The sequence below is a fragment of the Gossypium hirsutum genome, chromosome D12 (assembly GCF_007990345.1).
Source record: "Gossypium hirsutum isolate 1008001.06 chromosome D12, Gossypium_hirsutum_v2.1, whole genome shotgun sequence".
NCBI classification, from domain to species: domain Eukaryota; kingdom Viridiplantae; phylum Streptophyta; class Magnoliopsida; order Malvales; family Malvaceae; genus Gossypium; species Gossypium hirsutum.
In genome coordinates this window covers 56290534-56348929 of record NC_053448.1, presented here as the reverse complement: position 1 = coordinate 56348929, position 58396 = coordinate 56290534, and the positions used below count along the sequence as shown (strand labels likewise).

Sequence of the window (58396 nt, the reverse complement as noted above, 5' to 3'; positions counted from 1 at the left end):
TTTAATAATAAATTTTATTTGGTCCTACATATATTTTCTAAATGTAATAATGTACATATATAATCATGTATATATAAAACTCGTTTTGGATTAAATTAAAAAAATTATGTATATATAATACTTGAGAAGAATCCGTTGAAACAATAGAGAAAATCTAGTAGTAGGATAAAGGAAGAAGACAATAATTTTTTTTCTTTAAGTTTATTAATAAACAAATACTTTAAACCAATATAAAATATGATTAATATTTCTTGAACTTTCTAATTTACATGAGAAAGTAATTTTCTTACCTTTCATAAAGTGAATCAGATTGCCATGTTCATTGGAAGGTAACTCCCAAAAGAAAGTTAGATTCTAAATAAAGTTTGACATGTTAATTAAATGTTGAAATTACTTTGCAACTGATTAAATTTTCATGAAAATGACTACTTCACATCGTACTAAACGTTACCTTGTTGTTTTCTTTATACTAATATAATAAATATTAAAATTAGAGAGTGCTATCAAATTATATGTTCGGACCAAATTTATGAAACATAATTTAAAAAACAACAATTTTTCAAAATGATCCAATTTTACAAACATAATAACTTTAAAGAAAAATTAATATTGCATTAAATAAGGGAGATATTGAATATCCACCTTTGTTTTGGTGGGAAATAAAACATTGAGACATAAATTGAATGTATCATAAATTCAGGGAGGCTTTGTTTTTCCTAGTGGAAAATATTTGTAGTAGGATTTCTCTACTATTAATTAAATTCCCATAAATATTTGTTTATCTGTCTTGGTTAAGTGAGAGCACCCACATGCCCAAATATATTTCAATTTCATCCTATCATAAACATTATTTTGAATCACTCTTTTAAAACAAATTCACATCATGAATTCAATTATTAGATAATCCCACCACTACTTTTTATAAGAAAAAAACACTCCCTAATATCTGATATTTTGTTAAAATATACTATTAGCCCTTGTATTTTTATACAACTTGAGATTTAGTCCTTGAATTTTAAAAGTTAAAAATTCTAGTCCAACCATTATTTTCATTAGTAGTTTTTGTTAAAATTTGTCAATTTAACATGTTTATTTTCCGTCAATCATATGACACCTCACATGAGAGCAACTTAACCAATATACAAATTTAGAAAAACTTAATTTGTCGTCAGATCTAAATCTGTTGTCAAAGGCAGCTTTGATACTCTTAATAGATTTGAAAGAGAAAAAATAAAAGAAGAGGACTAACAAACAAGTTTCATTTCACTTTCTTATGCTTAAGCAGCAATGAATATGAATATATTAAGGTTGGTTAAAGCCAAAGGAAAAAAGGATTTATACTTGTAGGAACGTGGGAAATGGCGTCCACATATAGATACACACGTGAGTGAGTGTATTTACCAAGCTCCATGTGATGATTTTTATGGCAATTTTCTGACTTAACTAAAACAAACCAAGGCAAGTCAGATTAATATTCAAAATGAACGATTCTTGTTCTTTTTGTTGCTGTTAGAAAAAGGAAGTGTGAAATGAACAAGGGTTTGCATTGTCATTAAAGATAGATGAGAGGATGGTCCAATAATTAATTGTGCTCAATGATGATATTTGGCAATTAAAGAAAAGGGTGTTCCGTTTCTCTTTCTCGAGTTTTCATAAATGATTCGTGCATGCATTTTTTGACTTAATTGGAATCAAATTTTACTTTTTTTTTAAAATATGATGATTATGTCTGAAATCTAAATACATTAACACGCCCAAAAAATGAAAAACGTCTTTAATGCTGTTAGTGTTGTAAGTCAAGGCAGCTACTATGGACGTTGTTACCAAAACCAAAACCCATCTTATTATTGTAAACAAATTTTCATGGTTAAACGTTTTTATTTCCTTTCATCCCTCCACGATTTTTAAATAAAAAATAAAGGCACCTCAACGTGCTTAAACCTATATCTTCTTGCATTAGTAATAATGTTGGTACCAATTAAACTAAGACTCTGTCATACGTTTACGTCATACAATTTGTATTTTGCAAATTATCCTTGATAAATCACCTCATGTTGATTAATACCAAAAGTGGATATCTTATACACTCAGTGAAGTTAATTTACATATAATTTTTATTAAACTTTTCACATTATAAGTAATCTTTTTAAAGTTAGGAGACAAAAAAAGTGTATAGTGATTGAAATCTCTTGAATCCCTATTTTGGGTGACGAGGGGGTTCGAGCTTGTTCTCGTGTTCTTGTGAGCAATAGTTCTATTAAGTTGGACTCATGCTAGAGCTATAGGATACCTTGCTTGGATGTGATCTAACCTTTGTAGGACACAGTTGACTATATTATGGGTAGTCGGTGGCAAAGTTATTGATTTTCTCAAGAAAATGAGAAAATTTTCACCCTTTCTTTAGCAAAGAAATCTTTTTTTTTTTCATTCTCACAATTGGAAATATAAGCTAGTGGTGATGGTGTTCCTATTACGTGAGCTGACATTTGGTAACTTCCTTTCTTTTTGCATTAATATCTGAAATTTTATTCCGTTTGTAGTGATGTTTTTGCTTCGCTAGATATAAGCTTGTAGACAATATTTTAGGGAGGGTTTAGGGCTACCTTTTTACTTATCCTCGTTTATTTGTCTATGACACCCTCCGGTTGAATTACCTTTGTAAGAGGAGGTGTGAGTATCGATGTTTCTTGTTGGATTTCCTTCTCCTACCACTATAATACGAGTCCTCTTTCTTAGTGTCAAGCTTTATTCATTAGGTTCCAACCTTGTCTTGCTCTCATTGAGTTGGTTATTTAATGGTTTGCTTGAGATGTACTTATCTACGTTTTTTTAGTGACTTTTTTTAAGTAAAGGCAATATTCCGTCTTTTGTTTGACATCACTGACGAATTGGCATTTTGGAAAATATTGCCTTTTTCCAAGGCTGGACCATATCGGTGGTGGTAATGCCTTTAAGATTCCCTCATTCCCCACCTCGTTTAAGATGTATGTTGATGACTAGTGAGGCGTTGCGTAAGGTGTAACTATTAAATTTAATGCAAAGGCCTTTTTCATTTTTTGGTTCGTGAGAGGTGCTAGTGAGTTCTTCACGTTTTGGCTCTTTTTGGTTTATGTGGGTGTTGAAAGCCAATATTCCTTGTGTTGGGGAAAGATCTAGCTACTAAGTTGGGCTTCAAAATCTTTTTTTGAATGTGTAATTCCCAATATTATTGATGGGTTAGTGTGGGTAAGTTTTTCGACATGATTTTTGGCCATAATGCTTTGGAGGGAATGGTTGGTTTTGGTGCACAACTTGAGTTTGCATGTGTAAATATACCTACATTTGACGACAATGAGGATATAAGTAATACAACTCATAGGAGGGATCAATTTGAAACCATTGGTATAGTGGTTTATGTTGGTTGGTTAATTTTGAGAAGGCACTTAAGTTGTGCTATTTTTGGGTGTTATTTGAATATTCTAAAGGTTGAAAGTTATGAGTTTAACTTAGCATATACATGGCTTTTTGTCTTATTCCCACATTTGACACCAATTATCAATACAAGGTTTTGAGTTGGGTGACTTAGAGATGTTCACATGATAGTGACAATAACCACATGGAAAAAGTTAGAGGACAAATGAAGTCTTTAATGGTGGAAATCTCTTGAATACCTATTTTGAAGGAAAATGGGGGGGGGGATATTATGTAGGTGGTGATTTTGGTTTCGAGTTTTCCTTGAATCCTTAAGAGCAATAGTTCTATTAAGTAGGGTTGGTTGTAGAGTTATAGAATCCCATGATAGGATATGACTTAACCTATAATAAGATTACCTAAGTTGTAGGTAGTTGGTGGTAAGGTCCTTTATGATGTTTGTTGGGACGTGATAGGAAAGGCTTTGGTAGATCTTGGTGGGATTTTGGTGACAATTGTTTAGATGGGAATGGTTGGATGAGCCTTTTTTTACCACTTGAAATATATTTGTTCACAATAATGGATAAAAATCCTTTCATAATAGCAACGTCTTGACAATGGTTCATGGTCTCATACTTGAATGTTGGATTCAAAAAATGTGTAGCTGCATGGAGATCTTGATGCAATTTATGCTCTAATCTATCTTTCAAAATTAAAGTGTAAAGCTTGTACAATCACCTTTTAAATTGAAAAGTTTCTTTGATAGCCTTACTTTCCTAAAGCATTTGTAACACTCCTAACCCGAATCCGTCACTGAAACAGGGTTACGGAACATTACCAGAGTTTTTAAATTAATTATCAGACATTTCATTTCATCTAGCATTCATATTTAAAACCAATCAAAATTAAAACATTAATGAGCCAATGTTGGCAAAATTAATTTATACATGCCAATATAACCAGAATCAAATCATCCAAAATTACCGATAGAACCAATAGATAGTGTGATATATCTCTGACAAGCTTCCAACCTAATCGAGCTTCCGATAATCTGTAGGGTAAATAAAAATAAACAAATACGTAAGCAATGAATGCTTAGTAAGCTCGTGTAGTCTTTAATCATATTAGTTCATTTAAAATATAAAATCTATACATATCAAGAATAATCCAATATTAATACCATAATACTCATGAAGCTATATTCATCAACTCACAAGGTGAATAAATCCACAGTACCACTTAAACATATTATTCTAAGCTTAGTAGGATTTTATATAACTTTAACTCTTCATAATTTCTTTATTTTCATTTTCATTTCTTTACTTTCCACGCTTATTCCATATGTGTAACACACAAGTCTTAACATATCATTCAACCACAATCACAGGCTAATGCATTTAACCAAAGTCTTTTTCGAATTGATCACATGATAAGTCATTTCATAAGAAATTGCATAATCTAAACCTTACCACTTTTAGTGAGCGCTAACATATTTTCACTTAAATACTTTCCAATTGAATGCATTATATAAATAATCATAATGTCATTCAACCAATAGCTTGGCACTTGCCTAAGCATCAAGCAACAACATTGGTTAGTGTACTTGCACACATTACATATAAACTCATCATGCATAATTTTCTTGTATCAACATATTAAAGATAATCATACATTTACATGTCATGATACATATTGTTCTCTTGTCGTTTCTTTATAGGCATATATCATTCATTTCATTATTTCAATATTTCATGTACCATCATTTTCATGAATTTCGCGTACATATCGGTAATAGTTCATTTCAAACTTATATTATCTCACTTCAGAACTTTACCTGTTATATCATTTAAATATCAATGGTTACATTTATTTTAGATCAATACCAATAATAATCTATAAATCTTTCAATTTAATCATATAAGTCTTTTACCGTTTCTTTCTGAATCGAAGAACGACTTACGGATATGAGTACATCGTTCTTTGGTGCCATAGTCCAACTATGGTCTTGCACATATAAACAGTAAACACTGCCATGGTCCGACCATGGTCTTACGTTCATAGTGCCATAACCCAGTTATGGACTTATCCGTCAATTCATCCTCTGCCACAGAACGATTGTACTCAATCCCGCGTTCAATCCAAATTGAGTATTAAATTCGATAATATATTTCCAATAATAATTCATTTCTCAATATTTATAATTCAATTTGGTTTTCATTTGTTAACAGCATATACTATTACATTGAGCCTTTATTTATCTCATGAACAATTAGTTCATGCTTTCTATTCACATTTTCATATTCAATTCACATTTTCAAATTATATTCTACAATCACGTTTCTTTTCAATGGTTCAATTGTTTCATTTCGTTTGATTTAACTTTTCATTTAATTACCCCTATTAACAGATTCGGGCTTTGGCAGATACACATATCCAACCAAACACACCAATACGGCACATTGTGCCTAAAACGGTACATAGTACCTAAACAGTAATCAGTAACGGTAGCAGTAACAGTATTCAACACACAAAGTGCTAAATTTGTAACAGCAACGGTAACAGTATTCGACACACAAAGTGCCGAATCGGTAACGGTAATAGTAACAGTAACAGTATTCAACACACAAAGTGCCAAATCGGTAACAGTAACAGTATTCGACACACAAAGTGCCGAATCGGTAACAGTAACAGTAGTCGGAATATAAATGCCTGATCAGTAAGCCGACAAAAACTCATACTCTTCCATATCCAATGGCATGCCAACTATATCTGACTAGCCCAACTAGTTAATAGGGTATTTAATTCCTTATTTCGATTAGTTTCACAGTATTGCAGTAATTCATTACTTCAGTAATTTCACAGTTCAATGCAATACACATAGCAATATTCAGTATTTCATAATTTAGTTCAGTATCAGTCTCAATTTCAATACCCAATCATAAATTTTCATTTTACTAAACACATATTTCTTATTCAATTCAATTTACTAGATTCAGTTCAATACTAACACATATACATATATATTATTCATCACCAAATAACATTCACTTTAATCAAAATTGTACAGAATATAGTTTATACGAACTTACCAAGCTAAATTGCAGAAATACCATAATTTAGGGACATTTTGGTAATTTTCTATTTTCCTTAAATTTTCACCCAATCTTGATCTAAATTAATATTTCATTCAATTTATTAATTTAAATAATAAAAAAACTCATTTCATGCAATTTGATCATTTTTGACATTTTTACAAAATTACCCCTAAAGTTTTACTTTTTATTCAATTTAGTCCTTGAGCTCAAATCATGCAAATTAACCCTTTTTAATGCAAATCCATGCTAACAGAATATTTATATATTTATTTTCCTCCTCCTCCTCTCCATTCCACATCCTTAATTTATATAACATGCTTATAAATAACATTATCTATAATTTCACTATTTACTTATAAATTTATTCAAAGCTGTCCACTTGAGTCATAGTTACTAAATTATTTATATCTTGAGCTACGGAACTCTGAATTAAGATCCGCTAAATTCCTATGAAACTAGGCTCATAAATATTCTTACCATAAAAGTTTCAAAATTTATGGTTTAGCCAATAAATACAGTTTATTCTTTAAAGTCATCCCTATTCTGCTGTCTGACAGTTTCGACCCTTCTTCACTAAAAAATAATTATCTCCTCGTACAAGATTTGGACGATGTCTCTGTTTGTTTCTATTGAAATTAGACTTATTAATAATTTTAAACATATAAATTCTAACCCACAATTATTTTTATACAATTTTTAATTATTTTCCAAAGTCAGAATAGGGGAACCCGAATTCATTTTGACCTTGTCTTACAAAATTTATTATATCTTATGATTTACAATTCCATTACTTATACCGTTTCTTTTATGAGAAACTAAACTCAATAATATTTAATTCCATATTTTGTTCATCCTCTAATTCAATTTCAACGATTTTTGGTGAATTTTTAAATTCAGACTACTGCTGCTATCTTGAAACTATTTTAGTGTAAATGTTGATAACTAAATTTATAACACCTTCCTTTCCTTTCTCTTCAATATTTTCCATCATTTCCTCTTATTTCCCTTCACTAACATATCAATAACATACAACCTTATATAATAAAACCCTACATTAACATCAATTTCATACTTTTTCAATAATATCAAACTCAAAAATATATTGAAATCTTGATGTTCTTACCTTGTGCTATTGATTTCAATCTTTAACTTGATTTTATCTCTCCTCCGGCTTCTATTTCTTGAACCTAACTTGATATTCTAGCTCCTCATAGTCTCCTTATTATTTTTCTCTCTTGGAAGCTATGGAAATTCTTTTGATTTCTAAGTGAAAATAGTAAATTTTTGGTAAAAGGACCAAATTGTAAATAAAGCAAAACTTTCTTTCTTCTCTTCTCTTCTAACGTGAAATGCATGGAAAGATGATGAATTCTCTTCATCTTTCCTTCCTTTTATATTAATCATTTAATAATAAAATAATACTAAAAATCTTAATAAAATATTAATTAAATAACATTAATTAATTAATTAATTAAAAATATCACCAACATCATCATTACCTTCTAGAATTCCCTCTCTCTAATTGACTATTTTGCCCTTCATAATCTTTTAAAATTCCATCCTTGAGTCATCACTTAATTTGGTAAAATTACAATTTAGTCCCTCAAAATTCTTCCCCTTTTCAATTTGGTCCTAATTCATCTATTTTCCTTAGTTTCTAGATTATTCCACCCTTAAAATATTTGCACTATTGATCCTTCAACTTTTTCATGTTTACACTTTACCCCCTCAATTTTTGAGTATTTACTCTTGGTCAACAAAACTTTTCTCACTTTTGCGATTTAATCCTTTCTTGAATTAATATGTCATAATATACTTCCCAATGTTACCATAACTCAAAATTACCCTTTTTGTCACTTTATTTCCTTATTTTACTATATCAAGAATACCTATTTTTTTACTGTAGTAAATTTTCGGGGTATTACAGCATTCCATTATAAACATATCCCAAAACAGGTCTTTCATTTGAATCATTTATCATCACTGGTCATACAAATGGAGAAACAATTTTCATGATCACCAAGTAACCATTCCAAAACTTATTATCCAAAACAATCTTATAAACATGTTTTGCTTTCACTGATTTGGACACATTCCGAGCAATAAAGCTCCTTAGAAATGACCATGATTTACAAATCATACTTATGATTATGCAAACTCTTCAAAGCAATAAAAGTAGTAGGAAAACATTTTTCATCGAGATAAAAAACTTTATTCACCCTTCTCTTCTTCTTTTTAACCAACTTCAAAAGTCCATATTTGATTATATACAAAAATGTAATAGAAGCATTTTGAGCTAAACTCTCCACATGAGGTGTTTTAACAATATCCTTTAAAATCAAATTCAAATAATATATTGCACCTCAAGATACTTTTTGTTAAGAAATCTCCCAACAACTTTAAACTATGTAGCATTGTTTGTATTTAGTTGCACCACATTACTTGAACCAACAATTCACAATCTTTGCAAAGAGTTTCAACATTTGAAATAATGTTCAAATGCATTAACGAATGTTATGAAGCATATTTCTTTAAAAAAATAAAAGAGGAAATTGATTAGAGATAGCTATCTAATATCTTTCCAACCATGTCCCATTATGTTGTATTTAGATTCCTCCCAAATGCTTCTGTAAGAATCTACAAGCAATTGTAATTTCTTTTTTGAGTCCTCTAGTAGATTGTTTTGCAAGGCATGATATGTCGGACATTTGTATCTCAATCTCATAGATGATATGGTGTCAAGTTAAAAATAAAATGAATTTGCATCATTCATTAGGATACAAAAATTATAGCAAAATCGAGCAATAACCAAGTTGATTTGATGCCACCTTTCTTAGCTTTGTGATGCAACTTTAATAGTCGGTTGTGATCTAAAACTTGTCTCACCAGAAAAATAAGAAGCAATATTTTTATTTTTTTAATTGGGGGTAGGGGATGGGGTTGCTTGGGATTGAACCCAAGCGTTCATGCCTACAATAAGAAGCAATAGAACTCTTTAATTTTTCGTTTTGCCTGATGAGTAATTCATTAATATTTCTATAATCTTGCTATTCCAAGATGTTACCTTTAAATTTATGCACACTAAACCCAAATGGATTTGTTGTTTCTCTCATCATTTCATTTTATTTTATGATTTTCAAATTTAGCTAAGTTTTATTGCATTAAAAATTAAACATTTGAAGGCACTTTCTTGCATGACCCAACATCACCCCCTTTTGCTAATAAGGTGCATATTTATTCATTCTACACATATTTTATCATTTACCAAATTTAGAACAAAATGTACATGTATACGCCTTTCTTCCACCATTACCCCTCCCTTCCACAACATATGCCCAAATAGGATTGGGTTTAGACTGAGTAGATCGATAACATTGTTTTGATGATGATTGCCTCGATGGATTGAAGCTATCAACACTGTCTATGCTATTATCACAAATATAGACATACAATTTATTAATTAAAATAAACAAGATGGAAGTATGGATACAAAATTATAAGTAAATTGGAAACAAGCAAAACACAATTTTACAACTATTGACTGTAAGTAAAAGTTTCAAACACACAACATATGGAACTCTTTTTTTTTTTTAGTTCAAATTTCCAATTTGTAAGATACAATAGTATTTGACAACAAGCAAAACATATCAATTCAAATTAATATTAAATGACAACAACTAAAAGTATTTTTATCTAAATTCATGTGTCACGAGAGTAGAATTTTTGTCTCGCAATCCGTCTGGCTTTAGGTGCTTCTTTTTTTATTCAAATACGCTTAAGTCAACCTAACTATCATAAAGTGAGAATTCTCATAGAATTTCTCTAAGGCATCGAATTATAAAACATAAGTAACTCAAAGACAAAAGAGTTTGAAAGAACAAAAAAGCTACAAAAAAGCAAAAGCACATCAGGTCTTTTAGTGAATGCTTTCAAAGAATTCTATTACAATGAAGTGAGTACAAATGAGCGGGGAGGTCTCTTTTTATAGTTGAGTTTCCCCAGATCCAACAGTACAAATTAAATTACATTAATGGTCGAGATTAAAAGTAATCTACGAATCAAATCTCCTAAAATTTACAGAATCAAATTTTCTAAGATTACAAATCTTCTAAGATTGCAAATCCTCTAAAGATTACTTCCCATATTTGTCATGCTATGTAGATGAGACTTCAATCTTTCCAAGCAATGACCAATCCTGTTGGGTCATGTGACCCCTTGCGAATAAGATGGATCATCCAAGTTTGCCTTGATTGCAGGCTCTCTTGCGCAGCCCGTGACACACGTACGTACATTAATATACATTCACACATATGCCATGGTACATATTTAATACTAAAAATTAAACAATAAACATGGCATGGTGGAATTACCCAAATATTAATTTCACTAAAATTATGCATATAACATTATAGGTTTAATTAAGCTGGATAAAATTTTAAATTGAATTCATCAAATGTTTATTTCAATGTTGAATTATTCCCATTTTTTGTTAGATTTATTTTATCGTGTAAGTAAAACTACATGAAGTGAGACACATTATTTAGATCCAAAATCTATGGTTAATAACAAATTATTAAGTGAACCCTATCTGATGGTTTGATGGTCAATGGTGTTCACGACCCTAAGTATGGCTTGAGTTCGAATCACACTAGTCGCATTGATTATTCGAACTTTACCTTGTTATTGTAATTCAAAAAAAAAAACCATTAAGTGAATTTACTAAAATTGATTTGAAAAGGAAAACATTGGAATTGTCAATAAAAAATGGGATGTTTTGATCAAATTAATTAACCTAGATTAAGGTGATAAGTGCTTGATTTTTTAATTATTTTTAATATTTATTTTCTTGAATTATGTTATTTATATCTATATTTTATTTATTATTGATTTAGAGAATAATTGAAGAAAAATAAGCTTACAACACAATAAAGTTTCACTATTTTAGCCATAATTTGAGTTACAGACCTCTATTTTGGTCCTATAATATATCAATTCAAATGAAATTGAAAAATCTATCTAAAGTTGTTTCATGGTTAAAACCCAAAAACGTCATAAAGATATCTAAAAACAACTTAGAAATTTGACGCGAAAATAACCAAGAAACTTAGAAAATTCTGTTCAATTTAATTAAGGGCAATTTTGTATTTTTTTATTATATTATTTTTGCCCTATAAATAGACATTAAGATAAGGGGGACATAGAGCTAGCCATTTTTAGTTTTATTTTGTTTTGTTTTCGTTATGAGTTTCTAAACCTCTTTTGTAATTGAATTAATATTCGAAATTTGATTCTATAAGTTTGTGAGATCAAATTGCTTTTATTCTTCTTTGCTCTTTAGTATTTGCATGTCTTTTGGTTTAATTAAAATTGTTTAGGTTTGTTAAATATTCAACCGATATTTGATAGTTTAGAATGATTGCTTTGTCAATTAGTTAATTAGTCAATCGATTGATTTCTAATATTTGTGGCATCTGCATGATTATTTATGTAATGTGGGTATGCGATCAAACTTAAATAAACCCTAACTGTGTGTTTCTTGATTAGAATTAGGTCTCTTTCGTTCTTAAGATTTTTGATAAATTAAATTCCTGAGGATTGTTATAGAGTTATTTGTCAATAAGGAAATTAATTAATGGCAATTGTCTTAATTATCGAGAAGGTAAAAAGAGATTAAGTTACTTGGCAATTATCGGTAACCATAATCAATTTATTGAATAGCATTGAAATTTATCTTTGCATTAACGATCAAACCCTTAAATGAAACGGATAATTTACTTTGACTAGAATTTCATCTCATTAATTTTTCCCAGAAGTTTAATTATTGCTTTGTTTGCTTTTTTCGAATCTTAATTTTAATTTTAAAGTTTTTCTTAAAACCTCATTCACTGTTTATTTGTTTTAGTTGAAAGAATAAGATTATTATCGATTTCTGTTAATTTGATCTTACTCGTCGCTTTTACTAATTTATTTATTTTTAAATAGATTTTATATTTGATGGCTCCGACAATCGTACATAAAGTTAAAAATATGAATAACGAAGCAAATAGCAAGTTATTTTAATATTTCCTTAGCAAAATTGGTACCACACAAAGTCTTTTGTCTACAACTAAGGAAAATGGCTTTTGTTTTTTGAACATGATGTAAATTTGCAAAAGTCATGGACTAAAAAACAAGTGAACATGAGAACATGGTAAAGACTTTGTGTCTTGAAAAAAAAACCCATATTTAACATAGCAAATTGATTATTATCACCTTAAACCAAAATTGGTAGTAGGAGATGGGTTCACTGAGCAGCAAATGATAGTTGGCAGCTGCACTTCATAGTTTCAAGCAAATGGCAATAGTTTCTTTTTGAGCGTTGAGCAAATGACAACTTCAATGTTTTTGTTTTAGTCTTTCAATCCCAATTTCCCATCTTCAAGTTTCTTGATAGCCTTAGTTATATATCATATATATTTTTATGTTAGGTTATTGTCCATCGGATCTTATTTTTTAATAGGTTCTGATGATTTTGAGTAATTTGAAATATTTTATCTGGACTAATTTAAAACACTTTTGAACAATGACAATCAATCACACAACACACGATGGTCGTTCATTATGATACTTATCAGACATAAAAAAATAAAAATATATAAATTAATAATCTTTTTTCATATACAAAATGAAACGGGAGAACAACCTACTTTTCAGGTTATTCCATATGTGTTTTTAGTATTTTTATATTTAATAAAATATCATGTTATTATTTGAAATTAAAAATATATAACAACAAAAAAGTTTCCACAATGAACTTAGAGAAATAGTTGTGTGGTTTTTTTTAGTAATTATATATTTATATATTTTTTTATAAATTTATTTTTCATTATATTTTTAATTGTGTATATTTTTATATATGATTTGTTTTAGTTTTATATTTTATATATTTTTCAAAATAATAATATAAAATTCATATTTTATAAAAAATAAAAACAGATAAAATTACTAAAAACTAATTTGAATAAATGGTTTTGTTTTTTAATTTTTTATTTTAAAATAATAAAAACTATTTGGTACACTGCCCGTATCTAGGGAGTTTTTAAATTTCAAAAGCAGAGTCAGAAGTTGACAAGTGTCTTATAGATGTATAATAAAATATTAAAAAATAAATATTTTTAAAAAAGAAGCATGTCAAATTTTTAAGGCTGCTTATGGAATAAAAAAAATAACTATCAAATATTTACCCTTAAAATAATAATATAAAAGGACATGATATTTTATAAAAAAAACTAAAAACATATAAAATTAATAAAAATATAGCTTATATAAATCAAGATAAATGGTTGTGTAGATTTAGATAAACCTGGACAACCATATGTCCACGTTCACTCTTGATATGAATAAATGATATATTTTAAAATTTTTTAAATTATATCTATTATATACCATAATTGTGTGAGTAGTTGTGAATACCACGTAATTGTATTAATGTGGAAATACGAAAACGTGTGAAAAGATGTAAATTGAAGTATTAAGTAGATCAAAAATTTCTTTTAATGCCAATTAAATGCTTGAGAAACTACATATTAAGCAGGTTTGAGGGGAAGAAATCAACATGCAAGTAAGTAAATTATGTATATGGATAAGTAAGGGGTAGCGAGTATCTAAGTTTTGATACTCGCAGAAAACTGAGTATGCAAAAAATGAAAAATCATAAAAAAGAAAAAGAAAAAAGAAGACAAACACAGGAATTTGTCATGTAGCTGAAATGGTCGCAAAGATAGAGATTTGAGTATTGACCCCTTCGCTCCCCTGTACTGTTCAACTGCCACGCAATGAAGTCACTTACACATATCAGTTTCAGACTCTGTGTCTTTTTCAAGTTTTTCACTTCCTCCTTTCTTTTTCTTTGGGTTGGAAAAAATATATATCATTTTTCATCTTTTAAGTTAAGCAAAACCAAACCAATTTCTCTCTCTACGAACCCATCAACTAAAATTTTTTTCATAGCGAATGTCTAGTTTCATTAACAAGTTGCTAATCTAAGCTCTCCAAACTCTCTAGTAGTCTCTCACTTCAGTTGCCAACTCATATACTTAAAAACAGCTAGCCTGCAAAATCTCTCTCTTCCTCTCCATTTGAATCTCTCTAATCTAACGCATCTTGCAGAATCTAATCCCGTTAGAAGCTAAAACAGAGAGAAGCTGAATGATTTTACACAAATCTAGCTAGGCAAGACAGAAGCTTTATCCTCAAAATCTCATCTTTTTTACCTTGCGTTCTCCCCACCACTGCTTCAGCTTCAGCTTCGGCACCACAAATAAAGACACCCCATTAAAATCCACCTTACTGTTACCAGTGTTTTTCCTTCAGTGTTTCCTTACCTAAACAGTAGTACTGAAAGACCCCACTTTTTTTTCCTCCCCTTTTCTGTCATGCACTCAAGCTTGTTCCTTTTTCAATGAGTTGGAGTTGTCTTAGCTCATCTTCTTGGGGGGTGAATGGGGTGTATGTTATCTCAGTTGGCTGCAAAGTTTGCTTTCTTTCCACCATCTCCACCAACGTATCAGATTAAGAAGGGTGACAATGGGAAACTCACGGTGGTTTCATCTTCTTCGATGCCTGCTCCTGTTGCCGATGATCCTTCTTTGGATGTGCTTTTGATTGACACCAAACGTGGGAACAAGATTGTTGCTTTTTATTTGAAAAACCCATATGCACGCCTTACTGTGCTATATTCTCATGGCAATGCTGCTGACCTTGGCCAACTCTATGACCTCTTTGTCCAGCTCAAGGTCAACCTCAGAGTCAATCTTATGGGGTCAGTAAATTTTATTTTATTTCCTTATAAAAGTTGCTGTTTTACATTTTCATTTATTTTCTGGCTGAAAATCATGGTCACCTGCACTTATAACTCATTTATATTTTGCTTGTCTATGTTGGTGGTTTTTGTCATTGTTGTTTGCCTTTTGTAAATATTATGTTTTTCATGCCTCTTTTTAGCTTTACTCTGTGTGTATGTGTGTTTCCTTTTTGATGGATTTTTCTAGTCTTTTTGTCTAACTTGATGCTTTCACAAATTTCACCTTTAAAAAAAAAAATCTTTTGGCTTTACTTTTCCAGCATGTAAATATTATCTTATCATGGGTTCTTTTGTTTTTATGTTTTGGTTCTGAATGGTCTCATTTTGCTTAGATCTGTAATTAGTAGTAGTTCTTGCTAATTAACTCTCTCCCCCCTGCCCACCCCCCACTTTGTAGTCACTAAACTTTATTTTTTTTTAAAGTTGAAAAAGTAAAACTGGGTTAATTCATTGATGACTTGTAGTCACTTTTTAGTTTTCCCTACGTAAAGTAATTGATTTTCACTCTTATACTTCTGTGCCTTATGAGCTGTTCATTTTTTCTTTGGACAGATCTACAATTCTTTATAACTTTAGCTTCAATGTATATACAAATCAGATCTTGAGGAAATGTTACTTTATCTGTTTCTAATCCTACTCATTTTGTTGATATTACATCCATTTAAGAATTTTTTTTTTGGATAAGTAAAATTAAAGCAAAATTTTGCTACAATATGTAACAGCATTGACAATGATTAGAATCCACCTTCAATAAGTAAACAAAACAAACAAAATACAGCTTATTCAGGTGCCTGTTTCCAACCTTCAACGGGTTTAAGGATTCAGTAAATGTGCAAAAGATAATCTATGCCTAAGAAAACATGGCTCATATCAGTCTCCCTTTCTGCATCTTGCATTTGATGGTGTTGAATATGGTGGACAAAGACACACACACAGACACACATTGATCAGACCTGGCTTTATTTTGGTGCAATGACATGGAATTGAGCTGTTGTTTTAATCTGCTATTTACCATGTCCTACTATGTTATTAATTGTTTGATTTCTGTTATCTTCCATGTGAATGCTATAATGCAGGTATGACTATTCTGGCTATGGAGCATCTACTGGGAAGGTAGGTCATCATCTATATAATGCTTCATTGCTCCAATTATGGCTGATTTGCTCATGCAATCTAGGGATTTTCATCCACTATTTGATTACTTGAAAATAAACCTAAGCATTCTGGACCTAAGAACTCTAGGAACATCAAACTACAGTTGATTTGCATTTTCTGTTTATTGATACTTTAGAAACAATAGACTCCTTGTTCCTTTGCTGTTGAAATGGACCTGGATTCTAAGTATTTTGGCTTCAGTAAGCTATCTTATTCGGAGGTATGTGGTGTCTTTGCTAATGTTTCTGTTTTATGGTTTCCAGCCAAGTGAATCCAACACTTATGCTGATATAGAGGCAGTGTATCAGTGTCTTCAGACTGAGTATGGAATAAGTCAGGAAGATTTGATTTTATATGGACAGTCGGTTGGAAGTGGGCCAACGTTACATTTGGCAGCTAAACTTCCGAGGCTAAGAGGTGTCGTTTTGCATAGCGGCATTCTTTCTGGCCTTCGTGTACTCTGCCATGTTAAGTTTAATTTCTGCTTTGACATTTATCAGGTAATGGCATATGCATGTCTGCATTGCGAGGAAGATATCTAACATTATTATTATAATTAGCAGTCTGATAATTGGTGTACTATTTTATGATATAAGAATGTCAGCTTGTTGGTTGACACTAGTGGGAATGTTACTTTCATGTGAACTAAATTCGAGCAGCATTGATATTTTTTGTGCTATCTATATCTGCTCTATGCTTGAGCTAATTATGATCTTCATAAATGCAGAACATCAAAAAGATTCAGAAGGTGAAGTGCCCCGTGCTTGTAATACACGTAAGTACCTTTAAAATCGTCTGAACATTATAGATCTCATTTCACTTTTCAACGATCCCTCCCACACTATGCTCATTTGAAATTACAAGCTCAACATAAAATTCTCTACAAGTGTTTAGGGAATTCTGAGATATAGTAGTTTCCTAATTACAGTCAATCAATAAGCACTTGTTTTGTTCTGTTGCTTGAATTGTAACTTGCTTTGATAAATTTCTGTTTTAAGTTAGCTCCTGCGCTGATTCAGTTATATGGTCTGAGCTGCATCTGCCTTGTGCCCTTTTATAAGAGTTCTTAAATGTCATTTATTTTCATTAAAAGTTTTCTGTTAGTGTGAAAGTTTAAGTTGGTTGGATCGAATATTAATCAGGGCACGGAAGATGATGTTGTCAATTGGCTGCATGGAAATGGACTGTGGAAAATGGCAAGGGAACCGTACGAGCCTGTGTGGATCAAAGGAGGTGGTCACTGCAACTTGGAGCTATACCCTGATTACATACTCCATCTTTGCAAGTTCATTTATGAAATGGAGAACACGACAACAGCGATTCGTCTTAAAAGGATTCGGGAAAGTCTCGGTCTACCAACAAGGTCAAATACCAACTCTTCAGCTCAGGGTGACAGGTGCTGTAAGATTAAAATATGCCAACCTAAATGCCTCAAATGTCCAAAACCAAGGTGCGGTAAATGTTTCCGGTGGCCGAAAAGCCTTTGTTGTTGGAAGCCCTGCAACTGTTGCTGGAAGCCGGAATGCCGGCTGAGTTGCTGCTGCTGCTGCTTCTGCTTCAAATGCTCAGAATGGAGATGTTGTGTGGGTATACATAAAGGGGTAAATGGTAAACAAGAGGGCTAATGGTGATATTGTGCTCTGTATAGATTTGCTCAACTTGCTAACATCCCCCCCCCCCCTCTAATCATTGGCAGTAGTACACAAAACAAAGAGGAACTACCTATTCTGATCATTTTTAGGGGAAAAAAGTTTGATTGAATATTTTCATCATATTGGGGATTCTTGAAGTTGTGATTTTAGTTTGGTGGTTCAAATAATATAATCTCTTTTTCTACTGTTGCTTTGATATATTCCATATAAATTTATCAGCAGACTGGATTGTTGTATCGAAATGTCAGGTCATGAGCCTCATGGCCCTTATTTAAAAAAGTTAAGGTGAAAGTCAGAAAGACAGTAGGCATGAACAATGCAATGTTCTAGAGAGAGATTATAATATATCATCAATCTAGGATTAAAAGAAATGGAGTCGGTAGAATATTGACATTTTCATGGGAAACGAAACATTGATTTAGATTAGGGGAGTCTACTTGGTCATAGTAATAAGATAAGCTCGAGTTGTCCAACAACTTGGCTCTGTTATGAATTGTAAAAGGTAAAGATTTTCAACATATAATATATGATTTACACTACAAAGCAACCCGAAATTAGGAGACTTGGTATATAAATAATATGAACCAAGAAAGAAACTTTCGTGATTTTGGAATTGGAAGACATGAACCGTTTCTTCCTCAATGCAAGGCCTGTTTGTCTTTCTTCTTTGTTTCATTTTTGGGCAAGTAGGGGCTTAATCTCTTTAGGTTAAATGAAAAAAAAAAGCTTGTACTTTTAGTCCCTCCCTACAATTATTTCGTTTTAGCTTTTTTGTTTAAATGTTGCATTTTCATTTTTGATCCCTCTTAAAATTAATAATTTAGTTTTTTTCCCTGACTTAAAAAGGAAATGAAAAATTTTACTTTGGTCCTTTAATTTTAATAAAATTTTAATTGAGTAAAAAGTAAAATTACACTATGATAAAATTTTGATTTAATCTTTTAAAATTATAAAGATATAAGGTATTAAATTTGTGAAATTATATTTTAACTCTCATAAGAATATACAACTTAATTCCACTCCAAGAAAATATTTCAGACTTCACCTTTTTGGGTGGTGTTTTCGTTTTTCCATACGATGTGGAGTTGGTGAATCCTGTAAACCATTTTTGTTACAAATTCAAAATTACAAATCAACGATACAATTGGTCAAACACACAAAATTGAATTGTGGGATTCGTTTGAAGGAGTCCTCTTTCCCCGAAATAAGCCCAAAGAAAAGGCTCCCCAAGCTTACAATTTACTACAAATTTGATGTTTAGAAATCTTGAATTCTTGCAAGGGTTTGACCATTGAAATTATTACTTAAATTTAACAATTAATTTCGAATTTAAAAATGTAAAAGTATGATAATATATCACATTTTTAAAATTTAAGGACAGGTAAAAATAATTATCAAGTTCAATTACTAAAATTAACTTGGATCTAATTGTTAATTTCGTTCACGGAGAATTCTATTAACACTTTACTTAAAGAAAATATTATTTTTAGTTGGAACCACGAACAATAATTATTCAAAGACATGACATATAATAAAAACGATAAATAAGTCAATATAAATGTAACACCCCTTCCCTGTATTCGACACCGGAATAGGGTACGAGGCATTACCAGAACACATACACTTGTAAACGTATTTAACCGAGTTATAAAATTTTATTATAAATTAAAACTTTCAAATTATTAGCATGCTTTTATAATTCTTCATAATATATCCTCAAAATATTATAATAATAATAAATAGGGCCTACGAGACCCGATATATATCATTCTCTTATCGTTTCTTCATAGGTATGTATCATTCATTTCATTTTACTAAATTCAGTTCAATACTAACACATATACATATATATTATTCATCACTAAATAACATTTACTTTAATCAAAATTGTACAGAATATAATTCATACGAACTTATCAGGCTATTTTGCAGAAATACTGTAACTATGTATCAACTTACCAACATGAGTTAATCCATAACCATTCATGACATTTCTTCATGCCAAATCATATACCAAACACTCCACACACGTATATGCTATGAAACTTTATTTCCTCACATGAGCTTAAACTATGACCAATAATGCACAAATATAAACATCAATTCTATTTCAACATTTGTCGATTATAATCGAGCATATGACCAATTATACACAATTCATTCATATATATATATATCCAATTTTTCTCCTCCTCCTCTCCATTCCACATCCTTAATGTATATAACACGTTTAAACAACATTAACTATATTTTTACTATTTACTTATATGTAAATTCAAAGCTGTCTATTCGAGTCAGAGTCATTAAATTATTTATATCTCGAGCTACAGAGCTCCAAATTAAGATCCGTTAATTTTCCCAGCAACTAGACTCGTATATATTATTACCATAAAATTTTCAGAATTTTTGGCTTAGCCAATAAGTACAGTTTATTCTTTAAAATCTCCCTTGTTTCACTGTTTAGCAATTCTGACCTCTCTTCACTAAAAATTAATTATCTCATTGTACAGAGTTCAGATGACATTCTCATTTGTTTATCTTGAAAATATACTCTTTCAGAATTTCAAACATATAAACTATAACTCATAATTATTTTTGTACAATTTTTAATGATTTTCGAAAGTCAGAACAGGAGATTCCGAAATCATTCTGACCCTATCTTACTAAAATTCAAATATATCAAAATATATAACTCTTTTGCTTACTGTGTTTCTTTTATGTGAAAATAGATTAATTCAGCTTTAATTTTATATATTATTCAGCCTGTAATTCAATTTCCAAAATTTTTGGTGATTTTTCAAAGTCACATAACTGTTGCTGTCCAAAACTGTTTTGTTGCTAAATTTACTCTTTCATAATTTCACTTACTTCCCTAACTCAATTCATACTTCTTTTCTATTCAAATTCCACCCAAACTCAAATTTAACTATTAAATTTTCAGAAAATTTTCTTAATTTCGATTTTTCCTCAATTTAGTCTCTACAACATAAAAGTATAGCTTACTTTTCAATTTAATCCTTTTATCAATTCTAGCTTGAAATTCATTCAATTAAGTTCCTAATTCATGTTTTTGTTCAACATAAACTATACTTGAGAACACATAAACTTTCAATATGTCAACTTAGTTTCATCAAAACCTTATTCTAAAGCTTCTAAAATATCAAAATTAAAAAGAAAGGACTTGATTGACTTACCAAAATAAGCCCCAAGCTTCAAATCTCTAATTTCCCCCTTGTTCTTTTCTTTCCCTTATTTTCGTTGTTTCTTCTCTGTAACTTTCTTCTTCCCTTTTTTTTTTTACTTTATATCTTATATATATATAGTTAATAATAATAAATATCTATTTAATAAACAATATAAATATTACATTTGTACATTTACATATTATTACACATGTGTTTTATCATTACAATCCATTTTTCATATTTTAATTTATTTCATAATATAATAACAATAATATTAATAATAACAATAATAATAAAATAATAAAATGTCATTTAAAAATTCAATTAAAATATTAATAAACTAATATTTATTTATTTATTTATTCTAAAATATCTCCAACATCATCATTATTTTCTAGATTTCTCTTTCTTCTAATTGACCATTTTGCCCTTTAGATCTTTTAAAAATTCACCATTGAGTCATCACTTAATTTGATAAAATTATAATTTAGTCCCTCATAATTCTTCATCTATTCAATTTGGTCTCAATCCATCCATTTTCCTTAGTTTCTAGATTATTCCACCCTTAAAATATTTACACTATTGGTCCTTCAAATTTTTCATATTTACACTTTAACCCCTCAACTTTTGAGTATTTACTCTTGGGTAACAATACTTTTTTCACTTTTGCGATTTAATCCTTTCTTGAATTAATATGTGATAATATACTTCCCAATGTTGCGATAACTCAAAATTACCCTTTTTAGCACTTTATTTCCTTATTTTACTATATCAGAGATATTATCTTACTTCCCTTACTGTAGAAATTTTCCGGATATTACAATAAACTAATGTACAAATGTCATGTATGTAGAATAGTCTAAAAAAAAAAAAGAAGGACAAAGTGACAATAGAAACAAACTAGATATGCATTAACTTGATGAAATCACTAAATTTGTAACCTAGCCTTGCCATCATCAAATCAATCTGATAATGAAAATCGATCAACAAAGAAACATGCCAAAAGCCCCAAGAGACCTACCACATTACTGATGCACAAAAGGTCAAGTCACAAATGGCCTATCCTTCTAGCGTCACATTTATATTGACAAATCTCACATGTATGACAAAACATGATGAAAAATTTAAAACTAAAAATAAAATCACATCCGCTTTGAAATAAAATAGAGTGAACAAAATAAAAACCACAAATTGTGGACAAAATAAAATCATAAAATTGTAAACAAAACCATAATAATGTGGAATGAAATTAAAAATAAAATCGAACTATGAAAAATATGTTGAGGAAACCGCGACTAGCAATATTACACTCATTTAATAATAAAAGTTAAAGTGATTTAAAAATAATAAAAGTCAACCATATATGTGTTTATGATCGTATTATAATGTTGAGGAAATTGTGACTAGCATTATTTCGCTTATTATAATTATAGATTATAGAAAATACAAATGATAATACAACTAATTCTAAGTCTTATTTTCAAAAAATTTCAAAAATTCTAAGTCTTCAATTTTAGCACTATTACACTTATTTAATAGAAAAAGTTATTTCTTTAAAAAAAGTAAAATTTAATGTTCATGTATTTATGATTATATTATAATTATATTTATAAATTCTTAAAAAATAATAAAATTTAATTGTCAACGAAACGTTGACATTGTTGATCAGGAAAGAAGCCCTCCATACTTGAGTGCTTATAATATGTGAGTGAGTTCATAATTTTAAAATGTACCATGTGCCATGAGTGGTTCTTTCTGGTGCAATTGGTGATTAAACTACACGTTTAAACTCTATCACTACATTCCTAATAGTGTATGAAAAAATATATATAATTGATTTTTCTAATCATGTTTTCCATAAATAATAAATTTTTTTTGAACAACCTCATTTTAAGTTCTGATCATATTTATTTATTGTGACACAATGATTAAAATTATCCATAATTCCTTCCTCACCTATAAATAGGAGAATATTACGTTTCATTGCACTCGAACATTTGTCTTCCTACATTGACAATAATACTCATAATAATCGAACTAAAACTCAATCAACATAAAAAAAATTGAGTGAAAGATTGATGAAAATAGTTGAATTGATTTGGTGGTGATTAAGATTTAGTCAACTTCTCTGCCACAAGCTGAAGTGTTATTAAGAAGTGAATAATTAAAGTAAAGAAGTGATCCAAGGAATTAGTAAAATGCCACAATCTTCTGCCACAACTCACTACCAACAATTTGATTTATGATTAAGTCATGGACTATTTGTGTGGTGGAGTAGGTTTATTTATTTTTATTTCCATTTACATAAAAATTATTATTCAATAAATTAATTAATTTATCTTAAAAAGCAACTCTAAATTTTGATTTTTAAATATTTATATTACTAAAAATAAGCTTAATTTTTTTTTGTTCATATATACATATTTTAGAATTTTTTTTAATGTTGGATTAACGTCTGGATTGAGAAGAATAGCTTTGGTTCATGGGAAAAAACATTATATTTGTGTTTTGTCAATGTTGAAGTGGAAATGAGCGTAGAAATTCATAGGCTTCTAGATAAGATGGGCAGACAGTAATATAAATTGCAACCATGTTCAAACTAGAGAAATAGACGGGCAGATCACATCTCAAGCCCCACATTTTAATCAATAATTTGCTTTCAGATCATCATTACCTTTTTTTTTTTTGGATAAGTATGTATTTACATATTATGGCAGCTCCAAGTGAATTTAGTTTTAACAAGTAAAGGCATTTTAATGAAATGTTTAATGTTTGAGTTCTTCAAAATGTAACCATCACTATTGTTAATAGTGTTTTATATGAATATCATTTCCAACTCGAATAGAATTATACTCAAATGATAAAAGTACACATGTGTTTATAAAATAAATGAGATAATGCATATGCTTTATAATAGTTTTTTTTAAAAGAAAAAGAAAACTGTTCTCTCTACTCTCTCATCTAAAAATGAAATTAGGTTTAAATGATAAAAATCCTTGTAGAATAGATAAATAGTTATTTGAGTTCTTATTCAAAAACTGTACTTAATCGAGATCTTAATTGAAAATTAAGAATCAATTACACCCTCGAAATTAGGTTTTCAGTCTAATCCTGTTGAAAAAATGACTTCAGAAAAATCCTAAAAAATTCTAAAAATATAAAAAAAATATTGGGAGAGACTCTGGAAATCTAAACTCCCTCCTAAAATACAGATTTTCCTTTAGAAATGTTTTAGGAAAGTTATCCCAACAAATGGCCTCCTCACAAACCGGGGATTAAGTCAATGAACCAGGGGATTGCCCCTTTTGTAAGAGTTTCCCAGAAACAGTTGAACATATTCTCCGAGAGAGCCTGGTTACAAACTGCTGGTGGGCAACCATTAAAAACGGATCCTCACTAGGATTGAATTGGAATAGCAACTGGCTAGATTGGGATCTCAATGCAAATAGTTGGCTGTCTAAACCAAAAATCCCATGGCCAACCGTCTTCGCGTTCTCCTTATGGGAGATTTGGCTGTTGCGAAATGTTATCCTCTTCAATAATAATCCAAGGTCGGATCTTCTCTTATCCACTATGGGAATCCTGTTAGTTGGCAGAAACCGAAGTTGGACATTGTTAAAATCAACATTGATGGCTCCGCTTTGAATAATCCTGGGCATGCTGGAGCTGGTACTATTATCAGAGATCATAAAGGAGTTTGGCCCGTTGGATCCTTTAGATGCATTCCAAGAGCCACGAGTGCCAAAGTGGAGCTATGGACACTTCTTGATGGACTCAACCATGCTCTGAATATGCTGAAAGTGAAAGTGGAAATAGATTCTTTTGCGGTCATTAGTCTAGTTATGAACCTCTGTGTTACAAACTCTAATTGATGATTGCAAGACTCTCCTCTGGAAATTGACACATATATAGAGAAGCAAATCGTGGAGTGGATGCAATAGCATGTAAGGGAAGCAATTTTCATTTGCTGTCTTCATCGAATTTTATTTCGAATGTACTATGTATTGGAATAAAGTTGCATATGAAGTAGCTTGTCTGATGCCAATGACCCTACCGAACTATGAATTAAGTTAATAAGTTCCTTTAGAAAAAAGAAAAAAGAAAAAGAAAGCTTGTGAAACGTTATGAAGTTATAAAGCACTACTTTTGGAATTGAGTTGAGATCATGTGGGGGTAAAGGAGAGATGATTGAGCTCACCAACGACTTTCCGTTAATTCAGGTTCAGAATTTTATATAAAAAAAAATTGGATTTGCTTTGGTTGCCATAATTCACGCCATAGCCTACAAGAAAAGAAGATGGAAAAAAAGCTGATGGCGGAAATGGGTGGACCCACGCGGTGCACACGGGACCGCCCACCCCTATCTCGTCCTGGTTTTCCTGTTTAATTGGCGCACGCTGCCCCAATATTCCTAATTCCTATGTTATGCTATCATTGTCTTTCCTTTCCCATCAAAATTACCTTACTATTTTAACATAATAACATTTTTTTTGCACTTTAACTTTAAAAAGGAAAATTTTAAATTTTATTTAATTTTTTTCTTTTTTAATTTTAAAATTTATTCTTTTTATCAAATCTTGGATAGAAAAATTAACTTATGTTAACATTTTTAATGTGACATATAAGTTGATTGTCATATAGACAACACGTCGGTATTTAATTAATTTTTAAAAATTATATATATTTTATAATTTTTAATTTTAAAAATAGTTTTTATAAATTTTTAAATTTTAAAAAATTAGTTAAATGTTGATACGACATTCACATATATATAATGTTAATAAAGTACAAAAAAGATGTTAATTTTTCTATTTATTTTGAGATGATTTGATAAAAATACAAATTTAAAGATTAAAAAGGACTAAAATTAAATGAAATGTGAAAATAAATTTTTGTGGCAAAAATTGATTATGACCAAAGCTAAGTTCACACTGCGATTCCAACCTCTAATAATTATTGATGCAATCAAAATGGAGTTTAAAAACGTTTCTTATTCTCTTTCAATGCGAAATTGAGGAGTCTGAAATGTTCCCACTTTCACCAAATCTTCCACCATTCAGACTTAATTCTAAATGTAAAGCCATACATGTCCCACTACTCTCATAATTCTAAATTTCATTAGCTCTATTTTTGCTTTTAGTGCATCTACTCTTTTAGCTTTTGCAATTTCATCTCTATGTTCCTAATCTCTCTATTTGTTTGATTTTAGAAAAAGGATTTCAGTATTCAATCAGAATTAAACTAATTGAGTTATTTTATTTTGTGGGAGTGATAAGCCGGACATCCCAAAATCTGCAGGCAGGCATTATTGTTTGGATGAGTCATGATTCTTCTTCAAAACCGGTCGCATTGTTATTGTATTCATTGTTGACACGTTTGGGAATAGAATATTAGACAAAGCGGTGAAACCGCAAATCCTACTGTTGTCCATTCCGCTTGCAAGCATTACAAGACTATTTCCAGCCACTTCAACATTTGGCTCCTGTTTTTATATTTAATTGGAGGTCAAAAACACATAAAAAGACAACCGGACAGCTAGTATTTCATCCAATCTTCACAACATGTCTGCCAAAGCATACAGGCAGACAAAAACCTCCATAACAAATAAACGGAGTTTCATGTCATCGTTTATATCCGTACATAATACCATACTGATGAATTAATAATAATAAAAACTCAGTATGAGAAGAAGAAAAAAACAATTAATTACATTGATATTAAAATTATTAATATAAATAAATCCGTATATTGACTTGATGATGGAATTGTGTTAGTTATATTAGCAGATTTTTTTACCCGAATATCTTACTCGATGTATGACATATATTGTGAACAAAATTTGATGTTGCTTTTCACTGAAGTGAATGAAATTAGATAGGGTTAATTGGTCGTAAGTAAAAAAAAAAGTAATTAATTTGGGTGAATGAATGTATCCTCTGACTCCTCGTGATTATCAATTTTCCTTCTCCTCGTTGAATGTCCCATTTTATCCACCAAAAGAGAAATAAAGTTTTAGATTAAAAAAAGAAGAAATAATTTAGTTTTCCCAACAAAAAAAGAAAAAGAAAAAAAGGTTTTCCTATTTCCCCTTTTTCAAATAATTTTCTTTTGATATTATTTTTTTTCCTTGCATGAAATTAAAATAAGATTAGGTGCTTGATTTCTTTCTTTATTAGACGCAGTTTACAACTCATATGTTCCGCGTCAGCGAGGATCATCTGCAGCCGATCCCATGGGAAAACATATTCCAACAGAGGGTGTAGCCGTGTAGCAATCTTTGGAAATAATTTATTTCCTTTTCTATCTCTATGCAATAATTTCCATTAATATCTTTTCTTCTATTTTTTGCCGGCAATAAATTTCATCTTATTTTTCGAAAAGAAACATAGTTACTATAAAATAAAACAAAAATGTAACATGAAAAAAAATATAAAAAATCGATACAAGAAACTGAGCATTAAACTAATTTTAATTTATTTTTTGAATTTTATAATTAATTAATTATCTGAAAAAGAAATGGAGCGATATGAAGTGTGTACAACATGGGAAGTTAAAATCAACAATTTTGACTTTGACAGGCTCCAAAATAACTCACTTGCACCGAAGCTAAACCCTTACACCGCGTACACATCGCTCTACCGTTGAAGTCGGGTTATAAATTCAATACCCAAAATAGCCTCCATAAATACTCAAAATTTCGTCTCCTCTCACCTTAATAAAAAAGAAAAAAGAAAAACCGGGTTTTCCGCAATACCTTGCCAAGCCATGTCCGAATATCTCCACAACTTACTTTCCAAACTATAATGTAGTGACCAACTTTTCTTTCCCTGCAAAAGGAAATATTCAAATATCCCTTAATTTATTTATTAAGTTAAACCTTTGCAAATTCCTTGTTTTGTTTTCTTCTCTTTGGTTTCAGTGTTTATTTTTTGAAAGAAAGAACGACCTCAGTTTTGTTTTTGGGAGAAAAGAAGATGATGGTGGCTTGATATTGATGTTTTAGACTGAGTCGTTTCTTGGTTTTTAGCCCTTTGTTTGCTTTGTTCAAACTGGTACGCTTTTGAATATTTACTTCATCTTATTATCGCTTCTTTTTTAATAATATATATTATACTCTGTCTATATGTAAGCAATTACAGAGTTCAATCCTTAAATACAGAGACTTTGATCACTACTTGATCTAACTCTTTTCCTTTTTTTTTTCTTTTCTCTTCAATCTTTATGTTTGGAGGAAAAGAAAAAGGTTATATCTTCCACTAAGAAATATATAGAATTTTGAGAAAGTTTTAAGTTTTTTAGGCTTTATGCAGTTCTTTTAAGGTGTTTTTCTGCATTACAGGTTCTGGGAAAAGAGTTTTTGGTTAGGAGAAAGACCAAACAATGGCAAGTGAATCGCGCCGTACTAGAAGAACGCCCACAATTCACCATATAACGAACTCGGCTGGCGATCTCGATAGTGAAATTGGAGGCGAAGATTTCTCTAGATACACAGTTCATCTTCCCCCCACACCTGATAACCAGCCAATGCCGATGGAAATTGCTATGCAAGCGGTAGGAAGCGGGGAACAGTACGTTTCGAGTTCCATGTTTACTGGGGGTTACAATCGCGTTACTCGTGCTCACTCCATGAAGATCGTTGACTCCGATCCGGCAACGGTGGTTGCAGAAGGGTCGTTTTGTGAACTACCTGGATGCGGTGCCAAGATGATGACTAATAGACAAGGCATAGATGTGTTCCCATGCGAATGTGGTTTCAGGATTTGTAATGAATGTTATAGAGATGCTCTGGCAACTGGTGATGGGTTTTGTCCCGGATGTAGAGAGCATTATAGGGGGTTGGATGTGTCTGAGATGGCTTCGGCTAGCCGAACACGGTCGTCTAAATCCGACAGGAGTTTTCCAGTGGCGGAATCAACTGAGCTCTTGATGAGGAATCATAGTAATGAGTTTGATTATACTCAATATTTGTACGAAACGAATAAGAGTTACGGATATGGGAATGCGGTGTGGCCGATGGATGGTGCGAATGGGAGCAGGCATGACATCGGTGGTGACCTCAAGTTTTTTCATGACAAGCAGTGGAAGCCTCTAACACAGAAATCGAGCATACGTGCTGCACTACTTAGTCCATATCGGTATGATTCTTCAATTCTTTACTGTGATAACAAGATTTCATAACTACTCCCAGCTTTGGTTATAATTGCTTAGTGGTCAGCTTTAAGCTACAACTGGTTTCATAACACGTGAAGTAACTTGGAGATTGGATTGTTTTTTACAGCTTTGTTTAATAACTGTGACATGATAACAATTTTCTATTCGTTTCTCTGTTCATATGCTTGCAGGCTCCTAATCCTTATTCGAATTGTGGTTCTTGGATTATTTTTAGAGTGGAGAATCAGCCACCCAAATGAAGAGGCAATCTGGTTGTGGCTTATGTCTGTGGTTTGCGAGATATGGTTTGCCTTTTCTTGGCTGCTTGACCAGCTTCCTAAGCTTTGTCCGGTTAATCGTGATGTTGATCTCAATGCTTTACAAGAGAAATTTGAAAACCCTAGTCCGAATAATCCTTCGGGAAGATCTGATCTACCAGGCATAGATGTCTTTGTTTCTACTGCCGATCCCGAGAAAGAACCACCTCTTGTCACCGCAAATACCATTCTTTCCATTCTGGCAGCCGAGTACCCTGTTGAGAAGCTCGCTTGTTATGTTTCTGATGATGGTGGTGCACTACTAACCTTTGAGGCCATGGCGGAAGCTGCCAGTTTTGCCAGGGTTTGGGTTCCTTTCTGCAGGAAACATGAAATTCAGCCTAGAAACCCTGAATCCTATTTCAATCTAAAGAGAGATCCTTACAAGAATAAGGTGCGACGGGATTTTGTACGAGACCGCAGGCGGGTAAAACGTGAGTATGATGAATTTAAGGTCAGGATAAATGGTCTTTCTGATTCAATTCGACGACGTTCTGATGCCTTCAATACAAGGGAGGAGGTAAAGATTTTGAAGCGATGGAGAGAGGACAATAGTGATGAACCAATGGAAACTTTGAAGATACCAAAAGCTACTTGGATGGCTGATAGCACCCACTGGCCCGGCACTTGGACAGTTCCTGCTCCGGAGCATTCTAGGGGCGATCATGCCAGTATCATACAGGTAAGAATTCAAGAATAGCTTCTCTTCAGTTGGCATGCATATGCCAGAGCATTATAGGGGTGATCATGCCATTATCAACTGCTCATTATTTTTTCCTTTTTATCATTTTTAATATAATCTTAGGTTGCATTTGTGTTCCCACTGCTTGGGGTGTTCTTTGACCTCATTTGTTGCTATATTACAAAAGCTGTTGTTAAATAAGTTTGTTAATCATTTGTAATGATGGTATGATTATGTGAACTAAGATCCTGAACTTTATTAATTGTAGGTGATGTTGGACCCTCCTAGTGCTGTGCCTCAAAATGGTACCGAAGGCGATGGAAATTCTATGGATCTGAGTGAGGTTGACATTCGTCTTCCTATGCTGGTTTATGTTACTCGTGAAAAGCGACCTGGTTATGATCACAACAAGAAGGCAGGGGCCATGAATGCACTTGTTCGAGCTTCTGCCATCATGTCCAATGGCCCCTTCATACTTAATCTTGATTGTGACCACTACGTTTATAATTCCCTAGCATTGAGAGAAGGAATATGCTTTATGATGGACCGAGATGGGGAGTGTATTTGTTATGTCCAATTTCCTCAGAGGTTTGAAGGAATTGATCCATCTGACCGCTATGCCAATCACAACACGGTCTTCTTTGATGTTAACATGAGAGCTCTTGATGGACTTCAGGGTCCTGTCTATGTTGGAACAGGATGCCTCTTTCGCCGGACTGCCCTTTATGGTTTTGAGCCACCTCGGTTACGAGATAACCCTGATTGCTGTAGCTGCTGCTTTCCCCGTACTAAGAAGCCTGCAACTGTTGCTTCTGCTCCTGATGTTGACCCTGAAGATGTTCAGCTAAGGGAAGATGATGAAATGAATATTGCTCTTATTCCTAAGAAGTTTGGAAACTCGACTTTACTTGTTGAGTCTGTCCGGGTGGCAGCAATTCAAGGCCAGCCCCTTGCAGATCATCCTTCTATCAAATACGGACGAGCGCCAGGTGCTCTCACAATGCCTCGGGAGCCTCTTGATGCATCCACAATTGCAGAGGCAATCAATGTCATCTCATGCTGGTATGAAGATAAGACTGAATGGGGGCAAAGTGTAGGATGGATCTATGGATCAGTAACTGAAGATGTTGTCACAGGGTATAGGATGCATAATCGTGGGTGGAGATCTGTTTATTGCGTGACCAAAAGAGATGCTTTCCGTGGCACTGCTCCAATAAATCTCACTGATAGACTTCACCAGGTTCTACGCTGGGCCACTGGCTCGGTCGAGATATTCTTCTCACGCAACAATGCCCTACTAGGCAGCCCGAGGCTTAAGTTTCTACAGAGGATTGCTTATCTTAATGTTGGGATATACCCTTTCACTTCCATATTCCTCATAGTTTACTGCTTCCTTCCCGCACTGTCCCTCTTTTCGGATCAATTCATAGTTCAGACACTCAACGTAACATTCCTCGTCTACCTCTTGGCCATCACCCTGACCCTTTGTGCTCTTGCGGTGCTAGAAATCAAGTGGTCCGGCATTGAACTGGAAGAGTGGTGGAGGAATGAACAGTTCTGGTTGATTGGAGGCACCAGTGCTCATCTTGCTGCAGTGCTCCAGGGGCTATTAAAGGTGATTGCCGGTATCGAAATATCATTCACCCTGACATCAAAATCCGCTGGTGATGATGTGGATGATGATTTTGCTGATCTCTACATCTTCAAATGGACATCGCTCATGATACCCCCACTCACCATCATATTTGTTAATTTGATTGCCATTGCGTACGGAGTCCTGCGTACGGTATACAGTGATGTACCTGAATGGAGCCATCTTCTAGGAGGTGTGTTCTTCAGCTTCTGGGTATTGGCTCATCTGTACCCCTTTGCAAAGGGTCTAATGGGAAGACGAGGGAAAACACCTACGATCGTATATGTATGGTCAGGTCTGATTGCAATCTCTATTTCTCTACTGTGGGTGGCCATCAATCCCCCATCACAGAATTCTGATATTGGAGGGTCATTCCAGTTCCCTTGATTCAGATGACTTCCCATTGTATTGTTTTACGCAGGGGAAGGTTGCACATTTGTATACCCATTCTTTGAAAGTTACATATATATATGCGATTGGTTGATTATTCTGAAATTAGATTCAATTAAATTCCTTCCATCCTTGTGCTTTTAGTTGAAGCAGTTTTAACTTCGTTTGCATATCCAGGTGGGTTGGTTTGGAAGCAATGAAAACCCATATGCCGCCCCATTATTAATTTACTTTTTGGTCACAAACGAATGGCGGTTTTTTACGACTGTCTTGGGTCAGATTTAATAAATTCCTTGGTAATTAATGCCCTTGCAAACAAAATCCAACTTTTCGTTTGCCTCAAAGACAGACTCATCTTAATTGAAGTAGTGTTAAGCTAATGAAGAATATATCCACTCTTACGACTGAAGTCATTGAAAGTCGTTCAAAGAATATATCCGCTCTTAACCTTTTCCAACTTTACTATTCCGTATCCAAGTGATTTTCGGCGGTCTAGGAGTACGTGATACTTACGTTGGAGAAGTCTAAGTATAAAACCTTAACAAACAGGTTCTATGGTGTAGTGGTTAGCACTCTGGACTTTGAATCCAGCGACCTGGGTTCGACTCCCGGTAGGACCTTTTTTACTTAGGATTTTTTTAAACCAAAAAGTGGCAGTTAATAATACAATTTTCTACCTTCCAACAATCCCATGCTAAGAAGTTATTACTTGTCTAAATATTTTATGTTCAATTGTTTATAAATACTATCAAAAATAATTTTTTAAATTGAATTAATAATTAATATTTATTTGGATGTATTTCAAAATTTATAAAAATTTTGGAAAATTATCTTTATTAAAATAATCTATTATACATACAATAAAATTAAAATATCATATCATACATTATTGAGGAATAAAAAGAAATTTGGTACAAATATAACAGACATATAGAGTAATTAGTGTATATAGGTTAAATTTAGTGTTGATGGTTTGTATAAATGTAAACCATTTTTATTCAAAAGATAAAAATATTTTACTTGAGAAGTGGCGTAAGTTGTAAATTTCCAAATGTCCAGTTATTTATCTGCCCTACTACTGCATAATATAAGACAAATTTCTTTTACATATTCCTTCAATTATCTGAGACTTAATATCACTCAAATTCTTGTATCTTACTAATATATTTGTTACGGTATCCATTATCCTTGGTCCAAATCCGAATGGGTTTGGTTGAGTTCACATGACGATGTGTGATCGCAGGATGGGGACTGTGAGGTCGCGCGTGGGATCGTGCATAAGACTGTATAAAGACGTGTTAAATTTAAGATAAAATACGTATTTATATGTATTGAATCTACCCAATATGTCACGTTAGTGAACAATATTCGTATAATATAAATAGTTCAGCGCCATTCTTTGAGAGGACAATAGAAAAAAATGTCTCCGGTTAATTTGTTATTTTACGTGAAAAGATAAGCTGACCTCGTAAATTGCACAAGGCGGATTTTCATTGAGAGAAATGGTAAGTGCCAAAATCAATCATTCAAAGTAGTAAATGGTAAGTGCAAAAATCAATTATTCGACCCTACAGATATCTATCATATTATTATAATTATAAGATTGAAAAGAAATAAAACCGAAGGTCCAGATTAACAGATAACGTTTTTAATTAACCAACACAAATCTAACACTACATTTCGGTGCGTTCTTTGGAAGCAGCCCGTTGCTTTTTCTTCCGTCGTGCTTTTGCGATCTTGGCTTGCTTCTTATGGCTTCCGCTAAATCTTAACCTTCCGGTTTCATTGAACCTTGCCTTTTCGATCGGATCGATTACACAATCAGGAAGTTTGACGGGGTACCGCCATACGTCGTAACAGCATGAGTAGTACATGTAATGTTGTCTGAACTTACGCATAGCGGATCGCCGTTTCGGCGTTAAGACGGCGAAGTTTCGAGTCTCGAGCCAGGCATCTTTTTCTTTACAGGTAGTGAAATCGGGGTATTCCTGGATGGGATCCATAGGGCAACCCTCGAGGACCAGCTCTTTAAAGTCGGCAGTGAAAGGGGCATAGTCGTAGTTAACTTTAATTTTGCCACCATTAGTGGCCCAGCTGGAGGCATCCCAAATGGTAGCATATATAGACATCGGCTTTGTTGGGTAATCACCGCCCATTTCGTCACTGCGTACCACTTCCCGAATTGGAACTTCATCGACGTAAAAACTGAAGATTAAAATAAAAAAATAAAAAAAAAACATTTTCTTGTTAGTTGCTTTAATTTATGCGTGAACCAAGGCAAAACATATAAAAAACCGTGTAGGAAAGGCATTAAAAACGGGGAAATTAATTAAGGACAAAACGGAGAAAAAAAAGGCGTTTAAGACAACGCACATGATGTTCTTGGCCGTCCACAAAATACTGTATCTATGGAATTCCTTTGATGGATCGAACCAAAGTCTGTAACGTTCTTCCCGGCCTCGGCTTGTGCTGCCATTCCCATACAGATTAGTCTGAAATCTCCATGGCTTACCTTCTACGTTCCCTAAAAACTCGATGTCTAATTCATCATGGTTTTTCTCAAATACGTCACCGTTTGATGCCTGCATCATTCACCATTAATTAAGGGAAGAAATCAGATTAAAAGATTAAAAACCAAGAAACTTACATAGAGGGCAACCACAACTCCAGCAGTATAATCAGATGGCAACTTGATTTTGGCACTGAAAAATCCATGTTCATACATACTTGACGAAATAAAACCAGACCCTGAATTTCAATCAAATACCCAAACGGAATTTAAAAAGAAAAAAGGGGGTTTGCATGGGTATTAAATTAAATGAAATTACCTGAAGAAACATCAAGGAGGAGGCGAACGCTGCGGCCATCGGGGGAGCGAACGAGGTTGAAATCACCGAAGAGAGGGTTGTATCCATCATCAAAAGCAATGGTGGTGAGGTTGAAACCTGCACCACTACTGAAGCGCCACAACCAAGAGGAGGATGAGATTAACAAGTAGAAGAAAAATATGAAGGACAGGGGAGTTGACGACATCTCTTTACTTATTGCGGGATCTTTTTATTTGTTATTTATTCTTTTAGGGTTCTTCCTGTATTATTTCTTTCCATTTTATTTTTATTTTTTACACAATAAAAGAAGGGCTGGGAGTTGCTTCTGGATTCTGAACGGTCTAATTGGCTGCTAATCCTACGAATGCCCTTGGTTTCGTTATGTAAGAAAAAATATCTCATCCATGCAAAATTTTAAATTAATATGATAATAAATACCCTTTTGATCTTATATTTTTAAAAAATTATATTTATCTATTTATATTATTATTTAAGAGTTAGATGGGTTGGTATCACTCAAATTTTTTTTATAAAATAATAAATATTATTTTAAGTTTTAAATAAAATATAAAAAAACATATACAATTGATAAGATTTGAACTATTAACATTTCAAATCGAGTTACACTTGATTTAATTTTTTATATTAAAATTTTAAAACTTTGTTACATATATTTTTCACCTACATCGTATATATGCAATAGTAAAATATATTTAACCTTATATTCTATTGGGGTGACAAGAATTTTGTAAGAAAAAGCAGTAGCAGTTAAATTCGTTTGGTTAAATAAATTTAATTATTAATCATGTACTTTGCGTATAGTTGTAGATTCAATTCATATTCTTCAATTAGATCATTCTAAATCTCTATACTTTTTGAACTTTGCAATTTTAGTGTTGACATGAATGACATTCGTCAATCCATTAATTAAATTTTTAGTGAGTAATATTTGGAAATAATGAAGTAACATGACATTAAAAATATGATAATATGTTTGGTGCCAAGGGCAGAGCAAAGGGGGGCTGGTAAGACCCCCTTAAAATAGAAATTTTCACCTTTAGTCATTTTATAATTTTAAAAAATTTAAATAGTATATGATAAAATTACACTTTGCCCCTCAAGAATGAGAAAATTTTAATTTAATCCTTTAAAAATTATAAAGATACAGGTTATTAAAATGGTGAAATTTCACTTTTGCTATCATGAAAATATACAACTTTATTCTGATCCCCCCTCAAAAATTTTTTTGGCTCCGCCCTTGTTTGGTGCATCAAATTTTGGAAACAATAGAACTTAACTTAATAAATTTATCAATTATTGTTTGGTGATGGCTGAAATTTTAAAATTGAGAAAGTATAGAAACTAAAATGGACAAAATAAAAATATAAAGGATTAAATCCACAACTTTTATAAAATATAGAGGGAAGTAATAGAATTTAACCTAAAAAAAAGGGTAATGTTTCCAAATTCTAACTCCTATTCCATATCGTTTAATATTTTTATAATATTAGTTTTTGTTATTAATGAATTGAAAAAGTAATGTAATTATAAAATATTTTTAAAAACATTTAACTCATTCAAATTTAGTTATATTAATGTTATTTGATTTTAAAAATATTTAATATTAAAAAATACAAAAAATCGTTGAATATTAATTTATTATAATTTAAAGAATATTCAATTTTTTTATAATTTTATAATTATCTTTGCTCCATTTTAATCAACTAATGTAATTAACTATTATTAACAATGAATTTAATTTCATAAATATTATTAATATTTTTCTTTTCTAGAACCATATTTTAAGCTTAACAATTTAAATTTTAATAATTTTAATATTATAATCTTAAATTTTTATTTAATTAAGTAAAATAATTTAAAGATATAACTTATTTAAAACCAACTTTGTATTTAATAATATAAAAAATCTAAAGAAAATATATTTCTAAAAAAATGAATGGAATAACTTATAAAATTAAAAATTAAAAGAAAAGGAATAAGAGAAAATTTTACCCAAATTAAAAATAAATGGTTGAAATGAAAAGTGTTCGTATAAAAAAACTATAATATTAACATATATATTTATTTCCTTATTTAGCCAGAACTTAATATATATATATATCAAATTGAACATTAAAAATAAACTCAGATATCAAACTAGAATAAAAATGATTTTGATACTAAATTTAATATTGAAGCCAGATTGATGTACCAAAACCAAATAATGAATTAACACTTAAAATTTTAATGAAATGTGATTGAAGATAACGTAATTTCTAAGAATGTATGTAATTGTTAAAAAAATAATATTAGTATTAATTAAAATTTTGAAAAAGTTCCTATTTTTATTTATCTTAAAATTTTGATTTATAATTAAAAGAAATGCAATTTAAGGTAATTATCTTAAAATAATGCTAATTTATTGGAATTATCACAAAAATATATAACTAAATTTAAAATAAGTAAGATATATTTAAATAAAAGTAAATGAAGTCAAATTTGTAATATATAAAAATATTTATTTAAATTTAATTATAAAAATATAAAATATTTATTTAAAATTTACTTTTAAAAATGTAAATCCCATTATATTAAATTTAAAGTTAAAATATGTTTCTAGTTTTATAAAAAAATTAAGTATATTAATAATTGAATAAATATTTTTGAATTAGGTCGCATATATTTAAAGATAATAAAATCTTCGGGGGGGGGGGGAATTCAATTTCTTTCCCATGTTTAAACCTAAATTTAAATACACGGTATAAACTACAAAGTTCCAACCTATTTAAAATTTAAGAGTAAATTACATTATTAGTCAATAAATTATGGATAAACTTTCATTTTGGTCACTTAGCTAAAAATTTGGTCACTGAACAATTTAAAAAATTTCATTTAAACCACTGATTTGTTAAAATCTATGTTATATCCAGTCACACTGTTTGTACCAATCGAAACTACCTTTCCCTTTCTCTTTTACAATTTAATTTTTTTTCATAAAATATTTTTGGACATCACGAATCTGTGAATTAAAATTTAAATAAATTTTTTTTTCGATCTTCAACATTGATCACATATTGACTTGGATCTAAGGTATACTCTTTTAATCGTCGATGGGTATTGATCCACCATTCGGATCACCGAATCGTCCCTTGGAACTCACTAACAGAACTTTTTTTAAGAAAAAAATTTAAACAACTCAATGACTTAAATAAAAACTTTTGAAAAGTTCAGTACCAAAACAAAAACTTAAACATAGTTTAGTGACTAACAGTGCAGTTTAACCAAAATTTAAACCAATTTTTAACAATCCAACGTGAAGAGAGTAAAAACCCGAGTGGACCGATCCGAGTTGGCGGGTGAAACGAAACATTCCTGCGCAGCTTATAACTTGGTTTATGTTTTCTCATTCATCATCTAACTAGAAAAAGCAAAATTAATTCTGTGCCCGTGATTGATCGCCAACGCCATGGATTCGTAAGCTTTTCTCTTCTTGAATTTTGGGTTTTTAACTTTTTTATAGATATATAAAGATATTTTTAAAAAAGCCCTAGGGTTTGTTTACGGTGATTGTCTCTTTTATGTCTCTTATAGTTATCGCGATGAGGAAGGAGAGGCGATTATGGACTTTGACGACTTTCAATCGGACCCCGGATCGCCGGAGCCGCCGCAAGACCTTCTCGATGACTTGGAAGATTGGGGCCAACAAGAACGACCGCAGACACCGGTTTACGATACCGATAAGGTTGGGAAACCTAGAAAAAGGTTGGTTAAGAAAGGAGGTTCTACGGGAAAAGAGAGTATGGTTGCCCCTGAGTTGTTAGATGAAGACGAAGGGTCCAATTTTGGGAGGGAAGGATCGGAATCTGATGCGAAGAAGAGCAAGAAGAAGGAGAGGAGGCACAAGGAGAAATTTTCTGGGGGTGTTACTGAAAAAGGAACTGTTAAAAAGTTGGGGAAGTCAGAGGAAGTGAATGAGATGTGGGAGTGGGTTAATCCTGAGGTATTTTCTTTTTCTGGTAATTGGATTATTGATGGTTGAATTCGGAGACTTGGGTTTTAGTTTCATGGATTCTCAATGGTTTCAGTTGCATAAAAAATTATAAACTATGTTGTTTATTGCTTGAAGCTAGATTCTTATATTATTTATTGGAATTTGGATTTAGTAAAATTTTTATCTGTTTGCATTAATTTACTTTAAAACTTGGTTATAAAGTAAAGCAGAAAAAGAGAAAACATGTTTGGTTGCCATTTTTCTCTTTTGTCTATTTTATATTAAGATAATTTAGTTCTCAGTAAAAAATACTAGTTTGTCTTTTCACAATCTAAAGTTGAGAATTAAATTTATTGTTGGAAAGCAAAAACATCTGTGAGCCTCCTATGATGGTTTTCAACCCTTCAGTTTACAGTTAAAAGGCATTAGGATCTCCTAGTTTTAATCATAATATGCTCACAAGGTTAAGAATCACCTTTTAAAATATTGGCTTCAAGACTCACCATTATTATTGCTACTAGTATAAATTGGCTTTTTGTTGTTCTTCCAATGGATAGTTATATATCAATTTCAATGTGTTCTTTATCTGTTTATGATACCGTTTTACTTCTCAATGTTCTATTTGATTGAGTATGCTTGATTTACTAAGATAAGCTTGTTTGCACAATCAAATTTCTGCTCTGGAATTTAATAAAAGATGGTGAAAGGCTAGCTAAGTTTCTCATTGACCATCTCTACTGGCATAGAATGATCAAGAGGGTGCTAGGACTATGGATGATGATGACTTCATAGATGACAGTGGAGTCGACCCTGCAGACAGGTATGGAAGTGACAATGAAGCAAGGTCGCCTGGTGCAGCTCCTCAGGTTATCAATCATCTTCTTCTTCTTCTTTTTTTATGTATTTAATGCGCGTTCGTCTTTGTTTTAATAAAGAGTTTTAGGAAACTGGTTTGCTATTATATTCATAGATTTATGTACTTAGAAATGCAAATCTACTGGTTGCTTAAAATTTGATGATATGAAGAGGTCTAATTTTACAATGCTTTTGGATCACTTTTACAATCTTTTAGGCAGAGGAAGATGATGAGGATCCAGAGATTAAGGAGTTATTTAAGATGGGTAAAAAAAGGAAGAAGAATGAGAAAAGTCCTGCAGAAATTGCATTGCTAGTTGAGAGTGTAATGGCTGAGCTTGAGGTAACTGCTGAAGAAGATGCGGAGCTTAATAGACAAGGGAAGCCTGCTATTAGTAAACTCAAGAAGTTGCCACTTCTTACTGAGGTTCTCTCAAAGTAAGCTGCTTGCCAAGTAAATAAGGCTTGCTTGTCTTTATCTAGAAAGGATTATTCTCATCTTTAAAATTACTCTTTATGCAGGAAGCAGCTTCAACCTGAATTCTTAGATCATGGAGTTTTAACCTTGTTGAAAAATTGGCTTGAACCTCTTCCTGATGGAAGCTTGCCAAATATAAATATCCGTGCAGCTATTTTGCAGATTTTGTCTGATGTACAAACTGGCCTTCTTTCAATTTTGGCCTGTGCAATAATGGTCACTGTCCCAACATTCTGTTACACGAAAAACTGAAATGTTCTTTTTTCACGCAGTTTCCAATTGATCTAGAGCAGCATGATAGAAGGGAGCAGCTAAAGAAAAGTGGACTTGGAAAGGTTAGGAACCTCTTTCTGCGATAATAACATCCAGCTTTCTATTTTGAAGCATTTTTCTATTGGCTTTTGATTCTTTTAACTATCAAATATTATTGCAGGTCATTATGTTTTTATCAAAATCAGATGAGGAAACCACTTCCAACAGGAAACTTGCTAAGGATTTGGTTGATAAATGGGTAATGTTCTGGTTGAAGCTTCTGTTCTTTATATTCTAATTTTGTCCTGATTTCCTTCTTTTCTTTGTTGGAACCATATTAGCAATACTCACGCCTTGTGGCTTTTATGTTTTAATTTTTAATTCATTAGTATGTTGCTTATAGAGTACAAATTTGATTGCTGAATTTTCGGCACTTGTGATTTCTGTAAAACCTTTACCTTAGTTTAATCAAATACTGTTTGTCAAATTTACGTTTCCTAGGTTGTCTTAAAAGGTTTCTTTATATATATATTCAAAGAGTTCTTTTCTATCGAGTTGCATTAACTCTTTAAAATAATGTTGAACATAATGCAGAGTAGACCAATCTTTAATAAGAGCACAAGGTTTGAGGACATGAGAAATGTTGATGATGATAGGGTTCCCTTGCGAAGACCACCTGTCAAAAGGTTCTCCTTTTAGTCAGTTTTATGCTAATTATATCATGTTTGCTTAAAAAATTGTTATTTATACATGCATTTTCATATTGTGTTTCTTATTGTTATTTTCTTGATATTCTTTTGTAGGCCTGCAAATAGAGCTGCAGCAATGGAATCTAGAGATGGTGATTTTGATTTGGACATTTCTCGGTAAGATGTAACCTAATGCTTGCTTTGATATGATTATTCTGATTCTATATGCTCGTTAATGTAACTGTTGGTTATAAAATTACAGTGACCAAAAGTCTAGACGATCAACATCAGCTCAGGATGCTTCAAGGTCGGAATCTTCTTCAAGGCTGCATGCTTCAAGGCCTGATGCAACACCAATGGACTTTGTTGTGCGCCCCCAGTCTAAGATTGATCCAGATGAAATTAGGGCCCGTGCGAAACAAGTTATTCAAGATCAGCGCCGTTTAAAGGTTTGGTTTTATCTCCCTGGTATTAAATGTGTTGGTTTTAAATATTTGGAAACGGTTTTTTGGGTTTTTTGGGTTAATGAAACAAAGGGGGATGTATCTATAATGTTCATACAACTGTCTGATCCCCAAACATTGCACTACTCTGAATGCCTCCATAAATTTACGTCTAGGTTATACATAATTATTTGGAAACAAGCATTCCGATTGTTCTATATTCAGTTTATTTTTCCCTGAAACCAATCGTCTTGACCTTTCATGGCAGATGAATAAGAAGTTGCAGCAGTTGAAAGCACCAAAAAAGAAGAATTTGCAGGCGACTAAACTTAGTGTTGAGGGCCGTGGTATGCTGAAGTACCTGTAAATGATACCCTAGATGCCCAAATTGGCTATGGTGTGGTGCTTACTTTGCCGTTATCAGAGATGCAAAGACCAATATAAGAAGTGTCTTGATGCAGATGTTTCTGCATTACATTCAGCTGGAATAATTATTGAAGAGGGGTTCACCACACGGGCAGCTGCTCCCTTTAACATCTTCAACTTATTTTGATATTTTGACTTGGAGAGAAAGCGTTAAGTTTAAATAAATTTGTTAATGTAATGTCTCTGAACGTTTTAAACAGTCACTTCATTTACCTATAACAAATGATTCGACCTCTCAAGCTCAACAGTGTCAATCTCCGTTCGAATGTTTAAGACTATAGAAAGACCTTAGAAATTCTCGTCTCCAACCTCTCTTAATTCAATGTGGTAAGGACAAGATTGTTTTGAAATACTCTCTCAATTTACTATGGTAAAAGACAATTGTTTGGAAACACGATTCATGGCATGTTCTTTGATAAGAATGTTTACTTGCTGCTATGGCAATCGGAAACTTCACACTCTTATCAGACCAGACTTTCCATAAAGCATGGATTAAAACGGCAATAATTGCCTTCCTATTAAGGATTTTTTCTGAAAGCGCTTTTTATATCTGATAACTTTCGTCCCTTATGTATGACCTGTATGGAAACACCAAAACATTTTCTTCTTGAATGTCACTTTGCACGAGCAGTCTGGTTTGGATCCTCCCTTTCATTCGGCTTTGAATCCCTTAAACCCATCTCCGTCTCTGCTTGGCTACTTCAGTGGCTTTAATCAAATGACATCAAGACCAACTACTCTAAATTCTGCTATTCTTTAGTCGGGTGGACCCTCTAGATCATCTGAAAAATTAGAAATGAACTCACATTTAGGAAAATTGACCCCAACGCTTTGAGTGCACTCAAGAGAATCAATGATTTGCACATTTCTATTCTTAAATCCTTTGAATAAAATATTCCTCTGGCCACACAACCTAGACTTCTTAGATCACCAAATCCAAGAATCCAAACCCCCAACTGGACTCTTTCCCTGCACATCGTCTCTGGAACTAGATTCCTTAGATCACCAAATTCAAGAGTCCAAAACCCCCCACTGGACTCTTTGTTTGCACACCGTTTCCGGAACTTGCGATTGCACAGGGAACTAATGGCTCACAATTGCTCTATGTTAAAAGCTACAGATCATTAAGCAAACTGTAGGCCAAAATTTTACTGCTACAATCTATTCTTATGATTCTCAAATCTCATAATGTCACTTCTTGCAAATTCCTCAAAATAAGACCTCATTGGCTGTACCATTGGAGGATGGAAGCTTTTTTCGGCTTTTGATGACATCTGTCTCCTCCACTCTATAGCCCTCTACCAAGAGACCATAGAAAATCTGTGACTCAGGAAGGAAACTAGACAGTAGGCTAGGTGTGCTTCTAAGGCTTTCATTAGTTTCTCTTGGCCTTAAGTTCTTGGTTTTTGGAAATGTACCAAAAAAACGTTTCAATCATAACTGAGTCGTGCTTGCAAGAAAAACAGATCTTGTATAATCTTTATTATATTTAATAAAGGTATACATATATGCTATCACGTAATATAATCTTTCTATGCAACTCAAATTCAAATCTCAACCCAAACAGTCTATACATGATATGTTATAATTGTCCATCAATAAAAATAGCGAGACATGCATCCATTGGCATGATGCCTTATGCTTTGCCCTGTTTTCGCTGAAAAATTGAACGTGAAGGACCTCCTGAGAATGAAATGACAAACACTCGAGTTCCAAATTCTGAAGCATTCTCAATAACATGGATAGATAGATTGGTTATAGATGCATACCTCCCTTTTCAAGATGTTGGCCTTAAGACATCCCCCAATATGAGCGCTGGAATGAACATGAATATGTGGAATCTTCCTCTGAAATGAATACATCGGCATGCGCAAAATGATGGACAAATTGTTTCCATCAAAATCCATTTTTGGAGGCAGCAAAGTACAGTACTATTTAAAGAATAGCTTTGCTTCTCATGCTTCAAGCAATGAAGTTGATGTTATCCAACATGGAAATGGACAATAGTTTCAAACAGAGCGCACCCCACCCATAGGGTTTGAAGTTAGCTAAATGCTGGCCAGTATAAACCAACTTCAATGATCATCTTAATCTTGATAACCTCTTCCTTTTCCGACTCTTCTGCACATTCTTTGTGATGGTCTTGGAATCAGATGGAAGAGCTGGAAGTGAAGCTGGTATACCAACAAATGTTCTTCCCTTCTTAGAGATCCATTTCAATGGCATATTATTTACCACAATGCCAATATCATTTGAACTATTTAATTCAACAAGTTGTTTGATTTGATCAAGCATCTGGTGGGTCCAGGCAACTGACTCATCTAATCCGATAGAGTCATCCATTGGTTTCTTGCAAAGATCGATCAATATCTCCCTGAATGACCAAAAAGACATGGAAGGTCTGCAGCCTTTTGCATTTTCACAGATCATATTGACCTTGATGACGTGCTTGCAAAAGTTGCCTTGCATTGACCATGCACAGTCGCAGAAAGCAAAGTCTGATCCTGGGTTCCAAACCAAATGTGTTCTGCTGCTGTCTTTCTGACTTGCTACCTTTGCAAATAGGTGGCCCTTATCATCTAATGTAACAGCGGAATCCGGAATTTGCAGCGCTCGGTGCCAAGATGTAGATGCAATGTATTCTTCCTTGACATGTTGAAAAGAATCACTTTCATCTGCATACCGGTCAAGCCAATACGCTGAATGCAACTCAGTTGTTAGCTTGTGTACTAACCAGTCAACCCTCTGAAGTGCACCAAGATGTGAATCATCAAACAATTTTGTTTTCAGCTTCACATGGTAGGCTTCTATGGCACCAGATGCCTCCTGGCTTGCAAGTGGGAAAGTTTTAATTGTTGAAAGCCACATTTCTGTCAAACAGAGATAAACAACATCAGTATCAGACATGGGAATCTTCATCACATTGCCATATTTGTGGATGTGTAATGAGGGATCTAACCAATTTTAGGCACCCAAGTGCATTTGAAATACTCCATGAAGGCAGATTGATCGACAAAATCAAGAATTAATTCTTCCAAGGCAACTGAAGTGTCTAAGCCACCCCAAATGCTGTAAACTATTTCTCCCAGGCGCTTAAAAATTTCCCGCTGAACTTCAATGTTGGAACATTTCTTAACAACGTTCCTCAACCAGGATCCACGAACACGCCAAATTGAAAATAGGATAGGACAACAAAAAGCATCCCTGATAAAACAGAGAAAACAGGAGTAAGAAAGTGAAACACTCAATTCAAGCCAAACTTTAAAGCAAAAATATCCTGCCTTATGGGATCAATCTCCATGGCTGCATCATCAATCACAAAACCATTGATCTTCCATCCAGGATCTACGCTCCGAGCTCGATCAAGCAGTGCTTTCATCCATTTAGCCACATCTGGCTTTGCAACACTGCGGGTAATGACCCATGCAACAGGTAATGCATGTTGTCTTGAATCAAATACAAGAAGAGTGCATAAAGGGTACTGCATTCAGAAACACCATCATGTAATACCAACTAAAATAACTTCTCAAAGCTCTGAACAAACAGAAAATAACCAGTTTATTACCTTGAGTCTTTTAATACCAAATGTTGAATCAGCTGCTATGAGACTGCGATGGCCAAAACGAACCATCTGTTGCAACTGCCATTCTGTTTGAATCCCAAGAATGAAAGGATCTGTCTCAGAAGTGTCCTGATAGAAAAATATAGATTTCTTATTGCGTTCAACCCACATCCGAATGCTAGCTTGATCATCTAGATCTAACTCGTGGGTTGACCTCTTAATGATCATGCCAAGTTTGCGGACATATTGGGAAGCAAGGGTACTAACTGTCGCATCTGAACCACCATACCGTTGAACATACTCAATGTGTTTCTCTAGCACGTTTTCTTCAGGAATACCCAGATAGATCATGGACATTGTTTGTTGTTGAATCTCATTGGAAATATATGGAATTTTCTTAGCACCAGGGCCAATGGCATCTTTATCAAGGGGCCCATGGCAAACAAAACCAGACTTGTTTATATGGCGTCTCTCATTGAATATAATAAGTGCAAGCGCTGGACGAGCATAAAGACGTTTCACTACAAAATGGCATGTGCATCCTCTCATGGATTGAGGTCTAGCAGCCCGATTTCGGGTGTTTAGACGGTATCTTCGACTAGGTAATACACCTCCACCTTCCCCATAATTTTCAGGACCGAAGGAACACCAATATCTTCAAATATACATGGGAAACATAAGAACAGATGTTTATTCTCAGGTTGAACTCATATTAATGAGAAAATGAATATCATATCTTCTAACACTTCAGGAGACATTACAGGTTTTGTAGATAGAAGATAGAATCAGCCAAAAGAAAGAAATCTTATGTTCAGAGCAGAGGGAAATCAAAAGAGCACAAAATGGGAAACATTATCAAGCATGATTCAAACTTACAGTCTATATTCCAAATATTCATCACTCTTGTACTCCTTTAAACTGCCCATTGATCGTTTCCGTCCCCTCTCAATATGAAATCGTGTTGGGCATTCTACATTGGAGCATTCTCCGATTATAAATTCATCTACTCGAGCATAAGGAATGAGTGCTACATCATCATGGTGCTCCGCTGTGCCAAACTTTGTCCAAATCAAATCAGCAGAAGAGAACTCCTCCTCTGGTGGATCTTGCACTGGAATATCAAGTATTGATTCAACTATCTCCATCTATGGACTTCTATCAACGTGTAAAATCTACTATTGAGCCAACATGAGATTCAGCAGCATACCTGCAAAAATTAAGCATAGAATACCGTGATCAACAAAATGACAATGCTTCTATGAAACATGAAACAAGAACCATTTTAGTAAATTACGTTTCCAGAAATAAAACTTACAATTCACAAAGGATAATTTTTCACAAAACAAGATCATAGCGATCGTCTAGTCAACAATGAGAATTCTTATCATTGAAAGTACAGATCGCAACCATTAAAGTCCAATAATATGCACTTGTTTTCTTCAGTAGGTCTTAAAACTTAAAGCAAAACAAACCCTACCCATATCAGTCAGTATCACTTCTCGACCAATTCTAAAATACTAATAAAGCTAGAATGAGACATTGAAAAAGCTAGAGATCTTTTTTTTTTCTTTCAAAATTTTGACTTGTCTCAAATACATGGAAATATATCTCGAATGAAGCTAAATATATCAAAATGATAATAATTAATTTTATTTGAGGATTCATGTTCTTCTCTTTCTCTCAAACTATTCCAAAACCAAAAAAAGACCAATCATTGGAGAAAGAGAGAGCAACCCATTGAACTTCAATGTTCATTATTTGAGCACAGACCACAGACTACTAAAACATAAACCAATTAATTTCTCTAATTAAAAAGGGTAAAATGCCCTTAAAAGAAAATGAAAAAATCGCTTCAACTAACAGCAGATTGAATCAAATACGTTTTAAAAAAAACAGCAACAACTAACCAATCAAATTTTAAGCAGCTTAACAACGCAATTCCAAAAACTTGAAATAAAATAGTCTTGGAAGCCAAAAAAGAATCATAAGCAAGTTTCACAGTGATATTTACTCCAACCAAAATCGAATTTTTCCCATCAACAATCCTAGATAAGATAGAAAGAGTAGAAAAATAATACCTCAGTATCAGAGCCAGAGTGCAAAAGCTAGGCTTCACTCCAGAATTTCTGGGTATAGTCCTATTTTTGGCTGCAAAGGGAACAGACTAAATATAGATGGAGAAAAAAGAAAAGAAAATACGAAAAAAAAACGAGATACTAGAGGGAAGGGTTTAGGGTTTTCGCCAAAATTTGAGTAGAAGAAAAGGAGGTAGTTTGTATTGGTACAGTGCAGAGCAAAGGAGAGCAGTTGGGTTAGTTTGGGGTAAAGAATTCGATATCCTAATATTGGGTTTCGGCTACCCTGTTTTTAGGGCTTTACCATTGCATGCTTGTTCAGAGATGTGTTTCTCTTATGGTATCGAAGGTCGGCCACAAGTTAACATAAACGTGGGTTTCGGATTTGGTAATTTAGATTGATGTACGTTTGATTTTTTTTTAATAATTTTATTCCTATATGTTTTTTATATAATATCTAAAATTTTTATAATTGCTCTTCAAACTTATAAATAAGATAATAATGCACCTTAATATACTCAAATTCACATTCTCTTAAGTTTCCCTATTGCCATCGATTTGCTAGCTCTACCGCTTTTGATCTTATATCAACTTAACACAAAATCCATAAAATCATTAAACTAAATAATTAAGAAAGGAGTAAATAATTTATGAGCACATTCGAAACAAAATGTGGTAAATATTTCAAACTTAAAACTTTTCCATCACCAAGAAAATCAATTAATCCAACACTATTAACTACCTATTCTACCATGGAAAGCTTAATAATCTTTTTGAGGAAAGAGTAAATGTATGATTATTTGAATTGAATTCTAGTGGTTTTAAATTAGTTGAGTCACAAATTGGTATTAAATCGATTTTTAATATTTTATGAATTTTTTAATGATTTATTTAATTAAATTCTTCAAATTGATCAAACCGACAAATCATTGGTCTAATCAGTTCAACTATCAATCTAGTTTCAAAAACATTGAGTAAATGATACATTAATGATTGGGGTGAAATTCATTTGATTAAATTTGTTAAAGTTACTTTTTTAAAGGATAAAAATATGAGTTAACTTGTAACGGGTTTTTGGATGAAATCTAAATATTTTGTAATTCAGATGCCTTCTTATAATTTGAAAATCAATCTCTTAACTATTTAAAATATTTTGAAATCGTCAATTTGAGTTCAAAAGTTCAACTTACAAGTATATTATTGAAGCATGTACAAGTAAAATTTTCTTTACGAATCGAGAATAATGAAATTTGAAGCTTTGAATAAATTTTGGGATGGAGTTTAATTTATAATATTTTATGAGTTGAAATAAATATTTTTCTTTTCACTAAGAGTTCAAATAAATAATTGTGATTTAGCAAACATTTGATTTCATTAATACTATAATGGTAATTAATTTAGCTTATCAAAGCTAATAGGAACATTAAGATTAATCATCCATCCTTAAATCCAGTTCCATCAATCCAGTGAGGCGGAGCATTGCTGATGCAGCCTCTAAAACATTTTGGATTTTGTTCGTCATTATGTTGGTAAGCATTCATGTAACACCCCTAACCCATATTTTGCCGCCGTAACAGAGTTACGAGGTATTACCAAAAATTTACAGATCAAATACAGACATTTCATATCACTTTACATTAATGTCAGAAATTAATCATATATTAATCATATATTCCCTTATATGAGCCATCGAGGCCCAAAACATACATTAGAAACAAGTCGAGACTAAATCGGAAACTCAGAGAATTTTTCACAAAATCTCAAAATTTTTCCAAAGTGCAGGGGACTCACGCCCGTATGGTCAGGCCATGTGGCTCACACGGTCAAGGGACACATCAATGTCTCAGGCCCTGTGAATGTTCGAAATAGGGCACACGACCATGTCCATACCCGTGTAACTTTCTGACTTAGGTCATACTGTAATACCCAAAAAAAAAATTTACTACAATAAGAAAGTAAGATAATATTCCTGATATAGTAAAATAAGGAAATAAAGTGATAAAAAAGGGTAATTTTGAGTTATGTCAATATTGAGAAGCATATTATGACATATTAATTCAAGAAAGGATTAAATCGCAAAAGTGAGAAAAGTTTTGTAGCCCAAGAGTAAATACTTAAAATTTAAGGGGTTAAAGTGTAAATATGAAAAAGTTGAAGGACCAATAGTGAAAATATTTTAAGGGTAGAATAATCTAGAAACCAAGGAAAATGGATGAATTAGGACCAAATTGAAAAGGTGAAGAATTTTGAGAGACTAAATCGTAATTTTACCAAATTAAGTGATGACTCAATGATGGAATTTTAAAAGAACATAAAAGGCAAAATAGTCAATTAGAAGAGAGAAAAATCTAGAAGGCAATGATGATGTTGGTGATATTTTAGATTAATTAATTAAATAAATATTAGTTTATTAATATTTTAATTTGATTTTTAAATGATATTTTATTATTTTATTATTAATTTATTTAGTATATATATATGTGGAAAGAAAGATGAAAAGCAACGAACCCATCATCTTCCATGCATCCAACTAAGGAGAAGAGAGAAAGAAGGAAAGTTTTACTTTCTTTACAATTTGGTCATTCCTCAAAAAACTTACCATTTTCACCTAGAAATCAAAAGAATTTCCATATCCATCAAGAGAGAAAGATCACAAGGAGACTATGGGGAGCTAGAATATCAAGTTGGATTCAAGAAATTGAAGCTGGAGGAGAGAGAAAATCAAGTTAAAGATTGAAATCAATAGGACAAGGTAAGAACATTGAGATTTCAATATATTTTTAAGTTTGATATTATTGAAATAGCATGGAAAAGATGTTATAGTAGAGTTTTCTTATATAAAGTCTTATATTCTTGATATATTACTGAAGAGAAATAAGTGAAAGTGATGGGAAATATTATAGAGAAAGGGAATAAGGAAGTTATAAACTTAGTAATTAACATTTTGCACTAAAACAGTTTTGGACAGCAGTAGTAGGTTAACTTTGAAAAATCACCATAAATTGTGGAAATGAAATTAGAGGATGAAAAAAATATGGAATTAAATCTTACTGAGTCTAGTTTCTCATAAAAGAAATAGTGTAAGTAATGGAATTGTAAATCATGAGATATAATAGATTTTGTGAGATAAGGTCAGAATGATTTCGGGTTCCCCTGTTCTGACTTTGGAAAATCATAAAAATTGTACAAAAATAAATATGGGTTATAATTTATATTTTTAAACTCCTTAAAGAGTATATTTTCAAAATAAATAAACAGGGATATCATCCGAATTTTGTACAAGGAGATTATTAAGTTTTAGTGAAGAAGGGTCGGAACTATCAGATAGCAGAACAGATGTGACTTTAAAGAATAAAATGTACTTATTGGCTAAACCAAAAATTCTGAAAATTTTATGGTAAGAATATATTTGAATCTAGTTTTAGATAAAATTAACGGATCTCAATTCAGAGTTTTGTAGCTCAATAAATAAATAATTTAGTGACTATGACTCAAGTGGACAGCTTTGAATGAATATATAAATAAATGGTGAAATTATAGATAATGTTACATATAAGCATGTTATATACATTAAGGATGTGGAATGGAGAGGAGGAGGAGGAAAATATATGATTATTCAATTAGCATGAGTTTTCATTAAAAATGACCAATTTACGTGTTTTAGGTTCAGGGACTAAATTGAACAAATGTGAAACTTTAAGGGTAAATTTGTAAAAATGTCAAAAAGTGACCAAATTGCATGAAATGAATTGTTTTATTATTTAAATTAGTAAATTGAGCAAAATATTAATTTAGATCAAGATTGGGTGGAAATTCGAGAAAAATAGAAATTTTCCAAAATGTCCCTGAATTTTGCTATTTCTGCAATTTAGCCTGGTAAGTTTATATGAACTATATTTTGTATAATTTTAATAGAAGTGAATGCTATTTGGTAATGAATATTATATATATGTGTTTTTTTTATTGGAATTGAATTATTATTGGTAATAGGTATAATTATCAGATGTTTTGAAATGATTATCGGAAGCTCGATTGGGTTGGAAGCTTGTTGGAGATATATCACATTATCCATTGGTTCTATTGGTAATTTTGGATGATTTGATTCTGGTTATAATGACTTGTATAAGTTAAATTGGTTAATGTTAGCTCATAAATGTTTTGATTTTGATTGGTTATAAATATGAATGCTTGATGAAATGAAATGTCTGAAAATTAATTTGTAAACTCTGGTAATGCCCTATAACCCTATTCTGGAAAAAGATACGGGTTAGGGGTGTTACACATACGACCAAGTGCTAGGTCGTGTGAAGATATTAATTTTTATTAATTAGGTGCAAGGGTTACACGGCCAAGTCACACACCCGTGTGTCAAGCAGTGTGAAAATACCTGAGCATTCTATTTTGAATTTTTAAGATGCAGGAGACACACGGCCATATCACACGCCCATGTGCTAGGCCATGTGTCACACACGGCTGAGACACACGCCTGTGTCTCTGCCTGTGTGGACAAAATAAGGCCATATCTAAGCCCTATTTCTCACCCAATCTTGTCTTCCATCTACATTAATACTCAATCTTACCTAATTTATCAAATTAACATATATACATATTTTAATAAATCCATTCATCCATATATTTACCATCATTTAACCATTTCAAATTTCACACACATAAAACATGTTAAGGCTATATATATAGATCTCAAAATGTACCAAACTTAAGTAATTCAAATGGCTATTATCAACCAAACACATCTATATGCCAACATTGGCCAAGATAACCTATACATGCCATTTATGCCAAAGTTGATTTAATATTTATATCAAAAAAGACCGGTTGATAGTGTGATATGGCTCTGATCGGCTTCCAACCTTAATGAGCTTCCATATAACTTTAAAACAGAGGAAATAAAACAGAGTAAGCATACAATGCTTAGTAAGTTCATATAACGAAAAATTTACTTACCATATATTTTCACTTAAGGTAAGTATACAAAAATTTCATCCAAAGCAATTTAGCAATTAGCCTAACACACATAATGTCATCAAACATGCTAGTCGTATATTTCATGTAAATAACCAGAATAAAGATGAGCTCATTAAAGATCATGTTTCCATATGTTTTCAAGTATATACGGGTAACAATTCATTTAGAGTTCATTTTAACTTATATCAGAATTTCACTCGTTGAATCATTTGAAATCTCGATGGATACATGGATAGTACACACAAAGTGTACAATATTGTAAATCTGTCAATTCATATTCGGGAATGCTCTTATGAGTACATAAATAGAAAGCTCTCTCTCTCAAGCCATATAACAGGAAGCTCATGTGAGCCATGTAACGGGAAACTTATCCAGGTAATATAACGGGAAGCTCACAAAGAGCCTATAACGGGTAGCTCCAAAGAGCAATTAATCAGGAAGCATCGGATAGCCATACAACAGGAAGTTCAAGCGAGCAATATTGAGAAGCTCACAAAGAGCCTATACGGGACGCTCATAAGAGTTGCGGTGTGCCTACAACACATGTAGGGTCACGACCGATCGAGATGCTCCAAAGAGCTATTAATGGGAAACTCACAAAAACCATATAATGGGAAGCTTGATAAGGCTTATAAGGGATGCTCTTTTGAGCTACGGTATGTCTGCAACATATGCAGGATCATAACCAATCAGGAACTCTGTATCCAATCGAAATTCATTCATTCAAACGAGACTTAATATTTGTCAGGTATTTTCCGAATATGTGATCAAATTTCATATACATGACCATTACACAATTCACATACATATCATACAATTCAAGCATATAATTACACAATTAAGTTACACGAACTTACCTCGATAGTTGTTCGTGAATTGTAATCTACTAATCCAATACTTTTTCTTTTCCACAATCTAGCTCCGTATTTGGTCTATTCGTATCTATACGAGTAAATTTAACTCAATTTAATACAATTCATATTCAATTCAGTCCATTTCACATCTTAGGCAAATTTACCATTTTGCCCCCTATATTTTTAATTAATTGCGATTTCGCCTCTAGGCTTGGAAAATGAAATTAATACAATTTAATCCTTATTCCAAGCCTAGCTAATTTTCATATAACACAATAGCAGTCCATGTATTTCACAAAAATTATAATTTTTCCATGAATTTTACATCTTTTCAATTTAGTCCCTAAATCATGTTTTCGTCAAAATTCCTTTAACAAAAGTTGTTTATCTATCAACGATCTTTCATTTTCTACCATGAAACTTCATAATTCATGCATACTCATCCATGGGAAAACCCTAGTACTTTGATAACTTTACAAATTAATCCCTGAGATAGCTAAATTAAGCTATTACGATCTCGAAAATATAAAAATCAAGAATTCAATTATCATCTTTTATTATTTCCACTTTCCAATTTCATCCTTTTCTTTAATTAAATTTCCATGGATGAATCATCATACTTCTCTACTAACTCCTCTTAATGGTCTATTTGAATTCCATAGCTATTTGGTGTAACACCCCTAACCCACATCCTTCGCCGGAACAGGGTTACAGAATGTTGCCGGAGTTTACAGAATAATTACACATAATTCCACTATTTACTTATGATCATATCAAAGCCGTCCACTCAAGTCATCGTCATTAAATTATCTATATCTTGAGCTACAGAACTCCAAATTAAGATTCGCTAAATTTCTCTGAAACTAGACTCACATATATTCTTACCATAAAATTTTTAAAATTTATGGTTTAGCCAATAAGTACAGTTTATTCTTTAAAGTCATCCTTGTTATGTTGTTTGACAGTTTCGACCCTTCTTCACTAAAAATTAATTATCTCTTCATACGAGATTCAGATGATGTTTCTGTTTTTTTTCTGTTGAAAATAGACTCATTAATAATTTTAAACATATAAATTATAACCCATAATTATTTTTATACAATTTTTAATGATTTTCCAAAGTCAGAACAGGGGATCTCAAAGTCACTCTGACCCTGTCTCATAAAAATTTAAATATCTCATAATATGAAATTCTTTTTTCTTACACTGTTTCTTCTATGTAAAACTAGACTCAGTAGTCTTTAATTTCATATTTTATTCAACCTCTAATTCGATTTCCACAATTTTTGGTGAATTTTCAAAGTCGGACTACTACTGCTGTCCAATACTATTTTAGTAAAAAAATGTTGATAACTAAGTTTATAACACCTTCACTTTCTTTCAATCAAACTCTATACATGTCATATAAACCTTAAAATGCACAATAAAATTTACCGAAGTAATCTGGATAGTGTGCCTTGATGTGTTGATCCGATCGACCAATTTCACATCAATCTACAAAGAACATTAAACACACAGGAGTAAGCTTATGTAAGCTTAGTAAGATTTTATATATAACTTTAATTCTTCTAAATTTCTTTATTTTCATTTGCATTTCTTTACTTTCCACATTTATCCCATACGCCTAACACAAAAGTCATAATCATATCATTCAACCATGGTCACAAGCTAGTGCATTTAACCAAAGCCTTTTTTTTTCCGAATTGATCGCATGATAAGTCATTTCATAAAAAAATTGTATAATTTAAACCTTACCACTTTTTCATGAGCACTAGCATATTTTCACTTAAATACTTACCAATTCAATGCATTATATAAATAATTATATTACCATTCCGCCAATGGCTTGGCACTTGCCTATGCATCAAGCAACCACACTGGTTAGCGTACTTGCACATATTATATATAAATTCAACTTTGATAAACTTATTTTCTCGACATATCACACTTGAGTTTATTATAACAACCATATCATATTTCATTTGTTTGACAAATATCTCAATTCTCATGCTTGCTATATAAATAGCTTTTCACAATTTATTTCACATTTCATTATACAATTGCAATATCCATTCCATAGTCATTTCATGTGTATATAACTCATATATTCCATATATTTGCAACATATTTCACATTCTATTTTCAATTCACTATTTCATATTCTTAGCCCAAAGTAGACTTTATAGAACACACCGGATATACGGAACAAGTACAGAAGTACATTATTATGCACTAATGAACAGAGAGCACAGATGTGCTAATCGAAGAGCACTAACGTGCTAATAATCAGAGAGCACTGATGTGCTAATAATCAAAGAGCGCACTAAGGTTCCTTAATGGCATGCCACTAATATTCTAGTAGTTCTAATCTCGTCTACTTGGGCAAATTATATTATGCACATATATCACTTTTACACTTTTCGCATAATGCTTCTATATACTTTACAGTTTAATCCGTATACTTATATCTTCACTATCTTTAATACATGTAATATATTTCTAAATTCATTATTCATCCATAATTCACTAATAATCCTTATCATGTATTTCACATATCACTTCTATATATTTTGTAATTTGGTCCTTAGCACAAAATTTCATGTATCAATATATTTTACTTTTAATAACACATATAACATAATTCAATACTAACACATATTTCTCATTCAATTCAATTTTCTAAATTCAATTCAATAAAATTACTTACAACAATATTTACTTAATTGAGCTCAATATTAAATAATAATCACTTTTAAATTTCTTGGGTCCATTTATCGCTTACTTTTCTTAATAACTTTAGGGAACGATTACAGGATTGAGTACTACGTTTTCACAATACCATAGTATAACTATGGTCTTGCGCATAATCACATATCACACACCAAAGCCATAACCCAGCCATGGTCTTACACGGAAGCACATATCACACCAATGTCATAGCCCAGCTATGGTGTTATACGGAAATCACATATCACATATTGCCATGGTCCAACCATGGTCTTTTCTGTCAATGCGTGTGAGTTACTGAACGAAAGTACTCAATCCAATGTTCCACTAAATTAGAACTTTCATTCAAAACATTCATATTTTCATAATTATCTCCGTTTTATAACATTCATATACAATAACATACCATAGCATTCATGAAATTTTCATAACAATTCATTAAATTTAGCCATATGAACTTACTTGGGCCAATCAGTAGAATTTGTAAAAATTTAGGGAGTAGTTTGATATTTTCTCTTTTTCACGTTTATCTTTGGATTCCCTATATGATGAAAAATATGAAAAACCAGCTTGAAAACTCTCTCCTATGGCGTTTTAGCTGAAGAAAAAATGATGAAATCTCTAGATTTTTCAATTTTGTCTTTGCTTTATTTGTTTAATTTGCAAAACTTCCAATTTTTCCCTTGTTTCTCCTTATTTTCTTACTGATTTTCTTGCCCAAACCGTCCAGCCCATATAATTTGGGCCTAATTGCCTTTTAAATCCCTCTTTATTAGTCGCTTAAACTATTTAATCACAATTTAACAAAATTTACACTATTTTCAATTTAGTCCTTTTTAATTATTTGACTATCCCAACATTAAAATTTTCCAACGAAACTTTAATACTAACTAACCTATTAAATTCTTTTTAAATCACAAAATTCACTAATTCAAAAATTCTTCTAAATTCACACTTGACCCATAATTATTAATTTATTAAAACTTCAAGCTTACTTGTCGGATTTAGTGATCTCAAATCATTGTTTCCGACACTACTGAAAATTGGGCTGTTACATTTGGTCCTTTTAGCTACTAGAATTCAACTTTTGCACATTGTGCAATTTGGTCCTTTCCATTAAATTAAACATGAAATCAGGAAAATTTCTTTACAAAATTTTCATACGGTATTTCTATCAACATGCAAACCATGAAATAATATTAAAATAAAATTTCTTTCAGACTCGAATTTGTGGTCCCAAAACCACTATTCCAATTTCACTGAAAACGGGCTGTTACAATCCAAATCTGGTGTGATAACACTCTTATGGGCCAATTTTTTATGGAGCGTGTGATGATAGCCAAGTGTCCGATCAAATTTCCCACAGATCTTCATCAGATTGAGATATATGGTGAAAAAACATGTTAGTTTGTTATAAGTTTAGTTTGGCTGCTTAATATCGTGTACAATTATATTATTGATTAGACAATAAAATAAAAATAAAAAATAGAGAAATAAAAAGATTTTGCACACAATCGTTTGTTAATGTAATTAAAGAAGTACTTGTAACTCTAAGAGTTAATCCCAATTTCTTACAACCACTTATCAAAACCTTACATACAAAGGTTCAACCTCTCACAAAAAAAAAAGAGAGCCTAACAATAGAGTGCGAAGATATAAGGGAAAAATAACAAAGATAACTTTATCAAATCAACATAGTACTCCCTCAAACCTTTGCCCCTTTCACGTGAATTGGTTG

At 32.1% G+C, this 58396-nt stretch overlaps 5 protein-coding genes and 1 non-coding gene across 8 annotated transcripts; 4 read left to right on the top strand and 2 right to left on the bottom strand.

Annotated features, from left to right (window-relative positions):
• Positions 1-14324: 14324 nt before the first annotated feature.
• LOC107946665 (alpha/beta hydrolase domain-containing protein 17B) lies at positions 14325-18318 on the top strand. The gene is made up of 5 exons (XM_016881082.2): positions 14325-15285; positions 16404-16440; positions 16746-16982; positions 17210-17257; positions 17625-18318. Exons 1-5 carry the CDS (start codon positions 14966-14968, stop codon positions 18105-18107), a joined length of 1125 nt encoding a protein of 374 aa, XP_016736571.1. The 5' UTR covers positions 14325-14965; the 3' UTR covers positions 18108-18318.
• A 9688-nt stretch (positions 18319-28006) lies between these two features.
• Positions 28007-32597, top strand: LOC107946664 (cellulose synthase-like protein D2). Its single transcript, XM_016881080.2, has 4 exons — positions 28007-28371; positions 28659-29454; positions 29662-30469; positions 30738-32597. The coding sequence occupies exons 2-4, from the start codon at positions 28700-28702 to the stop codon at positions 32487-32489; spliced, it is 3315 nt and encodes a 1104-aa protein (XP_016736569.2). The 5' UTR covers positions 28007-28371; positions 28659-28699; the 3' UTR covers positions 32490-32597.
• A 443-nt stretch (positions 32598-33040) lies between these two features.
• TRNAQ-UUG (transfer RNA glutamine (anticodon UUG)) lies at positions 33041-33112 on the top strand. The gene has a single exon. It is a non-coding gene; the product is annotated as a tRNA-Gln (tRNA).
• A 959-nt stretch (positions 33113-34071) lies between these two features.
• Positions 34072-35687, bottom strand: LOC107946663 (probable xyloglucan endotransglucosylase/hydrolase protein 30). The gene is made up of 4 exons (XM_016881079.2): positions 35321-35687; positions 35140-35240; positions 34866-35074; positions 34072-34697 (listed from the first exon to the last, which is right to left on the bottom strand). Exons 1-4 carry the CDS (start codon positions 35523-35525, stop codon positions 34166-34168), a joined length of 1047 nt encoding a protein of 348 aa, XP_016736568.2. The 5' UTR covers positions 35526-35687; the 3' UTR covers positions 34072-34165.
• Positions 35688-38635: 2948 nt separating this feature from the next.
• Positions 38636-42757, top strand: LOC107946662 (protein IWS1 homolog 1). The gene is made up of 11 exons (XM_016881078.2): positions 38636-38794; positions 38912-39320; positions 40058-40177; positions 40384-40604; positions 40689-40818; positions 40917-40979; positions 41078-41155; positions 41491-41582; positions 41700-41762; positions 41848-42034; positions 42297-42757. Exons 1-11 carry the CDS (start codon positions 38787-38789, stop codon positions 42393-42395), a joined length of 1470 nt encoding a protein of 489 aa, XP_016736567.1. The 5' UTR covers positions 38636-38786; the 3' UTR covers positions 42396-42757.
• LOC107946660 (uncharacterized) lies at positions 42429-48486 on the bottom strand. Of its 3 annotated transcripts, none has more exons than XR_001696969.2 (7): positions 48095-48454; positions 46893-47223; positions 46020-46671; positions 45736-45935; positions 45414-45658; positions 44224-45324; positions 42429-43236 (listed from the first exon to the last, which is right to left on the bottom strand). XR_001696969.2 is itself a non-coding variant. In XM_016881077.2 (6 exons), the coding sequence occupies exons 2-6, from the start codon at positions 47159-47161 to the stop codon at positions 44537-44539; spliced, it is 2154 nt and encodes a 717-aa protein (XP_016736566.1). In that variant the 5' UTR covers positions 47162-47223; positions 48095-48486; the 3' UTR covers positions 43906-44536. The 3 variants fall into 3 exon arrangements, 1 of the variants encoding a protein (XP_016736566.1); XR_001696968.2 differs by lacking the exon at positions 42429-43236 and adding an exon at positions 43906-44137; XM_016881077.2 differs by lacking the exon at positions 42429-43236 and having other exon boundaries at positions 43906-45324; positions 48095-48486.
• Between the last annotated feature and the right edge of the window lie 9910 nt (positions 48487-58396).

What these genes read in the sequence shown, in the direction of transcription:
- LOC107946665 (XM_016881082.2), top strand. Translation starts at nt 14,966, where the DNA reads ATGGGGTGTATGTTATCTCAGTTGGCTGCAAAGTTTGCTTTCTTTCCA. An exon ending in ATGGAGCATCTACTGGGAAG is followed by an intron (nt 16,441 to 16,745) that starts GTAGGTCATCAT and finishes TATGGTTTCCAG; the next exon opens with CCAAGTGAATCCAACACTTA. An exon ending in GCCCCGTGCTTGTAATACAC is followed by an intron (nt 17,258 to 17,624) that starts GTAAGTACCTTT and finishes AATATTAATCAG; the next exon opens with GGCACGGAAGATGATGTTGT.
- LOC107946664 (XM_016881080.2), top strand. Translation starts at nt 28,700, where the DNA reads ATGGCAAGTGAATCGCGCCGTACTAGAAGAACGCCCACAATTCACCAT. An exon ending in GCACTACTTAGTCCATATCG is followed by an intron (nt 29,455 to 29,661) that starts GTATGATTCTTC and finishes ATATGCTTGCAG; the next exon opens with GCTCCTAATCCTTATTCGAA. An exon ending in ATCATGCCAGTATCATACAG is followed by an intron (nt 30,470 to 30,737) that starts GTAAGAATTCAA and finishes TATTAATTGTAG; the next exon opens with GTGATGTTGGACCCTCCTAG.
- LOC107946663 (XM_016881079.2), bottom strand. Translation starts at nt 35,525, where the DNA reads ATGTCGTCAACTCCCCTGTCCTTCATATTTTTCTTCTACTTGTTAATC. An exon ending in CCTCCTTGATGTTTCTTCAG is followed by an intron (nt 35,241 to 35,320) that starts GTAATTTCATTT and finishes ATTGAAATTCAG; the next exon opens with GGTCTGGTTTTATTTCGTCA. An exon ending in GAGTTGTGGTTGCCCTCTAT is followed by an intron (nt 35,075 to 35,139) that starts GTAAGTTTCTTG and finishes TGAATGATGCAG; the next exon opens with GCATCAAACGGTGACGTATT.
- LOC107946662 (XM_016881078.2), top strand. An exon ending in GGGAGTGGGTTAATCCTGAG is followed by an intron (nt 39,321 to 40,057) that starts GTATTTTCTTTT and finishes CTACTGGCATAG; the next exon opens with AATGATCAAGAGGGTGCTAG. An exon ending in AGAAAAGTGGACTTGGAAAG is followed by an intron (nt 40,980 to 41,077) that starts GTTAGGAACCTC and finishes ATATTATTGCAG; the next exon opens with GTCATTATGTTTTTATCAAA.
- LOC107946660 (XM_016881077.2), bottom strand. Translation starts at nt 47,161, where the DNA reads ATGGAGATAGTTGAATCAATACTTGATATTCCAGTGCAAGATCCACCA. An exon ending in GAATATTTGGAATATAGACT is followed by an intron (nt 46,672 to 46,892) that starts GTAAGTTTGAAT and finishes GTATATTTGAAG; the next exon opens with ATATTGGTGTTCCTTCGGTC. An exon ending in ATGGAGATTGATCCCATAAG is followed by an intron (nt 45,659 to 45,735) that starts GCAGGATATTTT and finishes CTGTTTTATCAG; the next exon opens with GGATGCTTTTTGTTGTCCTA.